Genomic DNA, 72,089 nt, shown 5'->3' on the forward strand with positions numbered 1-72,089 from the left:
AATTGTGGTGCATTTATACAATAGAATACTACTCAGCTATTAAAAACAAATAATTAAATTTGCAGGCAAATAGACAGAACTCAAAAATATCATTCTGAGTGAGGTAACTCAGACTCAGCACATTGTGTGTACTCTCTTACAAGTAGAGATTAGACCTATAGTACAGGATATAGTACAGACCCCAAAATGGTAACAAGAAGGACACAAGGGAGAGTCCTAGAATGTCACTCAGAAGGGGAAATAGAATAGACAGCTGAAGTGGATGAAGAGAGGGAACTGGGCAGGAGATGGAATGAGGAGGGAAACAAGGGTAGGGATTAGATGTGGGGGGAACAGGGCAGGGAGATGTGATGGCTGGGAACAAGAAGGGAAACTGAGGGGGGATATCTCTTTCTCAAGCTGGAGGCCTGCAACAGGGTAGGCTCATGAGAGGACATGGGTATGACTCTAGCTGAGACTCAGAACACGAGTGTGTGGGGGTGCATGAAGAATGAAGTACCCTCCTCCAAGCCAGCTTTTTCTTGTGTTCTATACCTAGATTCAAAAACCTTTTGAATTTGGAGACTGCAAGAGGCAGCCAGTAATGATTGTTTATTAAAGGAAAGGGAAGAGAAGAGAAGAGGGAGACAAGGTTTTATCCCTGAGGCTCAGGACAGGTTGTTCTGTTACTGAAGAGGAAAAAACTTGAACTGACCATTTTTTTTTTCCTTCAGTCAGGGCTCTCCGAAGCTGTTTCTGGCTTCTAGCCACCTTTGAAGCCCTTTGATACAGGGATCAGCTCCCACTCAAATAGGCAAGCCTCCTGCAGAGATCTATGCCTGCTTATCAGAGAAGGCTGATGTTGGAGACCTGAGTCTGTTAACTTATTTGTGAATCTACAGGGGGATTAAAAATAAAAGAGATGGAAAATAGACCACTCACATTCACAAACACTTAAGAAAGAGAATGGATGAGGTAAATGGCCCCAACAAACATTTTGCCCTGGTTGCACTTCTTATCCTCTGAGCAAAAGCTCTCTACGTCAGAGAAAGAATTATTTCATAGTCAATAGGCTTTATCACAGAGATGGATAATGCCATTACAATGGGAAGGACTTTTACTGATTCCATGTTTTAGTACTAAGCTAAACATTTCTATGTCTAGTCTTATGTTCCAAAATACAAAATAGATGTAAAACGACAGTATTTTATGTTATAAATTGACAAGGCATAAGGAATTACAGTGAAACCATTTGTATTTTTTGACATTAAGGTTTGCACTTAGTTTAGACATTTCTTGGTAGTCCCATTATTTTATGGGTTCATGGGAAGTTCAAACCAACTTACCTATATTCATGGCGCATACCCCGATTCATGGTACCACCTCTAAAGTGAAAGTTCGTCTGAAGTTACAATTCTGTCTCAAGCCTAAGTCCTAGTGAAACATACATACTTGGCAGCTGAAAGTCTGTCCACAAAGGTATTTTTTTATAGCTATAATCTTTCTATCAATTATCTAACTTCTTAACTTCCAAAGTTGTTTGAATCAAATCAGGAATCCTATAAAGCCATTGCTAAGAATTACAAAATAATCAATTTATCTGTACACCAGTGCACCTCCTTAAAGATCCTGTGGGGGGTTGTTCAATCGTGGTGGGTGAATACTCAGAAAGAGAGGGTTCACTATGCCAGACTTTTTAGAGACAGGACAACACAGAAATGAAGGGGTATCAGAGGCTGTAAGCAATTCTGGTGTGCATCACAATACAGAATTTCTAAAATTCTGGATTACCTTCCTTAAAGCTTACGTATTTTCTGCCCCCCCCCCCCTTTTCTGAATGGCTTCTGACAGTACATGAATATATTTGGCTCCTGACATTTCCCTAAAACAAAAGAATATACATTCTTCTCAAGACTTCATAGAACCTTATCCAAAACTGACCATATTCTTGGTCATAAAACACATCTCAACAGATACAAGAAAACTGAAATAACCCCCTGTATCTTATCAGACCACCATGGTTTAAAGTTAGACTTCAACAATACCAGAAACAACAAACATAACAGCTCTCTATTCAAAGAAGAACTTAAGAAAGAAAATTAAGTACCTTCTAAAATTCAATAAAAATGAAAGCAAACATAATCAAATTTATGGGGCACAATAAAAGCAGTGCTGAAAAGAAAGTTCATAGCACTAAGTGCCTTCACAAACAAATTGGAGAAAATTCATAATAGCAATTTAAAAGCGTATCTGAAACCTCTAGAACAAAAATAAGGAAACCTGCCCAAGAAGAGTAGACTACGGTATAAAAATAACTTTTATTCATCTGATTTAATTGTCATCTTAGAGGTTTATTGCTTCCATCTGCTAACCTAGGCCTAGTCCTTGATGTTTCCCACCTCAGTACAATCTTTCTAGGCCCAGAATGTTTTCAGCATCTGAGATTTACTGCTAAATAAGCTCATCCTTTATAACTCTTTCTGAACTCTGGCTGGCTGGTTCAACTCAGCTTTTCTGAGTCATAGTCCCCTTGAAGCTGACTTATTCAATATGGCTTCTGTAATATTCTCACTTTTTACTCTGTTTGGCCTTACACTAACTTTGGAAATATCTTCTAATCTTCTGGCTCTTTATCATTCTGTCTTCTTTGTGTAGCTTGTTCTTATCAACCTTTCTCTGTAAAAACCTTTCTCAGTAAAACTGCCTCCTCTCGCCTCCCTCTCTGTGTTGTCGCTCAAGTAGCTTCCCTTTCCTCTCTGTTCTCCTGAGAGTTGGCCATATCCTATTCTGTCAAATATTTTGCTGATTCATCACTTTTTCTGCCACTCAATTAGACATCACTTTCAAACATGGATGCTTTCTTCTACAAACTAATTTTACCTTATTCTTTGGGATTAAAAGCATGTGCCACCAAGCCTGTACCTAAGTTGCTTTTTTTTTTTTTTTTTTTACCTGAAATTGCTCTATTTTAGGCTAGCCTTAAACTCAGTGATCTGCTTGTCCCTGTCTGCTAGGATTAAAGGTGTGTTTATATTCCAGCCAGATCACAGACCTTGAACATCTTTGGATGAGATCCTTTGTCAGAGCAGACATGTTCTGAATTTGAAATATGAAAACTCGGAGCTGTAATCAATTAAATAGAAACAAAGAGAAAAATACAAAGAATCAAGAAACAGTTTTATTCTATGAAAAATCAGTAAAATAAACAAATCCATAGCCAAACTAAATAAAAGGCAGAGATAATATTCAAATTAACATAATCAGAAATGAAAGAGGTCATAACAACAGACACTGAGGAAACTGAAAGAATATTAGGTCTTACATCAAAAAGCTGCACTCCACAAAATTAAAAAACAACTAAACAAAATGGATGATTTTCGTGATAGATAGCAGTTATGAAAATAAAATCTGAATCAGGTAAACAATATAAATAGACCTATAATTCCTAAGGAAATAGAAGCAGTAATTAAAAGTCCCACAACCAAAAGAAGCACAGGGCCAGTTGGTTTCAGTGCATAATTCTACCAGACTTTCAAAGAATAATAGCTAATACAAATGCTCCTCAAATTATTCTGTAAAATAGAACCAGAAGGAACATTGACAAATTCATTTTATGAAGTCACAGTTACCTGATAACCAAAACTCGCAATGACTCAACCAAGAAGAGAATTTCCAACCAATTTTCCTTATGAATGTTAACACAAAAATCCTCAATAAAATACTCCCAAACTGAATCAAAGAACATATTAAAAATATCATTCATCATAATTAAGTAGGCTTCATACCAGAGATGCAGAGATGGTTCAACATAGAAAAATTCATCAGTGTAATCTACAGTAGAAAAAAAAAAGAAAAAAATTCATGATCAGCTCACTAGATGCTGAAAAAGCCTTTGACAAAACCCAACACCTCTTCATGATAAAAGTCTTTGAGAGATCAGGGATATAAGGCACATACCTAAACACAATATAGGCAAAATAAAACAAGCTGATAGCCAACATCAAATTAAATGAAGAAAAACTTAGAGCAATTTGACTTAAATCCAGGACAAGGCTGTCCACTCCCCCCATATCTATTCAACATAGAGTTTGAAATTCTAGCTAGAGTAAGAAGACAACTAAAGGAGATGAAAAGGGTACAAATTGGAATGGAAGAAGTAAAAGTATTGCTATTCACCAATGATATGATAATACAAATAAATGACCTCCAAAATTCAACCAGGAAACTCTGACAGCTGATAAACACCTTCAGCAAAGTGGCTAAATGCAAAATTAACTCAAAAAAATCAGTACATCTTCTATATACAAATTATAAATGGACTGAGAAAAATCAAGGAAACAGCACTACTCACAATAGCCATAAATAAAATAAAATATCTGGTGTAATTCTAATGAAGCAAGTGAAAAACCTGTATGGCAAGACTATTAAAACTTTAAAGAAAGAAACTGAAGATTATGGAAAGATCTCCAATGCTCACGGATTGGTAGATTAACATAATAAAAATGGTCATCTTACCAAAATCAATCCTGTACAAGAAAAAAGAAAACTTCTGGAGGTTATCACCATACCTTATATCAAAATTGCATGGTATTGGCATAAAAACACACAGGTAGATCAATGGTATCAAATCAAAGACTCAGAAATAAACCCACACACCTGTACACACTTGATTTTTGACAAAGAAGCCAAACCATACAGTGGAAGAAGAAATCATCTTCAACAAATGGTTCTGTTCTAACTAGATATCTGTACAGAGAAGAGTGAAAATAGATTCATATTTGTCATCTTGCACAATAATAAGGTCCAAGTGGATCAAAGACATCAACAGAAAACTGGATACAATAAATCTAATGGAAGAGAAAGTGGAGAATAGCCTTAAACACAGGAGACAACTTCCTGAACAGAACAGCAACAGCTCAGGCACTAAGATCAACAATTAATAAATGGGATATCATGAAGCTGAAAAGCTTCTGTAAGGCAAAGAACACTATAAATAGGCCTAAACAGCAGCCTGTAGAATGATAAAAAATTTCACCAACCCTAAATCAGGCAGAGTGTTAAAGTCCAAAATAGATAATAACACAAGAAATTAAACACCAACAAAATAAATAACTCAATTTAAAAATGGAACATAGAGATAAACAGATCATTCTAAACAGAGGAATCTATAGTGGCCAAGAAGCACTTAAAGAAATGTTCAGGGTCCTTATCACCACGGAAATGAAAATCAAAACAACTCTGAGATTCCATCTTACACATGTCAGAATGGTTAAACCAAAAACTCAAGTGACAGCTCATGTTAGTGATGATGTGAAGCAAGAGGAACACTCCTACATTGCTGGTAGGAGTGCAAACTTGTACATCGTCTCTGGAAATGAGTCTGGCAGCCTATCAGATACCACCGCTGGGCATATCCCCAAAAGATGCTCCACCATATCACAAGAACATTTGCTCAACTATGTTCATAGCAACTTACTCATAATAGCAAAAAACTGGAAACAACCTAGATGTCCCTCAACCAAAGAATAGATAAAGAAAATATGGTACATTTACCCATAGAGTATTACTCAGCCATTAAAAATATGGAAATCATGAAATTTGCAAGAAAACAGATGTAACTAAAAAAGATCATCCTGAGTGAGGTAACTCAGACCTAGAAAGACAAACATAGTATGTACTCGCTCAATTATAAGTGGATAGTAGTCATAAAATACAGGATAACTGTGCTACAAACCATGCACCCAAAGAATCTAAGAGAAACAAGGAGGGCTCAAGGGGATTTGCTTAAATCTCACTGGGAATATTAGGGATGGGTTGAGGGAGGGGACTAGGTAAAGAATAGGATGGAGATGAGAACAGAAGAGATGATACATGGAGAGGTCAAAGGGAGAGAATACTGCGAGAGACAACTGGATTGGAGTTAGGGGAGTTGTCATGGATGAGCCAGAAACCTAGGACAATGGAAACTCCCAGGAATCTATGAGGGTACCCTAAGCTAAGCCTCCTAACAATGGGGAATATGGAGCCTGAACTGTCCATCCCCTGTAACCAGATAAGACTTCAATTGGAAGGACTGGGACACTAACCCAGCCACAAAATCCTAGATCCACAATTTGTCCTGCATACAGATGGAGAGGGCTAAAAGATGGAGCAGATTTCGAGGGAAGAGCCAACCAATGATTGGCCCAGTGTGACCATTCCCTGAAAGGGAGCCCACCCCTGAAATTATTAATAATATTCTGCTATATTTGCAGGCAGAAGCCTAATATAACTGTCATCAGAGAGGCTTCACCAGCTACTGATGGAAACTGATGAAGAGACCTATAGCCAAACATTAAGTGGAGCTTAGAGAATCCTGTGAAAGAGATGGAAGAAGGATTGAAGGAACTGGAAGGGTCACAGAAACCACAAGAAAGCATACAGAATCAACTAACCTGGGCACATAGGGCTCACAGAGACTGAACTCTGAACCAGAGCGCATGCATGGGACAGACCTATACCCTTTGCACATATGTAACATTTGTCCAGATAGTTCGTCAAGTGGGCTCCTAAAGCAGGAGCAGAAACTATCTCTGACTACACTCCCTGCCTTTGGATCCCTTCCCCAAACTGGGCTGCCTTGTCTAGCCTCAAAAGAAGATGTGTCTAGTCTTCTACAACTTGACATGCCAAGCTTGTTTGATATCTGTGACAGGCTTCCCCTTTTCTGAGGAGAAGAGGAGGAGGGGAGATGGGGAAGAAAGAGAGACTGAGAGAAGAGAAGGGGAAAAACTGTAACCAGATGTAGAGTAAATAACTAAATTAATAATAATAAATAAAAATAAAGATGTCAGAAGATGGAAAATTCTCTCATGCTCATGGATCAGTAGAATTAACATAGTAAAAATGGCCAAACTATCAAAAGTAATCTACAGAGTTAGTGCAGTCTTCATCAAAATTCCAACACAATTTTTCATGGACCTTGAAAGAGAACATCTCAACTTCATATGGAAAATAAAAAAACCCAGGGTAGCAAAAACAGTCCTGAATAATAGAAGAATTGCGCTAAGTCTTTCCATTCCAGATTTCAAATTATACTGTAAGAGCTATAGTAATAAAAGTACATGGTATTGGCAAAAACGGATATGATGGTCAAGGGCTCAAACTGAAGATATAAATCCATATACATATAGACACCCCAGTTTTTCATAAAGAAACCAGAAATACATCGTGAAAAAAAAAAAAGACAATGTCTTCAACAAATGGTGTTGGTCAAACTGGATGGCTGCATGTAGAAGAATGCAAATAGATCCATTCTTATCACCCTGCACAAAAGTCAAGTCTAAGTGGATCAAAGACTTCAACATAAAACCAGAAACACTGAACCTGATGAAAAGAAAGTTGGGAAAAACCTTGAACTCAGTGCCACAGGACAAGTTTCTAAACAGAACACCAGTAGCATAGGCACTAAGACAAATTCTTCATAAATGACACCTTATAAAACTGAAAAGCTCTGTAAGACAAAGGACACCATCATTCGGACAAGGCAGTAGCCTACAGAATGGGAAAATATTTTTACCAAGTCCACATCTCATAGAGGACCAATACCCAAAATATAAAAGAACTCCGGAAACTAAATGCCAGAAAAATCCTCAAATCATCCAATTTTAAAATGGGGTACAGATATAAACAGAGAATTCTCAATAAAGGAAAACCAAATGACAGAGAAACATTTATTTATTTATTTATTTATTTATTTATTTATTTATTTATTTATTTATTTTAAGATTCATTTATTATGTATGCAGTGTTCTGCCTGCATATACATGTGCAGGCCAGAAGAGGGCACCAGATTTCATTATTATAGATGGTTGTGAGCCACCATGTGGTTGCTGGGAATTGAACTCAGGACCTCTGGAAGAGCAGCCAGCGTTATTAACCTCTAAGTCATCTCTCCGTTTAAAGGAAGCTTTATTTTTAAAAACTTGATGGGCTACAGTGGAAAAGAAACATATGTACAAATAAGTGTATGGTATCAGTTGCAGTAGTGGCTATATCTCAGTAAAGTAAATATGTCCTAGTACTGGATTTTAAAGGGCTGAAGTGCCTGATAAACCCAGCAATGGCCAGTTGCTTCCAGAATGATACACCTCTTCTGTCCATGTTGTCTTAACTCTATTCCTTCTATCTCATCACCAGGTGGCTCACACTGTGGGGCATATGTAGCAATTCCACCATGGTTTCTCTGGTCTCTGGCAATCTTCATATAGCCTCTAGGGCCCCATTTTTTTGCACATGCTGAAAGAAAGCATGCTTTCCCTTTAGTGACGATAACAGCACAGTGGATCATTGTAATAACTCATTTGAGTGTTGAGCCAGAGGCCAGCTTCATAGAAAACACATGAAAAAGCAGAGCATGAAAATCCATAGTTACCTCACAAAGGACTATGAAAATCACAGCAAGGAAAAGATAGGACAACTTTTTACCCATGAGTGGTTCAGAAATAGCAATTGTATCAGACTTTATAAAATCAATGGCACAAATATGATATCAGCACCCAAGGAACCTGGTGGCTGAATCTGAACATTGTGACCACACAGTAGGAGTTGGTTGTTCCAGCTCTGGAGAGAGCTCAGAGTGTCGAGCTCTGCCCACACAAGGGAAAAAACTAAAATTCAAATCCAGGAGCTCACTGAAATCCAAGATGGGGGCTGGAGATGGTCAATGCCTGCAAGCACAGAGACAAGAACTCCCACCCAGCTCATATGTCAGACTACACACCCTCATACTGGATCTCCAGGTTATCTGATCTCCTTTTCAGGTCCGCACAGGCATCTGTCCACGTGGGGCACTCACTCATACGCACTTATACATATTTATACATTCAAATGTATAATGCACACTTATACACACTTATACATTCAAAATGCCAGTTAGCCTTAACACATTGTCTGCAATCCCAGAGGCCAGGACATAACTGGGATTAACAGGCTAGGCACACTAACTGAAGGAGTGAACTCTAGGTTCAGTGTGATTCCCTGTCTCCTGATAAGTGGAGCACAATTAAGAAAGACACCTGATGTCAATTTATAGTCTCTCTATAAGGACACACAAACATGTATGCAAACATATGCATGCACACTTATACAAAAGCGCACATTCATGTGGGTTCACATGCAAGCAGGTATATATGCACACATACCACACATAGGTATGAGAGAAAATCAAAAGAAGATGATTTCTGTTTAACTTAAGGGAACAATATTTTCTAGGACTTAGGCAGTCACTAGAAACAGAAAAAAAGCTCTTTTCCAACTTCCAGTACATTTTGATAGTTCATACCTATTCTTTTTTAAATTTTTTAAGCATAATTCTATACATTCACTCATATCCCAGTTGTAGCTTTCTCCCTCTTTCCCTCCCAATCCTCACCTTCCTCCTCATCTCCTCCCTGCCCCCTTCTGAGTCCACTGAGAGAGGGTGTCCTCCTCTCCTTCTGACCGGCCCTAGCTTATCAGGTATCTTCAGGAGTTCATACCTATTCTTGACCAGCCAGTATTTTCTGTCATCTGATTCTCTTCCCTCAAAGCCATAGCCAACCACTAACATAGAATGGGTGACAAAAGCACTACTGCAATTTGGCTCATGATATATACCTAAAAAACACAATCAATAAAGCAGCGAGAGGCCCCTCGAACCTGATAATGACAATGGTCACCAACAATAAGTAAGGCATTTTCTAATTTCACTGAAATGCCAAAAGAAAAAAAAAAAAAACCTGGTAACAATAGGATCAGTCATTGACTGATCCTGGTACAGGTCCTCAATAGAATCCAGAGAAATCCATGTGCTTGCAAACACATTCATAAGCACTCGCCTGCATCTGTGGTTTTACTAATAGAATCCCATTGCAAGCAAGCACCAGTGAGTATAAATTACTTCATTCAAGACTCTCTTTACGTTATCCTGGAAATGCTGCCATCTCACCAAAAGTCTTAAAGACATACAACATGTAAAAAATTGAAAAATTGCCCAGAGGTGCGTCCCGGGGGTATGTGTTTGTGTTCGTGTATCAGTGGTGCCTAGTAGGTGGCTCTTGGCTGAGGAGGAAGAGAAGCAGGGAGCAGGGCATGTCTTCTCCCGGGTCTGGCCCATCCCTTGGACCCCTGTAGGTCCCCTTTGACCACACTACTGACAGCAGCTGGCAGCCTTCCTCTACTTCCCCTTCCTTCCGCTACCTCCCATCCCTTCTCTCGCCCCCAGGGCCACCACCTCTGGGCTGGCTCTGCAGCCCAGTAGCCCGCAGGCTTTTCCCTACAGCAAGGCAGAGCACTTATCATTGGGATGGGGCCTTTCCCTGCACCTCCACAGCTGCTCAGGCTTTTGTGGAGCAGTTGTCATGTGGTCAGTGGGATGGGGGCGTTCTGTCCCCATGTCGCATGTCCGCCCAGACCCTTTCCTGGTACCTGGCTTGTAGTGTTCCAGTTCCAGCGAATAGGTTTAAAGACCACTGGCGGGGGGTCGCCCTTTGGTCATCAGGGTCTAAGGGGGGACGGTGGGCCAGAGGGGAGCCTGTCAGGAAGGATCGGGTTCCTTCCCCTGGCTCCCTCAGACTCCTCTACCCCATCCAGGGACATTCCCAAGGCTGTGGTTGGTGGTGGGACGCCCCCTCCTCTGAAAACAAAATAATTTTTTAAAAATTGAGAAATTAAGTTAAACAGTAAATTTTATGGATTTTTGAACTGTTAATGTGCAAGTGGGAGGTCACACACAGGATTATTAACCAGATAAATGTAAAATATGTAAACCCACATAATCACATCATGTTTTGTATTTTAAAAAAGGGTCTGTTGAACAGAAATGCCATGGGTAAATCACACATTTTTAAATTAATGTCTGGAAGGACACATGCTTACCTTCTTTATAGACCTGGAAAGAATCATGCCTTGCATCGATTGAAACAGAAATGGGTCCTATAGAAGGTCCCATGGCCTTCAGTAGAGCATTCTCAATCCTTGGGACAAACATGTGGCCTCTGATACTAGCAGCAGAATTACCTGCATTACACCTGCAGGGTCCTTCCTTGAAAATGTAATGAGTTAAAAGACCAGGTTACTTCCCTCTGGGCCCTGGGAAGCAAGAGTCAGAACCACACTGCACTTTGCAGCTGAGCATCCCCAAGTCTGGGCTCTTATAAATCATCCCAGGAAAGAAAATGCTACTGGAAGATTTGAAACTGAAAATCAGCTCTTATGTACTCAGTGACACCCATTTAGATCATGCTGTCCTTAAGAAATTTTTATAGTGAAGAAATTTATATGCTATATAAAGGTTTTCATGCTCCTCATGTTTATATAAGCAGGATCAGTTGCCATATCACTAGACAACCCTACAATGAGAGTTCTGCAATGACAGCCATGAAATCATGAAATGACAATAGCATAGAAGATCTATTTACCTTTCCTTCATATGGATAGGTTGTCTTAGACTCCAGACCCCCATTTTCCTTCATACACTCCAATACAAAGTATGTATTGCCTACATGACATTCCAGATTGCTTTGAGGTCTAGAGCAGTCCACTAGGTTCTGTATACTCAGAGGGATCAGTTTGCCTGTTTTCTGGAACATCTGTCCTTCCATGGCACCAACCACAGAGAAAGCCCAACAAGAATTACATGTTCCCTAACAGAGAAGAAAAGACAATCATTCACAAACAAATAGCAACTCCAAATTAGACAGCAAAATAGTGTGTCAGAAAATGAACCGCTAGCAGCTGATGGAAGCCTGTTAAGGGAAAGCCAGTCTTTGGAGATTTCACTGCTGGCAGTTTTCTCATACCACAGTGGTTGGCCACACACATGCACATAAAGGCAGGACCTACTGATTTCTGTAGGTTATAAATAGCACCGTAAGATGACATGAAGTCTAACAACACTAGGTGGACGTGTAAGGCTAAGGTAGTGGCAGATGGAAATGATTGATACACATTGCATAAAAGCACAGGAAGAATAAAATATTCTTAGAAAATGAGCTCACTCAATCCACAGAGACACGCCACTGCCTAATTTCCTCAGGGGTTGAGGAACACAGGCATGTGACATACCAATGCCTGTTTCCTCACAGAGGTAACAGAGCCCTTCTTTTTCCAGTTTTTAAATTTGGACACATCTCCAGCCAGCCATTTCTGGACACTTTTCCCTTTCTTGAGAGTTGGGATTGGAATATGGTTCATCATTTTCCTGAATTCTTCACCAGTCCCTAAAGAAAAAAATACAAATCATTGAAAAGGAAAAGATATCAATGAATTGAAGAGAAAAATTGTGAATCTACCCATGTCGCACTCACCATGTCACAAAAGGCATTCATTTCCATGGTGAAGCCATGCTTCCCCGGCCTAGTTTCCTTATTGTGCAATTTGATCATTTCCCCCCGTCCCATATTGCTCTCCTCACTGCTTCTTCTTCCTGGAAATGGAAATAGCAGTTGACATTTATTTTTAATCACTGCACAAGGTGACCTAGTACTTGTTGCAATAGGTGAAGAAAAACCAGAGAGAGGGATCTCAGGTCACTGAATCAAACCATTCATCAGAAGTTTAGGAATAGAGATCCTGACCACACTATACTCATTTCAGTTTAGGTAATTCTTCAGAGAGAGAGGCAGTTTCTATGGCCTCTGCTGACCCGTAACCCCCAATAGCAAGCTCTCTGGGTTCCCTCTAGACAGTTCCAACATTACCAACCAGACTGTGTTTTTTCACGTTTTGTCTTCCACTCCTGCCATTCAGCATCCAAACTGGAATTGGGCGGTGGTGGTGGAATCAGTGGCAGCTGAGGCCACTCTCAAGCACAGGATAGTCAGGATCACAGTAGGAGGCATGTCTCAACAACATAGAGAGGAGAGAGAAATGAAGATGTAACTATAGCAGCATTTCTTATTTTTGAGTTTTTTTTTTTTTACAGTTTGTTCACTTTGTATCCCCCCTGTAGCTCCCTCCCTTCTCCCCTCCCAATCCCACCCTCCCTCACCCTTCTCCACCCATGCCCCTCCCCAGTCCACTGATAGGGGAGGTCCTCCTCCCCTTCCTTCTGATCCTAGTCTATCAAGTCTCATTAACAGTGGCTGCATTGTCTTCCTCTGTGGCCTGGCCTGGCAAGGCTGCTCCCCCTGCGCCCCCTCAGGGAGCAATCAGTTCATGTCAGAGACAGTCCCTGTTCCCATTACTATGGAACCCACTTGGACACTGAGCTGCCATGGGCTACATCTGTGCAGGGGTTCTAGGTAATATCCATTAATGGTCCTTGGCTGGAGTATCAGTCTCAAAAAAGACCCCTGTGCCCAGATGTTTTGGTTCTGTTGCTCTCTTTGTGGAGTTCCTGTTCTGTCCAGGTCTTTCTATCTTCCCGTTCTTTCATAAGATTCCCTGCACTCTGCACAAAGTTTGGCGATAAGTCTCAGCATCTGCTTTGATACCCTGCAGGGTAGAGCCTTTCAGAGGCCCTCTGTGGTAGACTCCTATCCTGTTCCATGTTTTCTTCCTCTTCTGATGTCCATCCTCTTTCCCTTTCTAAATGGGGATTGAGCATCTTAGTCAGAGTCCTGCTTGATTAGTTTCTTTAGGTGTAACAATTTTAGTATGTTTATACTATATAATATGTCTAATATCCCTTTATGAGTGAGTATATACCATGTGTGTCTCTCTGCTTCTGGGATACCTCACTCAGGATGATCTTTTCCAGGTCCCACCATTTGCCTGCAAATTTCATGATTTCCTTGTTTTTTGTTGCTGAGTATATTCCATTGTGTAGTTGTACCACAATTTCTCATTTCTCAACTGAGGGGCATCTGGGTTATTTTCAGCTTCTGGCTATTACAAATAAAGCTAGCAGCACTTCTAAAATGCCTTCTTACTCCTTCCTGAGAAACTAAGACCCCCATGGCATATACAATTATTTGAACTATTCTTCCAAATATTGATCCACAAATTTTGGAAATGGCTAAGTATATATATATATTTGAACTAAAGTTTTAATGAATGGTGTTTAGTTTGTCTATGAAAATGCAGCACACCTCGAAGGACTGGAGGAATGGGAAACTGATCCAGATATAATATATGAGATAAGAATAATAAATAAATAAACAAACAAATACATCACAGAACAAGAATTCTACAAACTGCATATATATATATATATATATATATATATATATATATATATATATAAAGAGAGAGAGAGAGAGAAACTTAACTTATTAGAAGGATAACACTGCATCTCAAAGATCAAAACTCACACAACTATAGACTTGTAGCAAAACTTTTCTTAAGTGGCACAAGATTTCCTCATGAATTGGAGCCACATGACATCATATCCTTGCCTAACATACATCAAGAAATGGGCTTATTTTGAACATGACCTATTGAATCCTCCTTACAAAATAGGAGAAGGTCTGCAGCTCCTAATCCATCTGTCCCATCCTTTAGTCTTTGCAACCACACATCTTCCTCATGAAGATGAGGAAAGAGTCTCATAGACATAGAAAAGTCATCGAACCACCAGAGGTGAGGTACTAGAGGAAGCCACGCCAGGGATTTCAGAGCAAGATATTCTGAGTCTCTTAAGCCATGGCCTCTATAGTTCTTGACCACAAACGCATCACCTGTTACTACTTCTGCCCATGTCAATCATGAAGAGAAGTTTTTGTCTAGCGGTGATATTCTTGAAAGAAAATCTCTGTAGCTCAAGATGAGATGAACATGTCCTTACTGTGCATGATACCAGCTGTCACTGCCCTAGACAGAACCAGACCTGCACTCAATTGAAACCTATTCAAACCTGAGCCCTGCAGATGTCTGGTTTCCTCTCTAGCTTCTCCACCCTCCTCTACCTCCACTGAGCAGGACTACTGAGCTTGAGAAGATATTCTCATTCCTGGGGCTCTGCTCAATTCTCCATGGAATCTCTCAAGGCTCTTCCCCATGGTCCCTTCCTTTCCTGTCTTTGTGAAGGTAGGACCTCACCTATATTGACTGCTGCTGCCTTGGTTCACTTCATAGCTTTCAGACGTTACTGAAGTCCAAGGATCTGGCCCAGCAACACTTTACTCAGGCTTTAAATTCCAAGTCTCTGGCTAGTCAGGCCCATGCCTCAACCTTGCCCTTTTTCTGATTTGCTGTGCAGTGATGAGATTTGGTCCCCAGGCTCCAGACCTCCAGCCTCTGAGTTTTTAGGCTCTGGGACTCCAAGCTCTGAGGCTCTAGGCTCTTACTAAATCTGTTCATATCTGTCCTGAGGGGGTGTCATTGGACCACTTCAGTGGCCTGTTTGGAGTTGAACCTGTGTACCTTGCTAAAGGAACAAATAGCCTTTTCACATTCAATCACTTCATACATGACATTTTGTTTGATGACAAAAGCGTTTCTGGGTAAACCAATACATTTCTTATTTGAACCACAACTAAGGTGAAATTCTATGAGAACACAAGCCTTGGAATGACTTTTTCTTACCCTCAGGGTGTAATAGACATAGCTTTCACAGGAATCATTAGGAGAAGGTGATTCACAAAAAAGATAGCAATATTTAAGGCTAAAACCTAAGAGGAAAGATGAATTTCGTTGCTCGCAGAGTCCCCTAAAACTGTCTGTTTTTTTCTTTACTTCAATTTAAATTGAGTAACCATAGCAAAAACAATCAAATATGTCATATATGTATTTTCACTAGGTAATATGCATATCACTTGACATTTCCCACTTTTAACACTTCATATGTCTATCTCAGTGACCTTAGGGACACCAACATTGTTGTGCAAACTTCACCAAGTAGATCTCTGTAAAGATTTCATTTTCTTTAGAGAAACTCTAGACTCACTAAACAGTCATGCTCTAATCTGTGTCCTCAACCTCAGTACCCCTCATTTCAGTTTCTCTATTTAGGAATTTGCCTGCAACCATAGGTGGAGTGTTTCTCTGTACCATCATCATGTTGGAGGGAATTTCCTCTATACCAGTACTGAAAGTGAACTATGTTGTAATTGTCATTATTATTTATTATTGCTATATCTTTTAGTAAAGCTGTGGTTAATACTAAACAGCTGTTTAACCAAATCACCACACAGAGACTGGGATTTACTTAATTTAACCTAGAACACAAAGCTGGGCAATAGTTATTCCATCCTAAACTTCCAAGCCCACGTAGTTTCCTACCATTCAGATTTTACTCACTATACTTGCTTTTAGTGATATCTTAGGTCTGGTCCATCTCTCCACATCATTCCAAGACCTCTCCTCCAGCCTCTCTCTCCCAGCTTCTCTCCTGCAGCTTCTCCTCCTTTTCTCCTCCCATTCCTTCCTCTCCTCTGGCTCCTCCCCTCTCCTTCTTACCTCTTTTGCTTTCTTCCTCTCCTCCCACTCTGTACCAGGATGCCCACCCTATCCTGTCTATTGCTCAGCATTGTGGATGGTTATTTTAATTGACAAATTGGAGAACAAATGGTGGCATGTTTATACAAACTTGAGACAGGTGATGCTTAGAATAAACATCACAATGCAATGTCAGGATTGAAACCAGATAGTGGAGGAGAGAAATCAGCATTTGAATGAAAAAAGGTAAGGTGTATACATTTCAAAAGAGCATTATACCAACAGAACTAGTAAGAAACAAATTAGTCCCCAGTACCTACTGTCAAAACATCATCCTTTACGAAGGTTTTGTGATGTTCTATTATGTGGTGTCTTAGTTAGGGTTTCTGTTATGTATAAAGATACTATGACCATGGCAATTTTCTTTTTGAGCTATCTTTCTAGCCTTCAAAAGATATATTTCTGAATGGATATAACCTAGAACCCCTGTTCAGATGTAGCCCATGGTAGCTCAAGAACCAAGTGGGTTTCCCTAGTAAGGGAAACAGGAACTATTTCTGACATGAACACAACTACTGCTTCCTTTACTTCTCCCCCTCCCCCTGAGGGAGGAACAGTCTTGCTAGGCCACAGAGGAGGACATGGCAGCCAGTCATGAAGATACCTGATAAGCTACGGTCAGATGGAAGGGGAGGCAACCTCCCTTCACAGTGGACATGGAAAGGGGCAGGGAGGAGATGAGGAAGAGAGAGTGGGATTGGGAGGGAATGAGTGAGGAGTCTACGGCTGGGATACAAAGTAAATAACCTGTGATTAATATAAAAAATTAACAATTAATAAATAAAAAAGAAAAAACCAAAATATTTATTTCATTTCATTTTTTAAAATAATGTGTTCTTCTATTCTCTCTTTCTAAATATTTATTTTTTGCATTTTCTAATTATTTATTCACTGCACATCTTTTTTTTTTCTTTAAGTACTGATTTTTTTTTTAAACTTCACAGCTTGATCCCAGCCTCCACCCTCCTCTCCTCCCAGTCTGGCTTTCATGTCCCCATTCCCTCCTTCCCCAGTACCCTTCTTCTCAGAGAAAGGTATGCCTGTATGGGGTACCAACCCGCCTTGGCACCTCAAGCCACATCTTCTTCCACTGAAGCCAGGCAAGGCAGCCCAGCTAGGGAAAGGGCAGGAAACACATTCAGAGACAGCCCCTACTCCCACTGTTAGGGGACCCACATGATGGCCATGCTGCCCATCTGCTATGTATGTGGGTCTATGTCTAGCCCATGCTTGCTTTTTGGTTGGTGGTTCAGAAGGTATGAGACCCTGTGGGCCGAGGTTATTTTATCCTGTAGGTCTTGTGGTGTCCTTGACCCATCAAGCTCCCTCAGTCTTTCCTCCCACTCTTCCATAAGACTCCTCCCATTTTTCACAAGACCCCCCCACAAGAGCTCCACATATTGTTTGGTTGTGAGTCTCCACATCTGTTTCCATCAGCTCTGGATGAATCCTCTCAAAAGGCAGTTATGCTAGGCTACTATCGGCAAGCATACCAGAGTATCATTATTAGTGTCAGAGCTTGGCTCTCTCGAATGGGATGGGCCTCAAGTTGGGCAGCTCATTGCTTTGAAGTTTCCTCAATCTGTGCTCCATCTTAATCCCTACACTTCTTTTAAGCAAGACAAATTTTGAGCTGAAGGTTTTATGGGTCAGTTGGTGTCACCCTTTTTCCAGTGGAAGTCAAACTTGGCTATTAGAGGTAGAAACTTCAGGCTCCATGTCACTCCTACTATGTTAGTTGTCTAAGCTAAAGTCACCCCACTGAAATATTGTAGGCTTCTCCTGGTCTGGAGATTATTGTCATTTCTCTCTCCAGTTCCTCCTTCTCCCACCACCCACTTCCTACCCATGCTCTCCCCATACCTGATCCCTGAACTCAATACTCTCCCCACCCCCTCTTCCACACAGCTCTATCACTCCATCTCAGGGGTCTATGTTATTTCTTCTTCTTCAGGAGATTCAAGCAGCCTTTCTTGGGGCCCACCTTGACTTATTTGGGTCTGTGAGTTGTATCATGGCTATCTTGTACATTATGGCTATTGCCCACATAAAAGTGAATACATATCATGTGTGTCTTTCTGGGTCTGGGTTACCTCAATCAAGACAATCTTTTTTCATTCCATTCACTTGCCTGCAAATTGCATGATGCCTTTGCTTTTAGTAGCTGAGTAGTATTCCATTGTGTAAATGTCCACATTATCTCTATCGATTCTTCAGTTGAGGGACATTTAGGTTGCTTCTAGTTTCTGGATATGAAGAATAAAGCTGCAATAAACATATTTGGACAAGTGATCTTCTGGTATTGTGGAGTATCTTTTGGGTATATGCCCAGGAATGGTATAGCTGGGTAGTAAGGTATAAAGCTAGTCCCAATTTTCTAAGAAATATCTGGATTGATTTCCAAAGTGGTTGTACAAGTTTTCACTCCCATCAGCAATGAGCATTCCTCTTCCTCCACATTTTCACCAGCATGTGCTGGCCCTTGAGTTTTGGCTCTTAGCCATTCTGACAGGTGTAACATGGAATCTTAGAGTCATTTTGATTTTCATTTCCCTAATTCCTAAGGACACTGAACATTTCTCAGTCATTAGAAATTCCTCTGTTGAGAATTCTCTGTTTAGCTCTCTACCCCATTTTTAAATTGGGCTATTTCATTTGTTGGTATTTAAGTCCTTGAGTTCTTTGTATATTTTGGATAATAGCCATCTGTCAGATTTAAGTTTGGTGATGATCTTTTCCCATTTGATAGGCTGCTGTTTTGTCCTATTGATGGTGTCCTCTGCCTTACAGAAGCATTTGAGTTTTATGAGGTCCCATTTATTGTTGTTGTTTTAGTGCCTGAGCTGTTGGTGTTCTGTTCAGGAAGTTTTCTCCTGTGCCAATAAGATCAAGGCTGTTCTGACTTTCTCTTCTATAAGATTTAGTATATCTAGTTTTATGTTTAGGTCTTTGATCCACTTGGATTTGAGTTTTGTGCAGGGTGATAAATATGGATTTATTTGCATTCTTCTCCATGGAGAGATCCAGTTAGGTGAGCATCATTTGTTAAGATTTCTTTTTTTCTCACTGTACAATTTTGGCTTCTTCTCTATGTGTGTAGGTTAATTTCTGAGTCTTCAATTCTCTTGATCAACCTGTCTCTTTTTTACCCTATTACCATGCAGTTTTTATTACTATTGCTCTCTATCATCTTGAAAACAGGGATGGTTATACCTCCAGAAGTTTATTTATTTATTTTTATTTTACAGAATTGTTTTAGCTATCCTGGGTCCTTTATTTTTCCACATAAAGTTAAAAATTGCTTTTCCAAGGTCTGTACAGAATTGTGTTGGTATTTTGATGGGAATTGCATTGAATCTATAGACCGATTTTGGTAAGATAGGCATTTTTACTATTTTAATCCTACCAATGCATGAGCATGGGATATCTTTACATGGGATATATGATACCTTTGCTAAATTCTTTCTTCAAAAAATTAAAGTTCTTGTCATACAAGTCTTTGACATGCTTGGTTAGAGTAACACCAAGGTATTTTATATTATTTGTTATTATTGTGAAGGGTGTTGTTCACCTAATTTTTTTCTCAGCCCATTTATCTCTTGCATACAGGAGGGCTACTGAAATATATATATATAATTTTGCATGCATCCTCTTTTTTGAAGGCATTTATCAGCTGTAGGGGTTTCCTGACAGAATTTTGAGGGTCACTTATGTATACTACCATTTTATCTGTGAAAAGCAATACTTTGACATCTTCCTTTCGATATTGTATTACCTTGATCTCCTAGAGTTGTCTTATTCCTCTAGCTAGATCTTTAAATACCATATTGAACAGATACAGAGATAATGGGCAGCCTGATTCTAGTTGAATTACTTTAATTTTTCTCCCCATTTAATTTGATGTTGGCTATTATTAGCTTGCTGTATATTGCCTTTATTGTGTTTAGATATGTACCTGTATCCTTGATATATCTAAGACTTTATCTTGAAAGGGTGTTGGATTTTTCAAAGGCTTTTTTGGCTTTTAATGAGATAATCATGTAGATTTTTTTCTTTTGGTTTGTTTATATGGTAGATTACATTGATGGGTTTTCATATGCTGAACCATCCCTGTATCTCTGGGATGAATCCTACTTGATTATCATGGATGATGTTTTTTATGTGTTCTTGGATTCAGTTTGCAAGTATTTGATTGAATATTTTTTCATCGAAGTTCATGGGAGAGATTGTTCTGAAATTGTCTTTCTTGGGTCTTTGTATGGTTTAGGAATCAAGGTGACTGTGCTCTCATAGAGTGAATTTTGTAATGTTCCTACTGTTTCTATTTTACGGAATAGTTTGAGGAGTATTAGTATTAACTCTTCTTTGAAAGTCTGGTAGAACTTTGTACTAAAACCATCTCACCCAGGACTTTTTTGGTTGGTAAACTTTTCATGACTGCTTCTTATTCCTTATGGCTTATAGGTCTGTTTAAATTGCTTACCTATTCTTTTTTAAAATATTTTTTATTTTAATTTTTATTAATTACACTTTATTCACTTTGTATCCCCCTGTAGCTCCTTCCCTCCTCCTTTCCCAATCCTTTGTATCCACCTGTAGCTCCCTCTCACTTCCCCTCCCAATCCCATCCTCTCTCCCACTTTTCCACCCATCCCTCTCCCCAAGTCCACTGATAGTGGAGGTCTTCCATTCCTTTCTTCTGATCCTAGTCTATCAGGTCTCATCAGGAGTGGCTCCATTGTCTTCCTCTGTGGCCTGAAGGCACACTACCACTGAGCTAAAGACTTGGAATGTTTACTTATTCTTGATTTAATTTTGATATGTGGTATAAATCAAGAAAATCATTCCTTTTGTTTAGATTTTTGACATAAGACCTAATGATTTTTTGCACTTCATCAGTGCCTGTTGATATGTTTACCTTTTCATTTCTGATTTTTAAAATTTGGATGATATCTCTCAGCCTTTTGGTTAGTTTGGCTAAGATTTTTGTCTATCATGTTTATTTTCTCAAAGAACCAGATTTTGTTTTTGTTGATTCTTTCTATTGTTCTTTTTGTTTCTAATTTATTGATTTCAACCTTGAGTTTGATTACTTCCTTTCATCTACTCCTCTTGGGTGTGTTCGTTTCTTTTTGTTCTAAATTGTGCAGGTGTGCTTTTAAATTGCTAGTATGAGATCTCTCCAATTGCTTTATAAAGGTATTTATTGCTATGAAATTTCTTCCTAGCACTGCTTTCATCATGTCCCATAAGTTTCATTGTGTCCTGTAAGTGTGTCTTCATGTTCATTGGATTCTGGAAAGTCTTTAATTTCATTCTTTATTTCCTCCATGACCCAGTGGTCATAGAGAGAATTGTTCATTTTCCGTGAGTTTGTTGGCATTTTGTTGTTTCTGTTGTTGTTGAAGTTTCCATGGTTGTTCAATAAAATATAAGGTGTTATTTCAATTTTCTTGAATCTGTTGAAGCTTGCTTTGACCAATTTTGGAGAAAGTTCTCTGAGGTGCTGAGAAGAAGGTATATTCTTTTCTGTTCGGATGGAATGTTCTATAGATATTTGTTAGGTCCATTTGATTCATAAGGTCCATTAGTTTCATTCTTTTTCTGTTTAATTTCTATATTGATGATTTGTCCATTGGTGAAAGAGGGATACTGAAGCCTCTTACTGTAAATATGTGGAGTTCAATATGTGATTTAAGTTTTAGTAAAGTTTTTTTTTTTTTTTTTTTTTGTTTTTTTTTTTTTTTACAAATGTAGTACCCTTGCATTTGGGACATAGATGTTCAAAATTCAGACTCCTGCCTGGATTCACAGATTTTAAAAAGTGCTTGAAATTACAGGAGGAAGTAAGGAAGGTTTTGTCTGTTTGTTTTAAATGTATGCATGGCCATTAAATGTTTAATGCTGACTGATTTTAAATGGTTAATACGCTCTCTATGTCTTGGTATAGATTAACAGTTATTGAATATGTTTAAACTTTAAATTCAAACTCTAGTTTAGAACACATATATGTGTGCATATGTGTTGGTAAAATCTATAGAAACACAGATGTTTTTAAAAAGTAACCATGTGGTCTACCAAGTGATGTGATTCTGCTTTCTTGAAATTGTCACATGGTATGGTGTAGGACAAAAATATTACAGAACCTCTTATGTTGGTATAATGTTCTTTGGAAATGTATACACCTTACCCTTGTTCACTCAAATGTTGATTTCTTCCCTCACTCTCTGGTTTCAGTCCAGATATTGTATTGTGGTGCTTATTCTAAGCATCACCTATCTCATCTTTGTGTAAATTTCCAAAAAAAGTAATTAGCCACATGTTGAGCAGGGAAAGGGAATAGGTGGGAGAGGGGAGAGCCAGAGGACAGGAAAGAGGGGAGGAGCGGGAGGACAGGTGGGAGGCAGAGGAGGAGGAGAGAAGGGAGGCAGAGAGTTGGGAGGACAGAGCAGAGGAGAGAGATCTTGGAACGACTTGGAGAGATGGATTGGACCTAAGATTTCACTAAAAGCAAGTATAACGTGGGAAATCTAAATGTTAGGAAACTTGAGGGCTTGGAGGTTTAGGATGGAGTAACTATTGCCCAGCATTGTGTTCTAGGTTAATTAAATAAATCCCAGTCTCTGTGTGGTGATTTGGTTATACATCTGTTTAGGACTAACAGCAGCTTTACCGGAAGATATATTAGTAGTAAATATTAATCGTCACTTAAAACACTCCTAGTCATAATGAATTCTATTTATCATTCTATCTCTTTTTTTTAAAATTTTTTATTTAACTTTTATTAATTACACTTTATTCATTTTGTATCCCCCCATAACCCCCTCCCTTCTCCCCTCCCCATCCTACCCACCCTCCCCTTTCTGCATGCATGCCCCTCCCCAAGTCCACTGATAGGGGAGGTCCTCCTCACCTTCTTTCTTTCTTTTCTTTTTTTTTTTTAATTATTTTTTTTCTTTTTAGTTACATTTTATTAACTCTGTGTCCCAGCTGTATCCCGCTCCCTCATTCCCTCCCCAACCCCACACTCCCTCCCTGGTCTCCTCCCTGCCCCTTTCCAAGTCCACTGATAGGGGAGGACCTCCTCCCCTTTCATCTGACCCTGTTTTATCAGGTATCTTCAGGGCTGGCTGCAAAGTCCTCCTCTGTGGCCTAACAGACTGCTCCTCCCCGGGGGGGGGGGGTCAAACAGCCTGCCCTTGAAATCCTGTTAGAAATAGTCCGTGTTCCCCTTACTTTGGAAATCTACTTGGTTACTGAGCTACCATGGGCCACATCCGAGCAGAAGTTCTAGGTTATATCCATAGATGGTCCTTGGTTGAGTGTCAGTCTCAGAAAAGACCCTGTGCCCAGATATGTTTGGTCCTTGTAGAGCTCCTATCCTTTCCACATCATACTAACTTCCCTTCTTTCATATGATTCCCTGCACTCTGCCGAGGGTTTGGTTATGAGTCTTAGTGTCTGCTTTGAAACACTGCTAGGTAGAGTCTTTCAGATGTCTTTTGTGGTATACTCCTGTCATAAGTTCAATGCACATCCCATTTGTCTTTCTAAATGAGGATTAATCACCTTCACCTGTGTCCACTTTCTTGATTATCTTCTTTAGGTGTGTAGATTTCATTATGTTTATCATATCTTGTAGGTCTATATAAGCGAGTATATACCAAGTTTGTCTTTCTCCTTCTGGGATACTTCACTCAGAATGATCTTTTCTAGATCCCACCACTTGCCTGCAAATTTCATGATTTCCTCCTTTTTGATTGCTGAGTAGTATTCCATTGTGTAAAAATACCACAATTTCTGTATCCATTCCTCCGTTGATGGACATCTGGGTTGTTTCCAAGTTCTGGCTATTACAAATAAAGCTGCTACGAACATGGTTGAACAAATGTCCTTGTTGTGTACTTGAGCAAATTTTGGGTATATACCTAGGAGTGGTATAGCTGGGTCTTGAGGTAGCACTACTCCTAGTTGTCTGAGAAAGCGCCAGATTGACTTCCAAAGTGGTTGAACCAGTTTACATTCCCACCAGCAATGGAGGAGGGTCCCCTTTTCTCCACAACCTCTCCAACATGTGCTATCACTTGACTTTTTCATCTTGGCCATTCTGATGGGTGTAAGGTGAAATCTCAGGGTCGTTTTGATTTGCATTTCCCTAATGGCTAATGAGGTTGAGCATTTCTTTAAGTGTTTCTCTGCCATTCGATGTTCCTCTTTCGAGAATTCTCTGTTTAGCTCTGTTCCCCATTTTTTAAGTGGATTACTTGGTTTGTTGCTTTTCTGCTTCTTTAGTTCTTTATATATACTGGATATTAGCCCTCTGTCAGATAAAGGGTTGGTAAAGATTCTTTCCCAATCTGTAGGCTGTCTATTTGTTTTGATGACAGTGTCTTTTGCTTTACAGAAGCTTTTCAGTTTCATGAGGTCCCATTTATTGATTGTTGCTCTTAGAGCCTGTGCTGTTGGTGTTCTGTTCAGGAAGTTGTCTCCTGTGCCAATGAGTTCTAGGCTGTTTCCCACTTTTTTTTCCAACTGATTTAGAGTATCTGGTTTTATGTTGAGGTCCTTGATCCACTTGGACTTTAGTTTTGTGCAGGGTGATAAATATGGATCTATTTTCATTTTTCTGCATGTAGACATCCAGTTGGTCCAGCACCATTTGTTGAAGATGCTGTCTTTTTTCCATTGAATGGATTTGGCTTCTTTGTCAAACATTGAGTATTCATAGGTGTGTGGGTTTATTTCTGGGTCTTCTATGCGATTCCATTGATCCTCCTTTCTGTTTCTATGCCAATACCATGCAGTTTTTATTACTGTTGCCCTGTAGTACAGCTTGAGATCGGGAATGGAGATACCTCCAGATGATCTGTTGTTGTACAGGATCGTTTTGGAGATTCTGGGTGTTTTGTTTCTCCATATGAAGCTGAGAATCTTTTTTTCAAGGTCTGTAAAGAATTGAGTTGGTATTTTGATGGGAATTGCATTGAATCTGTAGATTGCTTTTGGCAGGATGGCCATTTTCACAATGTTAATCCTACCAATCCATGAGCACGGAAGATCTTTCCATCTTCTGAGATCTTCTTCAATTTCTTTCTTCAAAGACTTGAAGTTTTTCTCAAACAAGTCTTTCACTTGCTTGGTTAGAGTCACACCAAGGTACTTTATGTTATTAGTGGCTATTGTCAAGGGTGTTGTTTCCCTAATTTCTTTCTCAGCCTTTTTGTCTTTGGTAGACAAGAGGGCTTCTGATTTTTTTTGAGTTGATTTTGTATCCTGCCACTTTGCTGAAGGTGTTAATCAGCTGAAGAAGTTCTCTGGTTGAATCTTTGGGGTCGCTCATGTATACTATCATATCATCTGCAAATAGTGACACTTTGACCTCTTCCTTTCCGATTTGTATCCCCTTGATCTCCTTTAGTTGTCTTATTGCTCTGGCTAGGACTTCAAGTACAATGTTAAAGAGATATGGAGAGAGTGGGCAGCCTTGTCTTGTCCCTGATTTCAGTGGGATTGATTTAAGTTTCTCTCCATTGAGTTTGATGTTGGCTATAGGCTTGCTGTATATTGCCTTTACTATCTTTAGGTATGTGCCTTGTATCCCTGATCTCTCCAAGACTTTAAACAGAAATGGGTGTTGGACTTTGTCAAATGCTTTTTCAGCATCTAAGGAGATGATCATGTGGTTTTTCTCCTTCAGTTTGTTTATGTGGTGGATTACATTGATGGATTTCCGTATGTTGAACCACCCTTGCATTCCTGGGATGAAGCCTACTTGGTCATGGTGGATGATATCTTTGATGTGTTCTTGGATTCGGTTTGCAAGTATTTTATTGAGTATTTTTGCATCAATGTTCATAAGAGAGATAGGTCTGAAGTTCTCTTTTTTTGTTGGATCTTTGTGTGGTTTAGGTATCAAAGTGACTATGGCTTCATAGAATGAGTTTGGTAGTGTTCCTTCTATTTCTATTTTGTGGAATAGTTTGAGGAGAATTGGTGTTAGTACTTCTTTGAAGGTCTTGTAGAATTCTGCGCTGAAGCCATCTGGTCCAGGGCTTTTTTGGAGGGGAGACTGTTAATGACTGCTTCAATTTCCTTGGGAGATATAGGACTATTCAGTCTTTCTACCTGATCTTGACTTAATTTTGGTAGATGGAATCTGTCAAGAAAGTTATCCATTTCATTTAGATTTTCAAATTTTGTGCCATATAGGCTTTTGTAGTATGACCTAATAATCGTTTGGATTTCCTCAGTGTCTGTAGTTATGTCACCATTTTCCTTTCTGATTTTGCTGATTTGTATGGTTTCTCTCTGCTTTTTAGTTAGTTTGGCTAAGGGTTTGTCTATCTTGTTGATTTTCTCAAAGAACCAGCTTTTTGTTTCATTGATTCTTTGGATAATTTTATTTGTTTCTAATTGATTGATTTCTGCCCTTAGTTTGATTATTTCCAGCCGTCTGCTCCTCTTGGGTGTATCTGCTTCTTTTTTTTCTAGGTTTTTCAGTTGGGCCATTAAGTTGTTTGTATGTGATGTTACGGATTTCTTCTTGTAGGCACTTAGTGCTATAAATTTTCCTCTGAGCACTGCTTTCAATGTGTCCCATAAATTTGGGTATGTTGTGCCTTCATTTTCATTGAATTCTAGAAAGTCTTTAATTTCTTTCTTTATTTCTTCTTTGACCCAGCTGTCATTGAGTAGTAAGTTGTTCAGTTTTCATGTGCGTGTCGGGTTTTTGTTGTTTCTGTTGTTGTTGATGTCCAGCTTTAGTCCATGGTGGTCAGATAGTATACAAGGGATTATTTCAATCCTTTTGTATCTGTTGAGGCTTGCTTTGTGACCAACTATATGGTCTATTTTGGAGAAGGTTCCATGTGGTGCTGAAAAGAAGGTGTACTCTTTTGAGTTTGGGTGAAAAGATCTGTAGACGTCTATTAGGTCCATTTAATTTAGGGATTCTGTGAGTGCTTTTATTTCTCTATTTGGTGTCTGTCTGGTTGATCTGTCCCTTGATGAGAGTGGGGTGTTGAAGTCTCCCACTATTAAGGTATTAGGATCAATGTATGATTTAAGCTTTAAAATTGTTTCATTTACGAATGTAGGTGCTCTTGTATTTGGGGCATAGATATTCAAAATTGTGATGTCCTCTTGTTGGATTTTTCCTTTGATGAAAATATAGTGGCCGTCCTTATCTTTTTTGATTAACTTCGGATGAAAGTCTATTTTATTAGATATTAGGATGGCTACTCCAGCTTGTTTTCTGGAACCATTTGCTTGAAAAACATTTTTCCAGCCCTTTACTCTGAGGTAGTGTTTATCTTTGTTGCATAGGTGTGTTTCTTGGATGCAACAGAATGTTGGGTCTTGTTTCCGTAACCATTCTGTTAGCCTGTGTCTTTTTATTGGTGAGTTGAGTCCATTAATATTGATAGATAATATTGACCAATGCATGTTAGTTCCTTTTGTAATGGAGTCGATGATCTTACCTTGTTTCATTGCTTGTTTTCTTTTCATTTTTGTTGGGATATTATCTGTATGCCCTGTTTTCTTGGATGAATTCGTTTTCGTTGGATTGGAGTTTTCCTTCTAGTATCTTCTGTAGGGTTGGTTTGCTGTATAGATATTGCGTAAATTTAGTTTTGTCATGGAATATTTTGTTTTCTCCATCTATGTTGATTGAAAGCTTTGCAGGGTATAGTAGTCTGGGTTGACATTTGTGATCTCTTAGAGTCTCCATGATGCTTGCCCAGGCCCTTCTGGCTTTCATAGTTTCTGATGAGAAGTCTGGTGTGATTCTGATAGGTCTACCTTCATATGTTACTTGGCCTTTTTCCCTTGCTGCTTTTAATATCTTTTCTTTGTTCTGTAGATTTAGTGTTTTGACTATGATGTGACGTGATGTGTTTCTTTTCTGGTCTAGTCTATTTGGTGTTCTGTAGGCCTCTTGTATATTTATGGACATCTCTTTCTTTAAGTTGGGAAAATTTTCTTCTATGATTTTCTTGAAAATATTTTCTGGACCTTGGAGCCTGGGGTCTTCTTTTTCATCAATTCCTATTATTCTTAGATTTTGTCTTTTCATAGCATCCTTGATTTCTTGGATATTTTGTGATTGGAATTTTTCTGATTTTCCTTTTTCTTTGAGAGAAGTATCAATTTCTGCAAGTGTGTCTTCAGCTCCAGAGATTCTCTCTTCCATCTCTTGTATTCTGTTGGTGATGCTTACTTTTGTGGTTCCTGATCTTTTCTCAAAGTTCTCCAGCTCAAGAGTTTTCTCATTTTGTGTTTTCTTTATTGATTCTAATTCTGTTTTCATGCCTTGCACCATTTCTTCCATGTGTTTGAATTTGGATTCCTGTCTCTCTACGATGGACTCTATTTCTTTGTTCATTTCCTTTTTGTATGCCACTAATTTTTTCTCTACTTGTGCCTCTATTTGTTTGGCTATGTTTGCCTGTGTTTCTTTAAGGGTTTTGTCTATTTCTTCTTTCTTTATCTCCAATTGACTGGCCAACTCTTTGAAAGATTTGTTCATTTCCTCCTTATGAGCCTCAAATAATTGAGCAAGCATGGCTTTAAGGTCATTTTCCTGTGCTTCTGATGACTTGGAGTATCCATCGATTTTGGGGTTTGCTGGTGAAGTCATGATGTCCTGATTTATGTTGGAAGTGTTCTTTCGCCTACCCCTGGCCATTGGCTTATCTGAGACCTTCCCTGTTTGTTTTTGGATTCTGCCGATCAGACTGGTACTGTCTCTCTCTTGAGTCTGGAGAATTCTTCAGGAAGTTGAGAGAGGTCCCGTGTCCTTAGCGTGTGCTGAGGACTAGCTGTACCTGTGGGAGGAAAGTACGCAGGCGCAAACAGAGGCAAATGCAAGCGTGCGTGCGTGTGTATATGTGTGTGTGTGTGTGTAAGTGGGTGTGGGCGTGTGTCTCAAGGGACAGAGTGATGGCTAATGTTGAACCCTTGAGTGTGTGGGAGGGGCTCTGCAATGTATATGTCGCAGGCGCTAGTGATGATCGCAGCGCAATTTCTGGCATTAACTGCCTTAACTCCTCAATTAGACCCACAGAGCAGGAACTTCAATGTTCCAAGTGCCCCTCTGTTTCCCAAAGTGGGTATATGGGTGGGAGGGGTTTCGATGCCTGGCTTCTGTTTTAGCAGGACCCAGTATCAGTGGAGCTGCAGATTCTCAAGGGTTCACTCACTTACAGGCAGGTCACTTGGCAGAGAACAGGGTATCTGGGCTCTCTGCTCTCTGGTTTGGCCCTGCTTCTTTGATGTGCTCCGCCAGTTCCGTGCTGTTGTCACTGCCAGGTTATGAGGTCTTGCTGCAGCTGGAGATTTCAGGGTGGTCATGTCAGTGGGAATCGGGGTAACCAGTCTTTCTGTTCTCTGGTTTGGCCCTGGTTAGTCTTAAACTGGAGGGCTGATGTGCCCCGCCAGCTCAGTGCTGCTCCGCCGCCAGGTTAGAAAGTCCCGCTGTAACTGGAGACTGGGTTGCTAGTCCAGATGCTTTCTGGGAAGTCCTGGGGTCTCTTCACTGTGTTCTCCAAGCTTCGGAGGCCCAGCGCCTGGTGTGTCTAGCTTGTATGGCGTTTCTGTCTGGTTTTGGTGAGTATATAGCGTATTCTCTGTCACTGTGGGATTGGGCGGGCCGTACCGTCAGTGATGGCGCTCCTGCGGAGCTAGTATGGCGTCTAGCAGACTCGGGCCCTGGGAGGATGGTGCAGCCGCCGCGAGTGAATCTGGGGCTCCGAGACCCAGTACTGCTGGCCTTTGCCGATAAAGGGCTTGGGGCTCCGCCTCAGTGGCTGCAGGCCCCAGGCAGTTAGTTCTGCGCTGAGAAAGGCTAGTCCGCTGTGTGGAGGAAGAGGGAGGTCTGGGGGAGGGGAGTGCCGAGAGATCAAAGGATCGTTTCTCACCTTCCCCAAACAAGTCCCTGGGTGACCCGAGACCAAGGTTTTCACCTCCTGCTATGTTCCCTGTTGTTTAGAAAGTCTCTCCATTGTTTCCCTGGCTTCAGAAGTTCTTCCACTCATCAACTCAGAACTTTATCTCTTCCACAGCTCAGAAACTGTGTGTGCTAGTCGCCATCTTGGCTCCGCCCCGACATCTCATTCTATCTCTTATCAGACTAACTTTGACTTCTAAAATCATGATATGCTTTGTGACTTCACCCTTAAAAATCAGTATGTTATTTTGATATTGCAAAAGCATTTTTTTACAAAAGGTTTAAGGCTATGAAACATTTTAAAGTTTATCAGGTATTTTCAAGTACACTTTTAAAATTGTTCTATATTTTCCTATTATGTAGTTGGTTCTATTTGACTACAATGCTAAAATTTGGTTATGAGGGGGAGTCCAAGATGGTGGTGAGCAGCTTACACCATATCTATGGGGCACAGGATCTGAAACTCCGTAATTGTTGAGTGGAGGGACTGCTGAAGCCAGAACATTGACATTGAGGCTTTCTTGGCAAGAGGGGACAACTTGTGAACTGGGACAGTTTGGATCCAGGTCACCCATGGATGTTTCTGGGTAGTGAAAGTAGCGATTATTCAACCCCCCTGCACTTCCTCTTGTTCAAAGCATGGGACTCCCTGTTTGGCAGAGTTGGCAGTGGTTGCCCCAAGCACAAGCCTCAGTGCTCAGTGACTGAGACAGCAGAGGCAGCTGCCCAAGTATAGGTCTCCCTGACTGGTGACCAAACAGTGGACAACATGGAGCTGACAGATCTCTTACACTCTCATTTGCCCTGCAGGTCCTAATCTAAAAGTAGAGAACAAGCGAACCTCTATGCTTTCCTATTAGGCCTATAAGCAAGTGAGTGTGCCTTCAAGTGAATGCACGCAGGGCCCCAGGTCCAGGGTCCTTCTAAGCTAGCAGCCAGACATTGGATCACTCCCACCAACACCTCCATCATGGGCAACATAGGGATCCTTGGGACAGCGTTCTCAACATTGTAGCCCCTTTTCTGTGGGTCTACCAGTGGAATCCAGGCAAACAATTCCTGAAGCCCAGACAGATCTGAATGGAAGGAGAACAGTACAACAGGCCTATAGGCCGCTGAGGTATTCAGGGCACCCCTTAACAGCACCAGCACCCTCTCCTGTACTTAAGATCCTCTCTTCCAGGCATGTACATGCTTTAGCACCCTATCCTTCAAAGCACACTTCCATGCACAAGCCCACGCTTGTGCACAAGTGTCTTCCCTTAGCTACAGCTGAAACACCATTACCCACTCTTGAGCCAGTGGACCTCTCTCATCTTCCTGAAGACTACTCCAGACACCAGAGATAGACGGACCCAATATGAAGTACAGACTTCAAGAACAAACAGAGAAGGTTAAGGATAAAGCAGATGGCTAGAGGTCTGCATAAGAACACATATAACAAAAAATAGGACAGCATGGCTTCGCCAGCAACACCAAAAATCAATGGATAGGATAATTCAACAGAAACACAGGAATATGATCTCAAACCGATGCTTATCCAGTTATTAGAAGCACGTAAAGAGGAAACAAACAAAGGTCTCAAAGAAAGTGTGATTTTTATACCTTAGTAAAGACAGTTAGATTAGTGTTTGGTAATGCCTGTTTTCATGTCAATAGTTGAGCATGTACAAGAGGGACAACTTCTGATTTTTTGCACTGTTAAGAATGAGGTCTTCAAAAAAAAAACAAGGTACCTAGCACACACAACCTTTAACCTCTGCTAACATGTAGCCTGTGGTAGCTCAGTAACCAATTGGTTCCCCATAGTGAGGGGAACAAGGACTATTTCTAACAGGAACTCAATGACTGGCTCTTTGGCCTCCCCACCCCCCAAGGGAGGAGCAGTCCTGTTAGGCCACAGAGGAGAGCTTTGCAGCCAGTCCTGAAGATACCTGATAAAACAGGATCGGATGAATGGGGAGGAGGTCCCCCCATCAGTGGACTTGGCAAGGGGCACGGTGGAGATGAGGGAGGGAGGGAGGGACTGGGAGGGAATGAGGGATCGGGACACGGCTGGGATACAGAGTTAATAAAATGTAACTGATAAGAAAAAAATAAAATTCAAAAAAAAAAGAAAATGTGTGGCTCATTGTGAACTGTGGACACCTGGAGAAGAGCGGCAGGGATATCACCAAGTCTGGCTCTCTTGTATGTTTTACCATAAAAAATGATGGCTTTACTCCAATAAATGTTTTATGCCACTGATTAAAAAAAAAGAAATAATATTTATTATAATTTGATGACTTATATGTGTTTATATGCATTGCAGATGATTAGTTTATATAATTGATAAATAAAATTGAATGTAAATGATAATATATAAATTAAAATGTCACATAAGAGAAAGATCATGAACATGGTTCAGAACACATGATAATTAGGAGGTTCATTGTCAAAGATTCACTATTCCTGAAGGCCCTATAGTAGGCCAAAGATTCTTTCTCATAGTAGAGGAGCTGGCTAAAGGTAATCATAGGAACTTGCTCTAAATTCTTAAGGGCCTCTGCTGGGGAACAGTTATGGGTCCAGTCACAAAATGAAGACTGTGTTCTTATCTGCCACTGAGGACTCAGATCTAAGCAAGTATATTGGGTTAAATAGTTCAAACGACAGAACATTCTACACAGGAGCCTGGACCTGCTTATGGCTCTACTCAAAACCAGCAGCTTTAAGTTTCACTTGCTGTAAGTGAAGAATGTGTTGCTTTCAAATTCTAAATAGACCACCAAGCTCTGTGCAATTAGTCCATAAAACTTCCTCCCAGGCACATGCAAGCAACCCTAATTAAATTCAATGGGACATACACCCAAGAGGAGAAGAGGGTTTGTTGGGGAAATAGTGTTGAAGGGAGGCAGCAAAGTTTAACAAATGATGACATGACTAAATAAATTATGTACAGAAAACTGTCAGTGAATAAACATTTAAAATATGAATAGTATTCTAAACGTCCCTAACAAACATAAATAGAAAGAAGACATAAAGCAGCTAACAGCAATAGCAGCAACCACACACCCTTAAACAACCTAGTAAAGATCTTCCTCAATAAAAACATCAAGACAACAAAGAAAAAAAAATGCATGAGAAGCTTGATGCAAAGGAACCCATCCTCATCAATGGCAGAATTTTGTTCAAACAATTCCTAAACACTACTAGAAGCTTATCAGAGTACTTACTAAAATTCTAGTGACAGCCTTTTGAAACCTTGAAATATCAATTCCAAATTTTATTTAGAAGCACACACATACACACACATATACACATAAAACCTTAGTCCAGAAAAAGCCTGGACAGAATGATGATAAAGTATCACAATAACTGATGTCACATTACATTGCAGAGCCATAATGACAAAATCAGCATAGCATCAGAACAAATGTCATATAAACTTAAGAAACAGAATTCAAGACCCAGATGTGAACACCCACAGCCAAAATCCTCTAATATTTGATAATGTTGTCAGAGGCATGTATTATAAAACTGACAACCTCTTCAGCAAATGGTTCTGGGAAAGGTGGATTTCTACATGAAAATGACAGACTAGTTCTGTAGAACTCACTCTAAGCACACAATCAAGTGTTAGTTCAACAGGATCAAAGGTCTTAATGTAATAGCCAAGACTTTGAAACTACTACAGAACAATACAGGAAAAATACTTCAAGGTCAAGCACACAGAACTGTCTGAAAGGAGTAATAATGCTGGATAGTACTTCAGGGAAGGCTACAATTGATTACAAAAAATTAAAGAGCTTCTGCACAGCCAAGAAAAAAAAAAATCAGCAGACTGAAGACACAGCATACATAATTGGAAAATATTTTGCTAGCAAATCTAAGACAGGGTATTAATATTCTAGAACATAAACACCTTCAAGGGAAAAGACTCCAAAGACTCAGATGCTCAAAACATTGGCTACCTCTCAGGAGCAGCCAAAGCAAGGGCAACTGCATGTAAGGTTTTGGGAGTTTCTTAGACAAAACTGCAACTTCAAAGAGAGCTTCTCAACCTGGTTTTGAGGATTTTGTTAGTATCTTGGTTTTTGGAGGGAACATTGTCAAACCTGATGGAAAAATTTCACATGAACTATGTGTATTTATATACTAATTTATTCGTATCATAGTTGTTTTTAGGTGATAGTTAACACTATGATTTCTTTTGACTTTTTCAGACATTCTTGCTGTTATTTGACCTCCCGCCTTTCTTTTCTATGAATCTTCTTCTTCCTTCCTAATTAGACCCCTCTGTTTTTCCATTTCCCTCTTCAAATACTGATACTAAGATAATGATCTGTCCCTTTGTATTGTATTTATTGTTCTTCCTAAACCCCAACCAGCAATGCCACCTTTATATTTTCCTGGTCTCTATAGTTACTTACTCCAGGCTATATACATACATTTGTAGATTTAGAGCTACGACCCTTTTGATAAGAAAGCATATAGGATATCTGTATATCTGGGTTACTCCACCTTTCCCAGAACCATTGGCTGAAGAGATTGTCAGATATTTTATTCATTTTTCTTCAAGTCAAATATTATGAAGTCACCATGTAGTTCAGACAAAAGGCCCAGAGCTCCCTGACCTGGAACTGACCCGAGTGACACTTCTCTGAGCACTAGCTTCTATGGCAACAGAAGGGAACATGCAGGATTCCAAATGAATGAAGCAAAAAGCAGTCTTGTTCAGCTATGAACCACAACAATGACCAATGAAGCATGATAACCCTAAGGATGCAGTAGCACACAAATATCGGGGGCACCCAACTGCCCGTAATTGAGCCTAGAATCCACTCAACAAGAAGGACAACATTATTGGTACTGAAAACTTAGTGAATGAGCCAAGGCTAGTGAAGACAGGGATCTTGCAGGAGAATCTAAAATCACAAGTTATTAAGCCAGCATAATTACTAACTTCATTATAATAATTATCCTTAAACGGACAAATAAGTGCATTTCTTTTTCCCTCATCAAGGTAATTTCTCTTTGTAACAAGTAGAGACTATTTCCAAAAACTATAACCACTCAATGTGCAGAGTTTTGAATCCCAGTCCCAGGTGATATACCTGCAAAACAATACCTGCCTTTAGGTTTATGGATCACTGCAGAACATGGAATTAAAAGAATGTAAGAACCAGAGGAACAGGGAATTTTCTGTGTGATTGTGTCTCCTCAAAATGTCAAATGTTATACCTATAAAGTCTCAGCAACATGAGTGCCCGAGCATAATAGCAATAGACATGCCAATGTAAACACAGAAAAGACAAGGAGCATTCAACCCTACACAAAGTGTTATAGGCAACTAATGAATGCTGACAGCAGCAGAAATAGTCTTTCCCAAGGAAAAACATACCAATTTATTATTTAATTAGAAACAGTGAGCCCTGAAAACAAATATGATAGTAACATTATAGGGACTGAGAAAGATATATATATATATATATATATATATATATATATATATATGTACTTCTGAATACATACACATATTGTTAGATACAATAACAAATAGTGAAAAGAAAAAGTAAATTACAAAAAGCAAGAGAATATATGGGAAAGTTTGGAAGAAGGAAAAAGGAGAGAGAAATGGTATAATTATAACTTCAAAAGTTAAAAAAATATATAGCTTATCCCAAGATGCTGAAAAAGCATTTGACAAAATCCAACATCCATTCATGTTTAAAGTATTGGATAGATAAGGGATACAAGGCACATATCTAAACATAGTAAAGGCGATTTACAGCAAGCCTAGAGCCAACATCAAACTGAACGAAGAGAAACTTAAAGCAATCCCACTGAAATCAGGGACAAGACAAGGCTGCCCACTCTCCCCATATCTCTTCAACTAGTGCTGGAAGTCCTTGCTAGAGCAATAAGACAGTTGAAGGAGATCAAGGGGATACAGATGGGAAAGGAAGAAGTCAAATTATCACTATTTGCATACATGAGTGACCCCAAAAACTCTACCAGGGAACTCCTACAGCTGATAAACACCTTCAGCAAAGTGGCTGGATACAAAATTAACTCAAAAAAAAAAAAATCAGTAGCACTCCTGTATACAAAAGACAAAAGGGCTGAGAAAGAAATTAGAGAAACAACACCCTTCACAATAGCCACAAATGACATAAAGTACCTTGGTGTAACCCTAACCAAGGAAGTCAAAGACTTGTATGAAAAAAATTTCAAGTCTCTGAAGAAAGAATTAGAAGAAGATATGAGAAAATGGAAAGATCTCCCATGCTCATGGCTTGGCAGGATTAACATAGTAAAAATGGCCTTCTTACCAAAAGCAGTCTACAGATTTAATGCAATTCCCATCAAATTGCCAACACAATTCTTTACAGACCTGGAAAGAAAAATTCTCAACTTCGTATAGAATAACAAGAAACCGAGAATTGCGAAAACAATCCTCTACAATAAAAGATCTTCTGGAGGTATCTCCATCCCCGATCTCAAGCTGTACTATAGAACAACAGTTATAAAAACAGCATGGTACTGGCATAGAAACAGAATGGTGGATCAATGGAACCGAACAGAAGATCCAGAAATAAGCCCACACATTTATGGACACCTGATTTTTGACAAAGATGCCAAAACCATACAATGGAAAAAAGATAGCATCTTCAACAAATGGTGCTGGTCCAACTGGATGTCTACATGTAGAAAAATGAAAATAGATCCATACTTATCACCCTGCACAAAACTGAAGTCCAAGTGGATCAAAGACCTCAACATAAAACCAGACACATTAAATCGGCTAGAAAAAAAAGTGGGGAATACCCTAGAACTCATTGGCACAGGAGAAAACTTCCTGAACAGAACACCAACAGCACAGGCTCTAAGAGCAACAATCAATAAATGGGACCTCATGAAATTGAAAAGCTTCTGTAAAGCAAAGGACACCATCATCAAAACAAAGCGACTGCCTACAGATTGGGAAAGAATCATCACCAACCCTTTATCTGACAGAGGACTCATATCCAGTATATATAAAGAACTAAAGAAGCTGAAAAGCAACAAAGCAAGTAATCCACTTAAAAATGGGGAACAGAGCTAAAGAGAGAATTCTCTATAGAGGAACATCGAATGGCAGAGAAGCATTTAAAGAAATGCTCAACCTCATTAGCCATTAGGGAAATGCAAATCAAAACAACCCTGAGCTTTCACCTTACACCCATCAGAATAGCCAAGATGAAAAACTCAAGGGACAACACATGCTGGAGAGGTTGTGGAGAAAGGGGAACCCTTCTCCACTGCTGGTAGGAATGTAAACTTGTACAACCACTCTGGAAATCAATTTGGTGCTTTCTCAGACAACTAGGAATAGCGCTTCCTCAAGATCCAGCCATGCCACTCCTAGGCATATACCCAAAAGAGGCTCAAGTACACAAAAAGGACATTTGCTCAACCATGTTTGTAGCAGCTTTATTTGTAATAGCCAGAAGCTGGAAACAACCCAGATGCCCCTCAACTGAAGAATGGATGCAGAAACTGTGGTACATCTATTCAATGGAGTATTACTCAGCAATGAAAAATAAGGAAATCATGAAATTTGCAGGTAAATGGTGGGACCTGGAATGGATCATCCTGAGTGAGTTGTCCCAGAAGCAAAAAGACACTCATGGTATATACTCAATCATATAAACATACAACATAGAATAAACCCACTAAAATCTGTACATCTAAACAAACTAAGCAAAAGAGAGGACCCTAACTGATATGTTCAATCCCCATCCTGAAAGGCAAAGAGGATGGACATCAGAATAAAAAGAAAACAGGAAACAACCTCGGAACCTGCTACAGAGGGCCTCTGAAAGCCAGAAGAAAACAGGAAACCACCTTGGAACCTGCCACAGAGGGCCTCTGAAAGTCTCTGCTGCGCAGACTGTCAAAGCAGATGCTGAGCCTGATGGCCAACTGACGGGCAGAGTGAATGGAATTTTATGTAAGAAGTGGGAAACAGTAAGAGCTGGAGAGGACAGGAACTCCACAAGGAGAGCAACAGAACAAGAAAATTTGAACATAGGGAACTTCCCAGAGACTCATACTCCAACCAAGGACTATCCGTGGAGATAACCTAGAACCCTGACAATGCAGCCACTTCTGATGAGAACTGATAGACTAAGATCAGAAGGAAGGAGAGGAGGACCTCCCCTATCAGTAGACTTGGGGAGGGGCATGCATGCAGAAATGGGGGGGAGGGTGGGACCGGGAGGACAGGAGGGAGAGGCTTATGGGGGGATACAAAATGAATAAAGTATAATTAATAAAAGTTAAAAAAATTTAGCTTAGAAATGGCCAATGAACCCATGAGTTATCTAAGAAGGTTTATAAATAGTTTTTAAAAAGTTCAGTGTCCTTAACAATAAGAGAAATGCATATTTAAATGCCTTGAGAGTCTTCTACCTGAGTTGGAGTTGATGCTATCAGGAAGTCAAAGGACATGACAAGTAGAAAGCCTGAGAAGAGAGTCAGTGTCCACTGCTAATGGGGATGTAGATTGTTACCAATGGGAATTCAGCATGCAGGTTTCTCAAAAAACATAATTATAACTGAAATGCAGCAAAGTCAACATACCTGACACATTCATACGCCTGTGTTCAATGCTGTGCCATTCACAGCATCTAAATGATGGGACAGCCTACACATTCATCATCCATGAAATGATGAATGAATTACAAAAACAAAACAAAACAAAACAGAACAAACAAACAAAAAAACCCACAATATGTTTACTCAGTAGATTTTCCCTCAGAGACAGAAAAATTGACACCATGACATTTGTAGGAAACCCATGATACTGGAGATTATTATATTCAGCAACTAAAACCAGAATATTAAAGATAAAAATATGGACATTATGATGTATTGGTCCTGGATTTAAATATGTTTGGCAGGGTGGCATAGCTAGGTTATTTAATAAGAAAGGGGACACTGCAATAGAAGAACGATATCATAAGTTTTGGAAACCAATAAAAGGATTTGTTGATGGTGAATACATTCACCCTTTAGGCCAGAAAAGTAAGAATCATTTATTAAATAACTTGCTGCATGACAGAGGGCTGGGAGTAGCCTCAGGCAGGCCTTCAGAGAAAAGTATTGTGTGTCAAGGTGTAAGAGATGACTTCCATTTTGGGAGATGTATTACTCATGGTTCCCTGGCATGCAACTGGCACCATGAGGAAAGCAGTGTGGAGTGACATGTGTACAGCTTTGGGGAGTTAGAAAAAACAGCTGTGTATAAACATCTCAGTTACATATTCTCTGCCAGGAATGTATGCTCCATATAAGGAGGCTGATCCTGCTTGATAACACTCAGTCACAGAGAGGAACTTACCGAATGTGCAGGTGTTACTTCCTGCTGTGGTTTGAATGTAAAGTACATCTCACATCCTATAATGTTTGTCTCTAGCTAGTGAAGAGGCAGAAGAATACAGAAAGGAGCAGAGATGAAGAGCTCCAGAGATTAATGTAGGAAAGTTAGCAGGAGAGTCACAACTGAACACCTCCAGTCTACCTTGTAATGCACCTTCAAAACTTTGGCTATATATCTCTCTGCTTTCTCTTTCTTTCTTTCTTTCTTTCTTTCTTTCTTTCTTTCTTTCTTTCTTTCTTTCTTTCTTTCTTTCTTTCTTTCTCTTTCTTTCTTCCTTTCTTTCTTTCTTTTTTTGTAAGGGTCATTGCTGAGTCTTAAAATCCTGGAAAAGGGAGTGGCTGCACTGCAGATTCAAATATGTGCCTCTAACAACGGGAGAGTTGATATGGGTTGGTTGTGGCATCTTTAGGGTGTTCTGGAAAGCTATTCCCTAGAAAAATGAGATCCTACTATCAGTACATAGACAATCATGCACTTAATATCCAAAAGTGTCTGAAAACCAGGCAGTGAAGTGTGTGAAGAACCATTTCTATATGCATGGAAACCTCAAAGTTTCCTGAGTCATGGGTCCTGAGAGGCACTGAGGTAGTCCCTTGTTCTCAGGTCAGAGCATTTGCAAGCAGGTTCTGAGGGGCAGCTCATGGAACTGGGAAGGTGAAATCTAACTAGGAATGGAGTTCAGAGGAGGTAGAAGGCCAGAACCAGGGGCTATCCACCAAAGAATGCTAAACCCATAGAAAGAGACTGCCTACAAAAGAGTTTACATATCCTACAGGGATCATACAGGGACTGCTGAGGCACTTAGGTATCTGTGTGAACTATGAAATTCAGTGTATGATGCTTTTCCTGATGGATTTTTGTTTTGCTTTGGCTGTTCCTTGCTATGTTTCCATAATTCTATTTTGGAATGGAAATTCATACTCTGTGCACTTGTCTTTTGGAAGCCTGTAATGTGCTGTCATTTAATTTTAAGGTAGTAACAGTTAATGGACTTCCTTGAGTCTAAGAAAAACACTGGACTTTGGAGATTGACAATTTCTGGAAATATGATGATTTTTGAGGCTGGGCTGAATGCAGTTTGCAGCAAGAGACAGCCATGTACCTTTGTATGCCTGGGCTCAGTAGGGTTATGAAAAAGTCACTTGAATGGATACTACACTCCTTTGACCACAGACGTTATCACCCGCTGAGATGGGTTGTATGTGATCACAGTATGGCTAGTACATTTCACTGATATGTGTGTATGAATATATCAGTATGAATATATATATATATACATTTTATATGAATATACAACCAATATAATTTTGTATATTCATATAAAATGGCACACATGGTCAAGGAACAGGGCATTGAAATGGAAGGCGCCATCTCTGCACTGAGCAGCTTTCCAGTTGCCAGTTAGATTTGGTGAATTCATGGGAATGAACAATTTGGAATCCTAGAAATTTCCATACAGACTTTCAGATCACTGCCAAAAACCCTGGAAACATGCTCAACCAGGGATGGAACCCTGACTGTATATTAAGAGAACCATGCAGTCTTTTGCTTAGAATACAATGCTACAGTCAGTCATACCTTCATGCAGAATTATGTGTATAAACACATAAAAACTTACTGAAACAAAACTAGAAAGAAACAGAGTTTAAAATCCAGCATGGTTTATATTGTTTATATTAAAGCAAAAATTAAAAATCCTTGTGATAATCATTTATATAAATGACTTCATAGCATGGATTAAAGAATTAGTGATTTTTTTAGTATAAATATGCCCCAGAGTTCACATCATAGTGTTGATCTTACATGAATTCAATATTATAGTTCATACAGCACATGCTCGACACTGCATAGGGAGCTCCTGCTGGTTTTTCTCCTAGTCCAGCCTGTTCATCACTGTGCAGCTCATATTTAGGGGCAGAAGTTTCCTGAGGCAAGGCAGAGTAAATTCTTCATTCCTATGCTATCTTATTGTTACCAATGAAGTCACAACAACTGTTAATCTGGCTGAAATAAAAGCACATATCACATTAATTAGAAAGACTGCCACACAATGGCTCTGTCCCTGTACAGAGCACCTTTCCTTTATATTCACCATATATAATGCCAAACTACAGTACTCGATCATGAAGGAAAGGTTGTCAATGACACCCTAATTTAAACTCTCTCCACATTTCATAAAGAAGAACACTCAGTCAAACAGTGGCTTTATGTTTTTCCACAGCTGACACAAGTGTGGACTTCAGTTCCCTTTTGGCTTCATGTGGACATTTGAAGGTGGGAATGTGACTCTGTCATCTCTGATCCTCCACTCATGGCACAGAGCTGCTCTTTCTCAAATCCCCAGTCTCAGGGAAACCAGCACGAACCATTTCTTCTGTACACGTTGATTTTCCACAGCAGTTTGTCCTGAATTCTTCATGAGTCTTCATAAAAACAAAACAAAATAAAACAAATAAAACATTGCAAACTAGGTACTAGAAAGAATCTCTAGAAAAGAAACAATGTTAACAATTCATGTGATAGTCACCATGTCACTAAATTCATTCAGGCCCATCAAGAAGCTGGTCTTGCCCTGCTCATATTCTTCATTGTGCTCCTCTATCTTCTTCTTGTTATCTTCCCACACGGCTCTTCTGTGTCCTTCCTCATCCTAGAAAAATACAACAGATAGTGTATTCTCAAATTCACTCTACATGCAAGGTGTGTCGTGACAGGGAAAGAGGAGCCAGGATGAGGATCTCAGGACACTGCAGCCAGCTGTGCTCTCCACCCACAGGAACAGCAAAGCTCACCACCTGGAGTTCATAGTGCATGCCTTTAGGCCTTGTGATGCTTGGTCTCTATGGCCACACTTAGGCCCACAGACTCCCAACAATAAGAGCCCTTCTTTCTGAGATCCCTCTGGACAGTGTCCATGTTACCAACCGGGCTGTAGGCTTTTCGAAATTTCATCTTCCATTCTTCCCATTCAGCATCCAAACTGGGATCAGATGGAGCAGCTGAGGCCATTCCCAAGCAAGGATGAACAGGAATACAGCACTAATCAGGCCTCAAAAACCTAGAGACCAAGGGGTTGTTCAGTACCTCATGACTAGCCTCAACATACACACAAACAAGTAATATTATGCACACTGACTAGGTTATATTTAGGAATATATGTGGAATTATACATATTTAGGAATTATATGTGAATGTAATAATAATTAATGAAAAAGGATGATAGAATTTAAAAAGACTCAGAAAAGGTATTTCTGAGGGTATGAAGGAAAAAAGGGAAAGGAACAACGATGGAATTCTATTATTACCATGCCCTCCTCCAAAAAAATAGACAAGAAAACAAAACAAATAATACAACCTAAGAAATAAGAGCAGAGCTATGAGAATGTTTTTGGAGCATCAGTCAATAGGATCCAGGGCCTACATACCTTCCTTGTCTTTGCTCTCACCTGGAGTGCTGCAGTTTCTGTTCATAGGTGAAAACCAGGTCTGGGCTGTTCAGTCCCTCCTAAAAGCAACTAACAAAGACAGCCAGTGGTACAGGAACAGAGCAGCCTGTAGCCCTGCACTTTCCTGCCTGGGGCACTGGAAAATCCTTTCCTGGAGCCTCAGCCTCTCTCACAGAGCAGTCACTAGCCAGCTTGACTAGTGAGTCAGATACTACAAGCAGGAAACCATGGTTGGGGAACTAACCAGACCCAAGGTGCAAGCTGTGTCATACAGGATGTGGCTTTTCTGAGACTCCTAGAACTCACAGATGTTCTGTTTTCTTTAATTAACAGTCTTTAGAGAACAAAATCATGGCAGGATGACACCAATGGGGACAGCTAATGCATCTCACAGTCCCACCTCAGATTTTGCATCTGTAGGAAGAGCAAATGCTGGCCTACAAATTGTGAAAAGCTGCTGACAGCACATCAGAAGCTTCAAGTAGTGTGTATCTGTTTGTGTCTGCCTTGCCCAAAACTCAGCCTTTGGCAGACAGCAGCATCTTCAGAGAGCATGAAATAACCAGCAAGAAACAGAGGTGACAGAGGCACTTGCATGAACATCAGTGTTTCAGTGCAGGGCTTCATAGTGTTTAGAAAAAGTACTAGAGATGCCCAAACCGAAGAGCAGATGCTGCATGCATTCCAAGCTAGGTGGCCTACATGGTTAGACTGGACATGAGGAAATTACTGTGTGGACCTCATGGTTACACTGACTAGCACAGCTGGGCCTATGATCACAAAGAAAATTTAACAAAAATTAGAAAGCACTACAGTTGCTTTGTTTTAGAAAATACAGAGAATATAAATTTCTGCATGTGTTCAGAAGTTTCTTTCTATTTTGATATCTCACATGAAAATGTATGCCTGAGCATTTGCCTGGCCATTTTTCCTTGTTGTGCTCTAGAGTTTTACTGAATTCTTGTCTGTCTGATAATTGAGACCTGAAGACTTTGGGATGCTTGTTATAGGCAGAACTGGATGAATAGATGGATATTTTCCTCAAAAAAAATGCATTTGTTCTCTTCAAGTCAAATTGGATGAAAATATAAGCAGAAAATTGATATACAGATAGTAGCAGTTCAGAGATGCTGAGAGAGAGATAGTTTTTCCCCAGGGAAGAGTGCAGTGATTGGTTTTTCAATATCAAAAGTTTGACCTGAAAACATATATACAATTAGCATTATACAGACTTTGGAACACAAGTAACAACCATTAATGAAAAAAGAGACTATGAATTGAAAGTGAGCAAGAGGAAGGAGCATTTGTAGGAAGGAAGGGGATGGGGAAGTGATATAATTATAATATAAAAAACTGAAGTAGAAAGAGGTTCACACCACAGGAGCAGTGCAGTGTAAGAGAATCAGGAACCACATTTTTGCACAGAATACAAACAATTTTCACTTGCCAAGTTAATGTAATTAAAATCATCAAATTTTAGAAAAGTTCAAATTGACATTCAGGTCATTGCCGATAGAATGCACCTAAAGCCCTGGAAACAAAGCTTAATCAAGGATGGAATGCTGACTCTGAGGAAAAGGTTACTCACACTTCCTGCCATAACACCATCAAACGTCAGTTATGCCTTCAAGCAACACTGTGTGTTAACTACATAAAAATTTACTACCAGTAAAACAGAAAACAGAATATTGCATTTTAAATAAAGCATTATTATAAAGACATAACTTTGTATATTCTTTTTTCAAGTTAAATTTTAAAATTATTCTGAGAATCATTAACATAAAAGAGTTGAGAGCATGAGATAAACCATTGGTAAGGTTTTATTAGTGTGAATTTGCCTTCGAGTTCACATCAGAGTGTGGATCTTAAGTGCCCTGAGTGTAGGCTCTCATACAGCATGGGCTGGAAACTGAGATGGGGAGTCCCCCTGCTCTTTCTGCTTCCTCTTCTCCCAGTTTAGATCTTGATTTTCACCATCAGGTAGCTCCCATCTTGAGACAGAAGGCTCTTGAAACAAAGGCACAGTGGTTGCTTCACTCCTTGCCTAAACCAATATTGCCATCCATGTTAGTCTGTCTGCAAGCAAAGCACAGGTGGCATTAATTAGAAAGAATGCAGCATTGTGGCTTTATCACAGTACCTCCCCTGGAACATCTTTCCTTCAAGGGCACTAGCCATGCTTAAAGCTCAACCTGCAGTATATCTATCCTGAGTGAGAAGAAAAGGCTGTCACCAAATATCAACTTTTTCACTCTTCACACTTAGTCACATAGTAAACTGAATATTTTTCCACAGCTGACATAAGCGAGGACTTCAGTTCCTTCCTGGCTTCCCCGTGGGCAGTTGAGAGTAGGAATGTGGTACTGTCATACCTTATTCTGCACGGGAAACATATCACCAGGCTCTACCAAGCCCTCTATTTCAAGGATGTCTCCAACTGGCTGTGTTTGAATTCTTTCCTTCTCTCCTAACATTGGGTATAAAATGTCAGTCATTAGTTTCTTCAGTTCTTCATTAGTCGTCATGGAAAAAGCAAATAAAACATTGAAAACCAAGAGACTAACTGAAAGATCTGAAGTGAAGAAGCACCGAGTTAAGCCATCCAAGTCTCACTCACCAGGTCACCAAAGGCCTTCATATCCACGTTGAAGCCATTCTTCTCCTGGCCATTTTCCCTATTGTGCAGTTCAGACTTCTTCATAAACTCATCCCACATGGCTCTTCTGTGTTCTTCATTCTAGAAAGAAACATAAATGCCAGTATTTGCTTATATGAACCTCACATACAAGGTGACCAAGTGGATTTTCTGTCACAGGTCAAGAGGAGCCATGGAGAGGGATCTCAGAACATACAGCCACCCATTCTCCACACCCTGAATTTCAGAAATGCAGGCCACCCTGTGTTCATAGTTTCACAACTTTAATCAATTCTTTGGTGATGGTTGACCCTTATGGCCTCTTTTATGCCTCTGTAATCCTAACAGCAAAGGCCATTCCCTCTGAAATTGCTTTGGACAGTTCCCATGTTACCAACCAGCCTGTTGGCTTTCTCATCACTTATCTTCTGCTTTTGCAATTCATCATCCATAGTAGGATCAGGAGATAGAGCAGCTGATGCCACTCCCAGGCACAGGATTACTAGGAAGTCATGTTTACCTAGAGGAAAAAAAGAGGTATCTCAGTCTAAGTATTTCATAGCTATTTTTTTTAACTGAGAAATTAAGGCACCCACGGTGTATCAAGACTGTTTGAACTATTCCAAGTATTTATCCAAACAATGTGGAAAAAGCCAAGGATGTGGTTTGTTTGAAGAAAGTAGATGGAGCTATTTAGTAGTAGCTGCTCATGGCTATAGGGAAGGAAGCAGTAAATAGTGTGACAGTTTTCAGACAAATGTTCATATACCTCATGATTTCAGAAGTTAAACCTGCAACTAAGGACTGAGGCAGAGCTGTCCTAGGGTTTGTGTAGACTTAGGAAACTTCAAGAGATGAGGGACATTGGACATCTTTCTGCCATGTTACCCCGTGTCTTGGACACTCCTCTCTTGAATGATAACAGTTTACCTGTCCTTCCCAGAGAACCTAGCAAAGACTTCTACTCATCCCTCTGACCCATAGTTGTCCTTGTGCCTCCTGAGTCCCCACTCAATGCCTCAAAAAGGAAGGGGTTCATAAGATATTGCCTCTAGAAGCCAGAACCATTAGCGTGATGAGGTAAAAAGGAGACTGCTCCCAGGATTCTCAGCTCAAGACCTCACAGGTCTTCTATTTAACTCCACCAGAAGATGCAAGTCAGGGCCATGCTTATTGGTATTTCTTCTGCACAGGCCAAAAGAGACCAGAGATTTAGATTATATTGATATGGGGAAAGGTGATCCTAACTAAATGGGACCTGTAGGGCATGGCTGCCATTTTGCAGGGAACCAACTAGCGCTCCCTGTGACTGGGTTCAGACTGTGCTCTCAAGGATCTAGTATGAACGTGGATGCCTAAGGGGCCCAGTAGGCTCTTTGGATCCTCCACTCATCCTCCTCTGCTTCTCTACACCAACGCTCCTGAAGGTAAATTTTTTTCTCCTTTGTAATAGGTCTTCCTCATTCTCCAGGGAGTCCCTGCAGGGCGCCCTGCCCATCCCCAATCTACTTTGGCAGAGCCAGGGCCCCACCTGGGATGTCCAATGCTGTGTTGGTGCACTCTGCTGACTCAGCTCTTCAGAGGTCCCTGGGAATCCACAATCTAGCCCAGCTGCACACTATTCAGTCTTTAAATCACTAGTCTGTGGCTACTAAGCCCCACCCACCCATTCTAATATCTTTATGATTGGCTGTGTTGATGGCAGCATTGACCCGAGGCTGTAGGGCTCCAGGCATTTACAGAAATCTGATTTCACCCTGTCCTGAAGGATTGAGTGTGGGTTGCCCTGGTGGACAATGGGAGAGAAGTACAAGGGCCTCTTTTTGAGGAAGGTTGGGAATGAACCTTGAGTCCTTGACTCATTTAGTACCTGATGGTATGCTTCATGGATTGTTTTAAATAAAATGTTTTCAGGTGTTTCGAGTGGACTTTCAGCCTAAGCACGGTTTTAACTTTGAATAAGAAATTTCCTGGAGTCATGAGTCAGATTATTCAAGTGTAATGCCTCCTGGTGGGAGTACAGACCCTAGGATACTTCCCCAATGTCTGGGTTGGATCCAGGTGGCTATCACAAAAATAGTTAAGGAGGAACTAGGAAAATGACTGCAATTTAGAACATTTCCTGATTTTGCAGAAGACTTGAATTCAGTTCCCAGGACTGTTAAAGTTCCAGAAAATTTATTACCCTATTCTTGCCTATTTTTGAGCACTAGACACAAAAGTAGTACAGGTGAAGCATACATACACATTAAAACGTTAAGTAAAAGTTGTTAAGAAAAGAGAGTAGTTAGGCAAAGTATATCTGGAAACAAAGAACAGTTAGTCAAGGTCAAACGCTTGGGTAGGATGGGATGAAAGGACTAGGTGAATGTCTCCCAAGATGCTAGCTATGCATTAGTCTCTTTGCTCAGAGATATTTTATGTCTTTAGCAACAAATTAATGATATATTAATCATTTACCAAAAGGCTTTGCTAATAAGTGGAACAGGGTTAATGAGAAATATGGAAATTCCATAAGTTGCTCTCTCTGGGTTTTGCCTTATGCAAATTCAGTGTCCATCTTGAGATTTAAATTAGAGCATTTCATGAACCTCAGTGTTAAAATGTGAGATAAAGAGATGTAAGAACGTTTTAGATAGAAGAAAACACACCTCCCCATCCCGTCTTCCACCTAGTTTCCTCCCTCCATCTACTTCAAATTTCCATTTTATTTCCCCTTCTGAGTGAGATTAAAGCATCCTCCCGAGGGCCCTCCTTGTTACTTTGCTTCGTTGGGTCTGTGGATTGTTGCATGTTTATCCTGTACTTTATGGTTAATATGTACTTACAAGTGAGTCTATACCATGCATGTCTTTCTGGGTCAGGGTCACCTCACTCAGGATGATATTTTCTAGTTCCATCCATTTGCCTGCAAATTTCATGATATTCTTGTTTTTAATAGCTGAGTAGTATTCCACTGTGTAAATGTAGCATGTTGTCTTTATCCATTCTTTGACTGAGGGGCACCTGGGTTGTTTCCATTTTCTGGATATTATGAATAGAGCTGATATGAGAGAAAAATCCCTCCATATCTGGGTATCTGGGGTATCAGGGCTTTTCCCTTGTCTGTTTTTTTTTTTTTTTTTTGACCTCTTTGGCTTGGCTGTCATCCCTTGAAGGCCTTTTTTTTCGAACAGGAAATGGAGGGGGAGTGAATTTGGGGAAGAGGGGAAAGGTGGGTGGGGGGAATCTGGGAGGAGTGGAGGGAGGGGTAACTATGGTCGTGATGTATTGTATGAAAGAAAAATCTCTTTTCAATAAAAAAAGACTCAGAAATGTTTCATATTGTGATTTTCTCAACAATATAAAACATATATTCACTATAGAAATCCATTCCAGGAAAAACAATCACCATGACATTTCTATAATAATGTTTTCAATGAATATTTTACTTATTTGGTCAAAATAGAATCATAATTACATATTTTACATATATCATAATTTGCATATCTCTAGTTGATATTCATTTGAGCACCACCCAGAAGCACTCTGTGACCTGTCACTCTTTTCTCTATTTGATACATTAATTGCATGAAAGTTCCCATTTTAAGTATTGTAGGTATGGGGGTCAGTGGCACTAGCTGCTTAGAAGGCATTTAAAAAGATAAATAATGGGCCTTGAAGATAAATGTTGCAAGGTAAAGCCATATTCTAGAAAGCCTGGTGATCTGAATTTAAGGAACCCTTGTATGTTGTCCTCTGAACTCCACATACATGCCCTCCCCCAAATGTAAAATACAGAAGACAAAGTATAATCTCCTTAAATGGAATAAATTAGGCTGAAATATCATGTGTCTAACCTCCATTTTTTAGGTTTTTAAGTATATCTAATATCTATTGTATAGTGTAGTGGTTGGAATGAGATGTCCCCATAGTTTTGAGACCTAAATATTTGGTCCTAGGTTAGTGACACTGTTTGGGTAGATTTAGGAGATCTGGCATCACTGGAGGAATTATGTCACTAAGTGTGGTCATTTAAAAGCCACACACTTTCTAGTGTGCTCTCTATGTTTGTTTTCATTTCAAGATGTGAGCTCTCAGCCACTGCTCCAGATGTCATGCCTGCCAACCTGCTGCCATGCTGCTCCTATTATTATGAATTCTAAGCCTCTAGAATCATAAGCCCAAGACAAACCCTTCCTTCTACAAGTTGCCTTGGTCATGGTGTTTTATCACATCATTAGAATAGTGTTGGTATAATATTGTTTTGGAATGTATACAATTTACCCTTGTTCATTCAAATGCTGGTTTCTCTACCCTGCTATCTGATTTCAATCCCGACATTGCATTGTGATATTTATTCTAAGCATCACATGTCTCAAGTTTGTGTAAACATGCCATCATTTGTTCTCTGCATTGTCAATTAAACAGTCAGTGCTGGTTAATGGTGAGAATAAGGTGGGACTTCCTGGTCTGGAGGGCAGGAGAAAGAAGCAGGTGGGAGCAGTAGGAGAGCAGGGATCAGCAGGATTGGACTTGGAACCATGAGGAGAGATGAACCGGACCTCAGATATGACTAAAAGCATGTATAATGCATGAAATATGAATGGTAGGAAACTATGTAGACTTGGAGGTTTAGGATGGAATAATTATTTCCCAGCATTGTACTCTAGGTTAATTAAATAAATCCTAGTCTCTATGGTGATTTGGGTATACAGCTGGTTTAGGAATAACCGCTGCTTAACTAAAAGATAAATCAATAATATATATTAATAACTCACAACAGAATAGTAATTGATACACACAGAGACACCAAATTTTTCTGTATGATATTTAATAAACATTTGGTTGCTTTTCATGTGAGTGGAGAAAAAAAAAATACAATATGTGTCTCCCCTAAACTACCAAATGTGAGCAATCTAAATTTTCTCCAAAGTATTTGTAATTCAAGAAATACAATAACAAATGCTTAAGCCAGGGAGAGTAGGACATTGCTGTTGTAGGTCATTGGAGTACTCGTTTCTACAAAATCTGTTAATTTATACTTGCATCATCTTAATTCAGACCTCTAAACCTTGTTCTAAGCCTGTCTGTGCAAGTCTTTGTATCATCCTGTCTCAGGTAACAATGCTATTAAGTCACTTTAGCATAAACCTCCATCCTTCAGACCTGACAGTCCTCCCTCTCCAATCAGGGGCCTCTTTCTCCATCCATGCTCCAGGCTATGTCTCCTCACATGGTCAACAGCAAGATTCCTGTAGGTCTGTTTAATCAGAATGCCCTTCACTCTGATGATTCCTAACAATTTTCCACCTCCTAAGATCCAGTCTGCTCCTTGCTATTAAAGTTGCATATCCATTTATACTTGACAAAATGCAGTGTCTCTCCTCTTACTGCGGAACTCCATACAAATGCCTTCTGTAGCTCTAGCCTACTCATTAACACTGCATTTCTAGATACTTTAAATAAGCGATTAATTATTTAATCCTAATATGTTTTAATAGTTTCTTTCACTCAGTAGTTCACCACCCTTCCTGTTCCCTGTGATTCACTAGAGAAACAGGCACTCTAACCAAATAAAGACCCGGTTCTTGGTGACCCTGCATCCTCAATTCCTATGACTTTAGTAGTTGTGCTCTGCTTCTTCTGGTGCCTCATGATCCAGCTGGAAAGAAAGTGATGTTGCCAGCTGGAGGGATAACAGAGAATCCACGAAATCTCAACTTACATTCCTGAGGCCAGGTGGCCCAATGCTCTGGGCTTTTTCTGTGTAAAGGAGAACAAACGTCTATTCTACTAGACAGAGCACCAGTGCAGAAAGGATCAAAGAGATGATTGCAAGTAAGTTTACAGTATCGAAACACTGAGTTTATTCGGGTTGTTTACAGAAGCCTGGGTGAAGGGCTATTTTCTAGAGAATTAGTGACTCCAAGTGGCCGTACCATTAAAAAAATGTCATAGCATCATGGTGGGGATAACCTACAAAAGCTGCATTCCTGGAACTTCCTCTACAACTTGGGAAATAAGAGATACTTACAAAGTTCAGAAAGCTTCTGCAACTTACAGGATCCAAAAATCCCCAAGGCAGGGTTCCAAAAGCCACAACCAGTTCAAGTTGGAAGCTCATTCTGTAATGAAGAGACAGCTGATTTTAATTTTAAAAACTCACATTACTGTAATTGAACCACAGAGTTCTGCACACAGTACCCTGAGGAGTGATTAAAAAAAAATAAGGGCAGGCATTTCTACAAGACAGAATAGGAGATGGCAGGGTGGTGAAGTTGTTGGAATTCTGCCACCTGGAAGTCTCCCCCAGACACCATCAGACCTTAGATGTCTTTCTAAGAAGATAAAATGCTCACCTTAGAACATTGCTGGCAGAAACAATCTCTTGTCTGACCCTAAGGTAGAAGCAATGTTCAAGGGCCTTGAATGTCATTAAATAAAGCAAATTATTCTATTTCATATTTAATCTGTTCTGTCAAATATTTGTTCTTCAATCCAAACATATTATTTCAACTTAGAATAAAGCTTAATCCATGAATCAGTCTCCTTTGCTCACATAGATGGGCACACCACCAACGATTTTGTTTCTCACATTAAAACATCACAGTGAATTTCATCATACATGCATCTTTGGGCTATAAATTGGTTTCTTGATCTGGAACAGCTTGCTGAAGAAAAGAGATGCTGTTAAGTATACTCCAAGCTATTGCAAGTGATACTACCCATTTCCCCAACACTGAAAAAGAATCTTATTTCCAAAAAGTACCTGGAAAGATAAAACGAAAGAAAAAAACTCAAAAATTACCAGCTTTCCTATATACAAATGACAAAAAGACTGAGAAAGCAATTGGAAATAACACCTTACACAATAGCTTCAAATAATATAAAATAACTTGGGATAACTCTAATCAAGCAAGTGAAAGACTTGTATGAAAAAACTTCAGATTTAAAGAAGGAAATTGAAGAAGATATCAAAGAAGAAAACATCTCCCATTCTTGTGGATCAGTAGAATTAGCATAGTAAAAATGGTCGTCCTTGTAGGCAGGGTAATTTTTGGATTACAGGTTTTGTTGGTGGGTTGTTGTTCCCCTCCTTCAACTAGTCCTACCTGGCTATGAGGTGGTTACTTCAGTCTTCATGTCCTCCTTTTCCCCCATTAGGAGCCACAGCTAGATTCACACCCATGTCCTTCCAGGAGCCTACACTGTCACAGGCCTCCAGCTTGACAAAGAGATGTCCCTCCTCAGTTTCCCTTCTTGTTCCCAGTCCTCTGACCTCCCACCCCCATTCTACCCACATCTGATCATTACCCTTGTTTTCCTCCCTATTCCACCTCCTGTCCAGTTCCCTCTCATAATTCACTTCTGCTGGCTATTCTATTTTGCCTTCTGAGTGACACTCCAGAACCTTCCCTTGTTACCTAGCTTCTTTGTGTCTGTGGATTGTAGTATGGTTATCCTGTACTATAGGTCTTATATCCACTTATAAGTGAGTACATACCATGTTGGTCTTTCTAGGTCTGAGTTAGCTCACTTAAGAGGATCTTTTTTTTTTTTTTTTTTTTTTTTTTTTTTTTTACATCCACTTGCCTGCAAATTTCAAGATTTCTTTGCTTCTAATAGCTGAGCAGTATTCTATTGTATAAATGGACCACAATTTCTCTATCCATTCCTCCATTGAAAGATATAGGTTGTTTACAGTTTCTGGCTATTATAAATAAAACCACTATGAACTATAGTTGGACAAATCTTCTTGTTCTATGGTAGTACTTCTTTTTGGTATATGCTCACGAGTGGTGTACCTGAGTCTTGAGGTAGAACTATTCCCAGGTTTCTGAGAAAATGCCAGATTGATTTCCAGAGAGGTTGTAAAACTTTGTACTCCCACAAGGAATGGAGGAGTGTCCCCCTTTCTCCACATCTCTCCAGCATGTGTTGTCACTTGAGTTTTTTATCTTAGCCATTCTGACTGGTATAAGATAGAATCTTAGAGTTGTTTTGATTTGCATTTCTTTTTTTTTAATTTTATTTTTCTTTTTAGTTACATTTTGTTAACTCTGTGTCCCAGCTGTATCCCGCTCCCTCATTCCCTCCCCAACCCCACAGTCCCTCCCTGGTCTCCTCCCTGCCCCTTTCCAAGTCCACTGATAGGGGAGGACCTCCTCCCCTTTCATTTGACCCTGTTTTATCAGGTATCTTCAGGGCTGGCTGCAAAGTCCTCCTCTGTGGCCTAACAGGACTGCTCCTCCCTTGGGGGGGGGGGGTCAAAGAGCCTGCCCTTGAGATCCTGTTAGAAATAGTCCTTGTTCCCCTTACTTTGGAAAACTACTTGGTTACTGAGCTACCACGGGCCACATCCGAGCAGAAGTTCTAGGTTATATCCATAGATGGACCTTGGTTGAGTGTCAGTCTCAGAAAAGACCCTGTGCCCGGATATATTTGGTCCTTGTAGAGCTCCTATCCTTTCCATATCATACTAACTCCCCTTCTTTCATATGATTCCCTGCACTCTGCTGAGGGTTTGGTTATGAGTCCTAGTGTCTGCTTTGAAACACTGCTAGGTAGAGTCTTTCAGATGCCTTTTGTGGTAGACTCCTGTCATAAGTTCAATGCACATCCCATTTGTCTTTCTAAATGAGGATTGATCATCTTTGCCTGTGTCCACTTTCTTGATTATCTTCTTTAGGTGTGTAGATTTCATTATGTTTATCATATCTTGTAGGTCTATATAAGCGAGTATATACCATGTTTGTCTTTCTCCTTCTGGGATACTTCACTCAGAATGATCTTTTATAGATCCCACCACTTGCCTGCAAATTTCATGATTTCCTTCTTTCGATTGCTGAGTAGTATTCCATTGTGTAAAAATACCACAATTTCTGCATCCATTCCTCTGTTGATGGACATCTAGGTTGTTTCCAAGTTCTGGCTATTACAAATAAAGCTGCTACAAACATGGTTGAACAAATGTCCTTGTTGTGTACTTGAGCAAATTTTGGGTATATACCTAGGAGTGGTATAGCTGGGTCTTGAGGTAGCACTACTCCTAGTTGTCTGAGAAAGCACCAGATTGACCTCCAAAGTGGTTGTACCAGTTTACATTCCCACCAGCAATGGAGGAGGGTCCCCTTTTCTCCACAACCTCTCCAACATGTGCTATCACTTGACTTTTTCATCTTGGCCATTCTGATGGGTGTAAGGTGAAATCTCAGGGTCGTTTTGATTTGCATTTCCCTAATGGCTAATGAGGCTGAGCATTTCTTTAAGTGTTTCTCTGCCATTCGATGTTCCTCTTTCGAGAATTCTCTGTTTAGCTCTGTTCCCCATTTTTTAATTGGATTACTTGGTTTGTTGATTTTCTGCTTCTTTAGTTCTTTATATATACTGGATATTAGCCCTCTGTCAGGTAAAGGGTTGGTGAAGATTCTTTCCCAATCTGTAGGCTGTCTATTTGTTTTGATGACAGTGTCTTTTGCTTTACAGAAGCTTTTCAATTTCATGAGGTCCCATTTATTGATTGTTGCTCTTAGAGCCTGTGCTGTTGGTGTTCTGTTCAGGAAGTTGTCTCCTGCGCCAATGAGTTCTAGGCTGTTTCCCACTTTTTTTTCCAACTGATTTAGAGTATCTGGTTTTATGTTGAGGTCCTTGATCCACTTTTGATTTGCATTTCTTTGATGGCTAAGGACATTGACCATTTATTTAAGTGCTTCTTAGCTATTCAAGATTCCTTTGTTGTAAATTCTCAGTTTATCTCTGTACCCCATTTGTAAGTTGGATTACTTGATTTGTTGATGTTTAATTTCTTAAGTTCTTTGTATATTTTAGATGTTATCCCTTTGTCTGATACAGAGTTGATGAAGATCTGTCTACAAGATATGCAGGAACAATGAGGAAACAAAAATAGAGGGAAAATCCAATCAATAATTGCTCCAACCTGAGACCCACCCCACGATAGAGAGCCAGCCCATGACACTATTAATGATACTCCCCTTCCTTGGCCTCGGGATGAAGATATGTTCAGTCATTATGTGACTTGATATGCTAGGGATGGTTGATACAGGGGGAGGAAGGCTCTCTTTTTTCTGGAGGAAAAGGGAGAGAGGAAGGGCAAAGAGGGGGAATGGAAGGAGAGGAGGTAAGTGGTAACCTTGGGATGTAAAATAAATAAAAAAGAAAGTAAAAGTAATTTTTAAAAGACCATCCTACTAAAAGCAATCTAGAGATTCAATGCAGCCCTTATTAAAATTCCAACAGAATACTTCACAGACATTGAAAAGAAAATTATTAACTTCATATAAAAAACAAACAAACAAAAAACCCCCCACAGATAGCTAAAATAATTCTAAACTATAAAAGAACTGCTGGAGGTTCTATCATTCCACATTCTAAGCTGCACTACAAAGCTATAGCAATAAAAACAGTATGGTATAGACATAAAAACAGACATATTGATAAATTGAATTGAATTGAAGATTCATAAATAAATTCACACACCCATAAACACCTGAGATTTTTTGTTTAGTTTTTTCTTTATTAATTACACTTTATTCACTTTGTTCCCCCCCCATGGTTCCCTCCCTCCTCCTGTCTCAATCCCTCCCTTCCTCCACCCTCTGCATGCATGCCCCTCCCCAAGTCCAATGATGGGGGGGACTTCTTTTCCTTCCTTCTGATCCTAGTCAATTAAACACCTGAGTTTTGATAAAGAAGCCACATGTATATGGTAGAAAAAAGACATCATCTTCAAAAAAAATGGTGCTGGTAAAACTGGATGGCTGAAAGTAGAAGAATACAAAAAACCAGATACACTGAACTTGAAAGAAGAGAAAGTAGGAAATAGCTTTGAATTAATTGATCCTGGAGAAGATTTCCTGAACATAACATCAATAGTACAGCTGCTAACATCAAGAGTCAAGAGACATGGAAGAAACCAGGGGAACAAATCCCTTTAAATCAACCAAGCAAGGTGAGTATGAACTCACAGAGACTGATGTGGCAAGTACAGGGCCTCTATGCTATACATCAGGTCTTATGTGTATATATTATAGCTTGCAGCTTACTATTTTTATGGGACTCCTCAGTGTGTGAAGGAGTGCATATCAGATTCTTGTGCCTGCTCTTGAGTTCTTTTCTTACTGTTGGGTTGCCTTGCCTGGGCTCAATGTGATCATTTTTGTTTTATTTTATTATATTTTATTTCTTTCTCTCACCTACCTGGTGTTGGGATGGTGGAAGGGGTTGGGGCTGAGTGGGGAGAAAAAGATAAAAAAATGTTTAAAAAAGAGGGTTTTTTTTCTTTTTTTTAATTTATTTTTACATTTTTTCTTTATTAATTACACTTTATTCCCTTTGTATCCCCCCTGTGCTTCCCTCCCTCCTCCCATCCCAATCCTTCCCTTCCTCTACCCTCTGCATGCATGCCCCTCCCCAAGTCCACTGGTAGGGGAGTACTTCTTTTCCTTCCTTCTGATCCTAGTCAATTAGGTCTCATCAGGAGTGGCTGCATTGTCTTCTTCTGTGGCCTGGTAATGCTGTAAAAAGTCTGCCAACAATGAGACTTATAAGTATTAATGTGCCTTAATGTAACTTCTACAGTATATGGTTACTGTGAAGACTGAATAAAATTAAATATAGGTTATTTGGAAATAAATGACACATGGGTTTGCAAAGCCCTTGACCACTGTGCCTCTGTTTCAAGCTAAGAACACAACTAAGACATCATACCCATGAAGTACAGTGTATAATTTCATGGCACCTTGGATTGTTTGACATTCTCATGTTAGAGACAAAAAAAAAAAAAAAAAAACAGCTGTCTAATTGGATTTAAGACCCACACAAAAGGAGAAAAACCATACTCTGTGCTGGAATTCTAGGCAGCTTCTTAGGGACAGGGAGGTCTTGTCCTTAGAAAACAACCCACTGGGCTGGAGAGAAGGTTCAGTCATTTAATGCTGAGGACACAACCGAAAAAATAAGAAAATAACCTACTACTGCCAGTTTACTAGGCCATCATAATTCCTTACGATATTTTAGATCTTATCCTTAAACCGACAGAAAAGTCCAACTACCCTCACTAAACAAACCTCTCTTTACAGCAAACGGAGACCATCTGGATATAATGTAACATCTGGACATAATGTAACAGATCAATGGATTGTGGGAAGCCCAGCCCCAAAAGATACATCTGCATTCACAGCTGCTGCACTTGTGGCTCAGGAAACACTGCAGAAGAGGAGGCAGAACACCAGGAAACTTGCTGAAAAACAGTCTTTCAGAGAAATGGCTTCATAAACAAGAGTGGAAAAACAGTGATGTAAATGGACATGTTAATGTGTAAGGGAAATTTTTTTCACAGGAACCCATTATAGACAAAGAACTATTAGCAACCAGTAACTGCTTGGAGAATGAAAACACACCTATCCCAAAGATGAGACCTTTTATTAGTTATCTAATACAGAATGATCAGCCATGAAACAAAAACAAAAACAACAACAACAACACATACACACACACCAAAAAAAGAATCAGTGGAATATATGTATGTGTGTATAAAATCTGTGCATTCACACATATGTGTCAATGATAATCAAAGATAAGGGGGCTACAAACTTGAGGGAAGATGTAAGGGTTCAAAAGAGTTCAAGGAGAGGTAACTGAGAGGGGCTGATGTGAGGAAGAAAGGGTGGGGAAAAAAGTGGTCCAGTCCCAGGTGAGGGAAGGGCTTGAAGGAGGGTGGTGGCTAGAGCCACAGGGATGAGGGACAAAAGGAACAGACTGGGGACACCATTCAGTTTCCTTTCATGAGAGACAGGACAAAGAGAAGCACATCTCAGTATGGCTTGACCTGCTCTGACAACCTGCGTCTCTTGCAAGCTTTATTTATACACAAAATCATGTACTCAGAAACTTCAATTGTTGATTACATAAGCTTTAAGTCTTCCTTGGTTACATAAACAAGAAACAACATAAGAAAACAGCAAATTTCATAAGTAGTAAAAATTAACATTTTTATAACATCAGCTTTCTTTTAACTCAAAGTTTTCTGTCTTAAAATTGGTGTCATAAAGGCTTGTGGTTACAAAAATGTGAGACAAGATGGTTCTATTTGAGTTTGATTCTGTTTCAAGTTGGCATGGAATTAATAGATTAAAGATTCTTTCCTTTCACCTGTTAACATCTAACCTTCCTTCAAAAGTTCAATCTTTCTGATTCTTAATTCATTCTTCCCTTTCTTCCTCTAATTTTCTTTTATATTTAAAATAAGACCATTGTTCTCTTATTTTCTTTTTGGATTCTTAAAATGGCACAATATTAGAAAAAAAATCCTGATCTGACAAGTCTGCTCAAAAAGGCAGGCAGTTCACTGAGCCAAAATGTATTTCTCTGTCGTTGCTGTCAACTGTTGGTGCAATATAATTCCCATCTTTGTTACCATCCTGCAAAGGATAGAAGAATATCAGGGTTTCTAAAGCCATTTACTTTGATTTCCTGAAGGTACCAAGTCTGCCATTAAAAGCCTGATCAAAGCCTATTGATTCAGTTATAGCTTGTCAGCTTCCAAAATTTTTCTAAGTATTTCCTTTTTTAATGGTTTTTCTCAGATCCTCTATTTCATGCTTACTAATATCATTTATTAGTAATATAACAGCAAATAAGTAAATCTAAGTAGATTCTAAGGAAGACTCAATTTTTTACATAGCAGTTTTTCCCAGGGAACCAGCATTAGTTTTATTATTTTTTGTTAACACCAGCTTTTGTTACATTATTGCAAGTATAGCCTTTGGAGAAAGGCCCTTAACAGTAAGAAATATCCACTAAGGGCAGGGAGGGGAAATTAAGATCAGTCCAAGTCATCCAGGCACTGGAACTTTGTCAAGCAGGCCTTCAGGATGCTTTAGTTGTTGGAGCACTGGAACTTTGTCAAGCAGTGCCCCTAGGAAGCTTGGCTTTGCTCTAATTCTATTTCAGTTAGAAACACTTTTTAAAAAGAAAGAGCCTAACTCTGGTGGTGAAGTCAAAGGTGAACTACCAACCCAAAGGAGGAATTAGAGCTAGTAGTTTACAAGGAATTGGTGAGGTTTTTGAAATTTTAAGTCAGCTTTTTCTGTTGTTATAATCCATTCCCTAGGACCCCTGAAAGGCTCTGCCCTGCAGACTATCAATGCAGATGATGAGACTTATGGGCAACCATTTTTGTAGCAGCTTTATTTGTAATAGCCAGAAGCTGGAAACAGCCCAGATGCCCCTCAGTGGAGTAATAGATGCACAAATTGTGGTATATCTACACAATGGAATATTACTCAGCAATAAAAAAAAAAAAAAACAAGGAAATCATGAAATTTGCAGGTTAATGGTGGGATCTGGAAAAGATCATCTTGAGTGAGCTATCCCAGAAGCAGAAAGATGCACATGGTATATACTCACTCATATAGACATATAATATAGTATAAACCTACTAAAACCTGTACACCTAAAGAAACTAATCAAGAGGGAGGACTCTTGCTAAAATGTTCAATTCCTATCCAGAAAGACAAAAAGGCTGGACATCAGAAGAAGGAGAAAAGGAGGAACAAGTCAGGAGCCTGACACAGAGGACCTCTGAAAAGCTCTGCCCTGCAGACTATCAATGCAGATGCTGAGACTTATGGGCAACCTTTGGGCAGAGTGCAGGGAATCTTAGGAAAGAAGTGGGAAACAGTAAGATCTGGAGAGGACAGGAACTCCACAAGGAGAGCAAGAGAACCAAAAAATCTTAGCACAGGGGTCTTTCCTGAGACTGATATTCCAACTCAAGGACTATGCATGGAGATAACCTAAAGACCCCTGCACAGATGTAGCCCATGGCAGTTCAGTATCCAAGTGGGTTCCATTGTAATAGGAACAGGGACTGTCTCTGACATGAACTGATTGGCCTGCTCTTTAATTACTTCTCCCTGAGGGGGAAGCAGCATTACCAGGTCACAGAAGAAAACATTGCAGCCACTCCTGATGAGACATAATTGACTAGGATCAGAAGGAAGGAAAAGAAGACCTCCCTTATCAGTGGACTTGGGGAGGGGCATGCATTGCATGAGGTGGAGGAAGGGAAGGGTTGGGAGGGGGGGAGGGAGGGGACCACAGGGGGATACAAAGTGAATAAAGTGTAATTAATAAAGAATTTAAAAAAATTAAAAAAATAATCCATTCCTCAAAACACTGTGAATATAAGAACACCAGTTAAATTCTATTATAACAGCTCCCACACTCCAATGAAAGTAGGGTTACTTATCAGAACACAAAATTCTGGTCTCTGCTCACCATAAAATGATGTCTACATGATGGTCTAGGCACACAGCAACTCTACTCACACACCATCCCTGTATCTCCTCACATAGGACTAAAAACTCTAGTTGCATATCTATTTCTCATCCCTGAAGGTAACAGCTCTTTATTTTGATATCTTCCCAATGTACACATATAGTCTTCAGCTCCAAAAGTATACCAGCCAATCCTATCGCATACAGATCTGCCTCCCTTTTAAGTATACAAGTTGTGAGTGAAAGTGGTCAGAACACAAAAGCAGCATTGGTTTGGATACTGACAAAGCCCACCAATCTGCAGGGGTCTATACATCTCCATCTACTTGTTGGAATTTCTAGGACCCATGAGACTGGAGGCTGAGGGGGAAGAACTCCGTGAGACCAAAAAGAAAGTCTTATCAGCAGGAAAAGGCCTAGCCAGTAGGAAAAGAAGCCTCATGGTAAGATCACACCTGCCTCACTGAATCAGAACTACCGAGGTGTGCTTGGACAAAGGTCAGGAGTTGCTGGGGCTTCTCTCAGATGTATCATCTGCCTACACATTTTCCCATATATGTTCTGTTCTTCCTGCAGACCACTTTCACCCATCAATTACAGTCAGTGGCTAAATCACTTCTCAGGTATAAGTCACAAAGCATACATATTTTTAGTGCTAACCTTCAGAAATATTTATCACACTGTAAAACCCTGAGGAAGTGAAATAGGTGATTAACAGCACTGAGATATTACTGAGGCTCTAAAGCCCAGACAAGATACATTTCACCCTGCAAGAATAAAGTAGCTATTCCTTGACATCAAGGGATTCTATTGTCTTGTATGCCTTATAATAAAAAGTGATGGAGGTTTTTATATGAGAAAAATTTTGTATTTTTTTTTATTTTAAAAAGTGTTCACAATGGCTAAGTTAAAACCTTAAGTGACAGCACATGCTGGTGAGGATGTGGAGCCATGGGAACACTCATCCTTTGCTCGTGGGAGTGCAAACTTGTACAAACACTCTGGAAATCAATCTGGAGGTTACTCAGAAAACTGAATAGATCTACCCCAAGAACCAGCTATACTACTTCTGGGCATATACCCAAGAGGGTCTCCACCATACCACCAGGACACTTGCTCAGCCATGTTCATTGCAAACTTATTTATAATAGCCAGAAACTAGAAACAACCTAAATGCTCCTCAACTGAAGAATGGATACAGAAAGTGTGGCACATTTACACAACGGAAAACCATTCATCTACTAAAAACAAGGAAATCATGAAATGTGCAGTCAAATGGATGAGACTAGAAAAGATCATTCTGAGTGAGGTAACCTAGACTCAGAAAGACACACTTGGTATGTACTCACTTTTAAGTGGATATTAGCCATGTAGTACAGGATAACCCTACTACAATCCAGAGATCCAAAGAAGCCCAGGAGAGTCCAAGGGAAGATGCTTGAATCTCACTCAGAACAGAAAATACAACAGGCATATGAAGTAGATGGAAGGAGGGAGCTGGGTGGGGGAGGAGGTGAGAAAGAGGTGGTGATGGGTATCAAGTGGGCAGAGAGAGGTGGGGGTGAGGGGAAAAACTAGGAGAGAAAATAGAACTTGGTGGGTGGCATCTCTGGGACAGCTGAGGCTCCCGGGAGTTTATGGTGGTGACACACACTGAGACTCTAGCAGAGGGTGTTAAGGCGCATGAAGTTGGCATCTCCTATAGCCAATCAGGAATCCAGCAGAAGGAGGGGGCCACCAACCCACATATGAAACCCAAAATGTGTCTTGTGTACAGGAAGTCTAGAGGTATGGAACAGAGATCGAAGGAATGATGAATCAGTGACTGGCCCAGCTTGAGACACACCCCATGGGAGAGGGCCAACCACTGTCACTATTAATGATACCCTGCTATGTTTTCAGACAGGAGTCAAGCATAACTGTCTTCTGAGAGAAGCTTCATCCAGCAGATGATGGTGACAGATGCAGAGACCCAAGGCCAAGCAATGGGGCAAGCTTGGGAAGTGATGTGGAGGAGTGGGAGGAAGGATAAAGAGAGATGGAGGGGTCAAGGACACCCCAAGAAGACCTGGCCTGGGCCCATGAAGTCTCACAGAGACTGAACCACCAACTAAAGAGCATGCATAGATTGAAACTTGAACCCCTACACATATATGAAGCAGATGTGCAGCTTGGTCATCAAGTGGATCCCATAACAATAGGAGTAGAGGCTGTCTCTGATTCCATTGCTTGCTACTGGGTCACTCTCCCCTAGCAAGGCTGCCTTGTCAGATAAAAGAGGCTGTACTTGGCTGCAAGTCTCAGCATCTATCTGTCTTAATCTGATTCTAGCTGGAGCCTCACAGAGGACAGTCAAGTTAGGCTCCTCTCTGCAAGCAGAGCAGAGCATCAATAGTGGGGCAGTATTGTGGGAATGATGGAAGGACCTGGACAGGACAGGAACCGCACAAGAAGACCAACAGAGACAAGTAATCCAGACCCATTGGGGCTTACAGAGACTGAGACATTAACTATGGAGCATGCATGTCTGGACCCTGCGCATATGTGACTGATTGGCGACACGCAGGTCACCTGGACAATGAAGGCAGGAGAGGGCTGTTTCTTTTCTTTTCATTTTTTTTATTATTTTTAATTAAAAAATTTTATTAATTACAGTTTATTTCCTTTTATCCCACCTATAGCTCCCTCCCACTTCCCCTCCCAATCTCACCCTCCCTACCTCATCTCCTTTCAAGCCCCTCTCCTAGTTCACTGCTAGGGGAGGTCCTCCTCCCCTTCCATCTGATCCTAGTCTATCAGGTCTCATCAGGAGTGGCTGCATTGTCTTCCTCTGTGGCCAGGTAAGGCTGCATCCCCCCTGAGGGAGAGAGATCAAAGAGCAGGCCAATCAGTTTATGTCAGAGACAGTCCCTGTTCCCATTACTAGTGAACTCACTTGGACACTGAGCTGCCATGGGCTACATCTGTGCAGGGGTTCTAGGTTATCTCCGTGAATGGTCCTGGGTGGGAGTATCAGTCTCAGAAAAGACCCCTGTGTCCATATTTTTTTTTGTTATCTTGCTCCCCTTGAGGAACTCCTGTCCCCTCCATGTCTTTCTATCTCCCCCTTCTTTCATAATATTCTCTGCACTCTGCCTAAAGTTTGGCTATGAGTCCCAGCATCTGCTTTGATACTCTGCAGGGTAGAGCCTTTCAGAGTCCCTCTGTGGTAGGCTCCTGTCCTGTTCCCTGATTTTTTCCTCTTCTGATGTCCATCTCTTTGCCTTTCTGAATGAAGATTGAGCATATTACACAGAGTCCTCCTCCTTGATTAGTTTCTTTAGGTGTACAGATTTTAGTATGTTTATCCTGTATTATCTGTCTAATATCCCCTTATGGGTATATACTATGTGTGTCTTTCTGCTTCTGGGATACCTCACTCAGGATGTTATGTTCTAGTTCTAGAGGGCTGTTTCTAACATGGACTCTATTTTGCCTGCTTTTGGGTCACTCCTACCCCCACCCTCAGCAGGGCTGCTTTTCCTGACCTCAGGGGATGAGGATAGGCTTAGTCTTTTTATTTTTTGAGAAATTCTTAATCTTCAGACATGTTTATTTGAGTCAGAATTCTAAATGCCAACCACAGATTTGATGCGACCTGCTGCTTTGAGAAATTTTTATAATATAATTTTTATTACAATTTACTCAATTTGTATTCCAGCTGTACCTCCTACCCTTTTCCCCTCCCCCAATCCTGCCCTCCCTCCTTCATCTCTTCCCATACCCCTTTCCTAGTCCACTGATAGGAGAGGTCTTTCTCCCCTTCCCCTTGACCCCAGCCTATCAGGCCTCACCAGGATTGGCTGCATTGTCTTCCTCTGAGGCTTGGTAAGTCTGCTCTCCCCTCAGGGGGAGGCAATCAAAGAGCCAGCCACTGAGTTCATGTCAGAGACAGCCCCTGCTCCCCTTAGTGGGGAGCCCATTTGGAGACCGAGCTGCCACAGGCTACATCTGTGCAGGGGTTCTAGGTTCTAGAGGGATCTCCATCCCTGATCTCAAGCTGTACTATAGAGCAACAATAATAAAAACTGCATGGTACTGGCATAGGAATAGGCTGGTGGATCAATGGAATATAATAGAAGATCCAGAAATAAACCCATACAATTATGGACACCTCATTTTTGAAAAAGATGCCAAAACCATACAATGGAAAAAAAGATAGCTTCTTCAACACATGGTGTTGGTCTAACTGGATGTCTAAACGTAGAAAAATGCAAACAAATCCATATATATCATCCTGAACAAAACTAAAGTCCAAGTGGATCATAGGCTCAGTCTTGATGTGACTTGTGCTGGGGAGGGTTGATAGTGGGGGTCCTCTTTTTTGAGGAAAAGGGAGAGGGAAAGAGGAAGGAAAGAAAGGAAGGACTGGGAGGAGAGGAGAGAGGGAGCACCATTGTAAAGTAAATAAACTGAAATAAAATCAACAATAACAAAGAGGATGTGCTTAGTTCTGCTGTGACTTGAGAAGGGGGACTTCCCTTCTTTGGGAGGAAGGAGAAAGGGGACTGGGTAGAGGAGGATGTAGAGGTGGGACTGAGAGGAGAGGACAGAGGGGGCTGAAATCAGGATCTAAAGGCCTGGGAGGAAGGCTCTTAGCTCTTTCACATGACCAAAGTTAATATTCACAAGACATAATGCCATGTGCATTCCCTCACTGTACTTGTGTTTGCTGAATGCTTTAGTTATAAAATGAGAAGTGCTGTTTGTACTGCTCTTGTGCTCAACTGCCTCCAGCCCCCTGATTTCCTCATTCTGATCTTCAGCATTTCTCTCTGTCTGTGTAGACAACCTCACAAGCTGAGGTCTCTTGACACAGTTTTATCTTCAGAGCCAGTGTGAGCCCTCATGAGCCTCTGATCCAATTGCAGATTTTTATGAGACAGGGATTCCTTTGCTTCTTTTTGTCAGGCCAGAGAGCAATGCTAGCATACATTTCTCAGAGAGAATATTATTTAAAAGTAAACTTTCCTAGGGTCCTGAGACCAGGGTACTCTACAGTGCCTCCATTTGGCCTGCCATAGTCCCTGGGTAAGAGAAGTCCTAGAGCAGTGGTTCTCAATCCATGGGTCACCACTTTAAGGGCTGAATGACCTTTTCAGAGGGGTCACCTAAGACCACTGGAAAACACTGATATTTACTTTATGATTCATAACAGTAGTAAAGTTATAGTTAGTAAGTAGCAATAAAAATAATCTTATATGGGGGCTAGAGAGATGGCTCAGAGGTTAAAAGCACTGGCTGCTCTTCCAGAGGTCCTGAATTCAATCCCCAGCAACCACATGGTGGCACACAAACATCTAGGATGAGATCTGGTGCCCTCTTCTGGTATGGAGGCACATATGCAGGCAGAACACTGTATACATAATAAATCTTTTTAAAAAATAATAAATTTAATGTGTCTGGTTTTATGTTGAGGTCTTTGATCCACTTGGGCTTCAGTTTTGTGCAGGGTGATAAGTATGGATCTATTTGCATTTTTCTACATGTAGACATCCAGTTGGACCAGCACCATTTGTTGAAGATGCTATCTTTTTTCCATTGTATGGTTTTGGCATCTTTGTAAAAAATCAGATGTCCATAAGTGTTTGGGTTTATTTCTGGGTCTTCTGTTCGATTCCATTGATCCACCATTCTGTTTCTATGCCAGTACCATGCAGTTTTTATAACTGTTGCTCTATAGTACAGCTTGAGATCAGGGATGGAGATACCTCCAGAAGATCTTTTATTGTAGAAGACTGTTTTAGCAATTCTCGGTTTCTTGTTATTCCATACTAAGTTGAGAATTTTTCTTTCCAGGTCTGTAAAGAATTGTGTTGGCAATTTGATGGAAATTGCATTAAATCTGTAGATTGCTTTTGGTAAGATGGCCATTTTTACTATGTTAATCCTGCCAAGCCATGAGCATGGGAGATCTTTCCATCTTCTCATATCTTCCTCTAATTCTTTCTTACATAGTAATGGGAAGAGGGACTGCCTCTGACATAATCTGATTGGCTTTCTCGTTGATCACTTCCCCCTTAGGCAGGTAATTTTGTAATGTTTTGCCTGCTGTGGGACTTCCACTACATGTGGGGAAAAGCTATCAGCTACAGCAGCCTTCCCAGGGAGAGTGAATTAGAGAAATTCTAGAAGGTGAGGGAATTCACAGTCCTATGCAAACCTAACTGGGGCCAGTAGAACGCCCTCATCTGGAGGAAGAAAGTTCTCTCAGGCTCTAGTCCAGTACAGACTCCAGCAACAGTGTGAAAATTAAGGCAGGTAGAAGTCCACAAGCTCTTCATAGCGTCACCTGCTCATGGAGTCTGCATTCTCATCTCCAAGGACTCATAAAAAGCCATTCTACAACCCCAATTTTGTGCTTTTATTCCTGGTATTATGATTTTTCTCACTTCTTATACATTAATAAGGATTTTAAAATATACCATTAAAATAGTTTTATTTGTTACATCAGACTTTCATCTAATTTTATGTTTGTCTAGTTTGAGATAATATTATAATTTTCTTTGGTTTCTTCTGTTTCTTTCTTCACGTGCCACCTTCTGCCAACTTACATCTACATTTATCATTTGAGAAAATGCTACTACAGTTTTTTTATGTATGCCTAGGAGTGGCACAACTGAGTCTTGAGGTACGGTTATTCCAAGTTTTCTGAGGAAGCACCAGATTGATTTCCAAAGTTGTTGTACAAGTTTGCACTCCAACCAGCAATGGAGGAGTGTTCCTCTCTTTCCACATCCTTGCCTGCATGTTTTGCCTCTTGAGTTTTTGATCTTGACCATTCTGACAGGTGTAAGAAGAAATCTCAGAATAGTTTGATTTACATTTTTCTGGTGACTAAAGACATTGAGCATTTCTTTAAGTGCTTCTCTACCATTTGAGCCTCACCTGTTGAGAATTCTCTGCTTAGCTCTGTACCCCATTTGTAAATTGTATTATTTGGTTTGTTGGTGTTTAATTTTCCAAGTGTGTTATATATTCTGGATATTAATCTTTGTCAGACATAGGACTGGTGAAGATCTTTTCTCAAGCTGTAAACTCGTAAACATTTTGTTCTGTTGATAGTGTCCTTTGCTTTACAGAAGCCTGAGCAGTTGGTGTTCACTTCAGGAAGTTGTCTCTTGTGCCAATGAGTGTAAGGCTCTTACTCATTTTCTTCTCTATCAGATTCAGTGTATCTGGTTTTATGTTGAGATCTTTGATCCACTTGGACTTGAGTTTTGTGCAGGGCAAAAATATAGGTCTATTTGCATTGGATATCTACATGTAGACATCCGATTAGACCAGCACTATTTGTTGAAGAGGCTGTCTTCTTTCCATTGTGTGGTTCTACACTCTCTGTCAAAAATCAGGGGTATTTAGGTGTATGGATTTAATTCTGGGTCTTCAATTTAATACTGTCAACCAGCCTATTTTTATGCCAGTACCATGAATTTTTATTACTGTTGCTCTGTAGTTTGGCTTGAGGTCAGGTATGGAGATACCTCCAATTGTTTTGTTATTATGTAGGATTGTTTTCACTATTCTGAGTATTTTGATATTTCCTACAAAGTTTAGAAATGGTCTTTCAAGGTCTGTGAAAAAAGTATGTTGGTATTTTGATAGGGAGTTCATTGAATTTGTAGGTTGCCTTTGATTAGATAGCCTTTATTACTATGTTTTCCTACCAGTCCATGAGGTTGGGAGATCTTTCCATTTTCTGGTATCTTCTTTAATTTCTTTCTTCAGAGACTTGACATTCTTGTCATACAGGTCTTTGACTTCCTGAGTTAGAGTTACCTCTAGATACTTTATATTATTTGTAGTATTGTGAAGAGTGTGATTTCCTTAATTTCTTCTTCGGCCTGTTTGTCATTTCTATTCAGGAGGGCTACTGATTTTTTTTTTTAATTCATCTTGTATCCCAGCACTTTGCTGAAGGAGTTTATCAGCTGCAGGAGTTCTCTTCTTGAATTTTTGGCTCACTTATGTATAGGCTCATAATATCTGTGAATAGCAATACTTTAACTTCTTCCTTTATGATTTGATCCCTTTGATCTTGTTTAGTTGTTTTATTACTCTAGGTAGAACTTCTAGTACTATGTTGTAGAGATATGGAGAGAGTGGTCAACCTTCTCTTGTCCCTGATTTTAGCCATTTAGTTTGATGTTGCCTATCTGCTGGCTGTATATAACCTATACTATGGTTAGGTATGGGCGTTTTATTCCCAATCTCTCCAAGATTTTTATTATGAAGGGGTGTTGGACTTTGTCAAAGACTTTTCCTGCATCTAATGAGATGATCACATCATATTTTTTTTTCTTTTCATTTGTTTATATGTTGGATTACATGGATGGATTTCCACATGTTGAACCATCCCTGCATCCTTGGGATGAAGCCTACTTGATCATGGTGGATGATGTGTTTGATGTGTTCTTGAATTCGGTTTGCTAGTATCTTGTTGAGTATTTTTGTATCAATGTTCATAAGGGAGACTGATCTGAAATTTTCTTTCTTCGTTGAATCTCTGTGTGGTTAGGTATCAAGGTGACTTTGGTTTCATAGGATGAGTTTGATAACATTCCTTCGGCTTCTATTTTTTTTCATGTTACATCTTTTTTTGTTTTTGTTTTTTTAATTTAAATTTAATTTTATTTTTAATTACACTTTATTTACTTTGTATCCACCCTCTAGTTCCTTCCTTCCTTCCCTCCCAACCCTTTCTTTCCTTCCCCTTCTCCACTCATACCCCTCCCCAAGTCCACTGGTAGGGAGGGTTTCTTTTTCTTCCTTCTGATCCAAGTCTGTTAGGTCTCATCAGGAGTGACTGCATTGTCTTCCTCTGTGGCATGGTAAGGCTGCTCTCCACCTCTGGGGGGGGGGGTGTGATCAAAGAGCAGGCCAATCAGTTCATGTCAGAAGCAGTCCCTGTTACCATTGAAACCCACTTGGACACTGAACTGCAATGGGCTACGTCTAGAACCTGCTGTGCAGGGATTCTAGGTTATCTCCATGCATGGTACTTGGTTGGAGTACGAGTCTCAGGAAAGACCCCTGTGTTCCAATTTTTTGGTTCTGTTGCTCTCCTTGTGGACCTCCTGTCCTCTCCAGACCTTACTATTTCCCACTTCTTTCATAAGATTCCCTGCACTCTGCCCAAAGTTTGGCCATAAGTCTCAACGTCTGCTTTGAGAGTCTGCAGGGCAGAGCCTTTCAGAGGCCCTCTGTGGGAGGCTCCTAACTTGTTTCCTGTTTTCTTCTTCTGATGTCCATCCTCTTTGCATTTCGGGATGGGGATTGAGCGTTTTAATCATAGTCCTCCCTCTTGATTAGTTTCTTTAGGTATACAGATTTTAGTAGGTTTATCCTATATTATATGACTATATGAGTGAGTATATACCATGTGCATCCCTCTGCTTCTGGGATAGCTCACTCAGGATGATCCTTTCCAGTTCCCACCATTTACCTGCAAATTTCATGATTTCCTTATTTTTCATTGCTGAGTAATATTCCATTGTGTAGATGTACCACAATTTCTGTATCCATTCTTCAGTTGAGGGGCATCTGGGCTGTTTCCAGCTTCTGGCTATTACAAATAAAGCTGCTACAAACATGGTTGAGCAAATGTCCTTATTGTGTAATTGAGCCTCTTTTGGATATATGCCTAGGAGTGGTATACCTGGATCTTGAGGAAATGCTATTCCTAGTTGTCTGAGAAAGCGCCAGATTGATTTCCAGAGTGGTTGTACAAGTTTACACACCCACCATCAGTGGAGAAGGGTTCCCCTTTCTCCACAACACCTCCAGCATGTGTTGTCCCTTGAGCTTTTGATCTTGGCCATTCTGATGTGTGTAAGGTGAAATCTCAGGGTTGTTTTAATTTGCATTTCCCTGATGGCTAATGAGGTTGAACATTTCTTTAAGTGTTTCTCTGCCATTCGATATTCCTCTATCGAGAATTCTGTTTAACTCTGTTCCCCATTTTTAATTGGATTACGAGGTTTGTTGCTTTTCAGCTTCTTTAGTTCTTTATATATATGAGATATTAGCCCTCTGTCAGATAGAGGGTTGGTGAAGATTCTTTCCCAATTTGTAGGCATTTGGTTTTTTTGATGATGGTGTCCTTTGCTTTACAGAAGCTTTTCAGTTTCATGAGGTCCCATTTATTGATTATTGCTCTTAGAGCCTGTGCTGTTGGTGTTCTGTTCAGGAAGTTGTCTTCTGTGCCAATGAGTTCAAGGGTATTCCCCACTTGTTTTTCTAACCGATTTAATGTGTCTGGTTTTATGTTGAGGTCTTTGATCCACTTGGACTTTAGTTTTGTGCAGGGTGACAAGTATGGATCTATTTTCATTTTTCTACATGTAGACATCCAGTTGGACCACCACCATTTGTTGAAGATGCTGCATTTTCTCTATTGTATGGTTTTGGCATCTTTGTTAAAGATCAGGTGTCCACAAGTGTGCGGGTTGTCTTCTGTTCGGTTCCATTGATCCACCGTTCTGTTTCTATGCCAGTACCATGCTTTTTTACTGTTGCTCTATAGTACAGCTTGAGATCAGGAATGGAGATACGTCCTGAATATCTTTTATTGTAGAGGATTGTTTTAGCAATTCTGGGTTTCTTGTTATTCCATATGAAGTTGAGAATTTTTCTTCCAAAGTCTGTAAAGAATTGTGTTGGTAATTTGATGGGAATTGTATTGAATCTGTAGATTGCTTTTGGTAAGATGGCCATTTTTACTATGTTAATCCTGCCAAGCCATGAGCATGAGAGATCTTACTATCTTCTGATATCTTCTTCTAATTCTTTCTTCAGAGACTTGAAATTTTTTTCATACAAGTCTTTGATTTGCTTGATTAGGGTTACACCATAGTACTTTATGTCTTTTGTGGCTATTGTGAAGGGTGTTGTTTCCCTAATTTTTTTCTCAGCCCTTTTGTCTACAGGAGGGCTATTGATTTTTCTGAGTTAATTT

The 72,089-nt window shown here is 40.0% G+C and overlaps 1 protein-coding gene across 1 annotated transcript; it reads right to left on the reverse strand.

The window, feature by feature from the left end:
- Positions 1 to 8,035: 8,035 nt before the first annotated feature.
- On the reverse strand, positions 8,036 to 47,548 carry LOC129671906 (cathepsin M-like). The gene is made up of 13 exons (XM_055601073.1): positions 47,479 to 47,548; positions 46,234 to 46,332; positions 45,777 to 45,907; positions 45,550 to 45,678; positions 42,657 to 42,770; positions 42,339 to 42,381; positions 12,302 to 12,385; positions 12,070 to 12,218; positions 11,418 to 11,642; positions 10,876 to 11,041; positions 9,498 to 9,615; positions 8,545 to 8,606; positions 8,036 to 8,256 (listed from the first exon to the last, which is right to left on the reverse strand). The coding sequence occupies exons 1-13, from the start codon at positions 47,546 to 47,548 to the stop codon at positions 8,036 to 8,038; spliced, it is 1,611 nt and encodes a 536-aa protein (XP_055457048.1).
- Between the last annotated feature and the right edge of the window lie 24,541 nt (positions 47,549 to 72,089).

The sequence above is a fragment of the Psammomys obesus genome, unplaced genomic scaffold (genome assembly GCF_907164565.1).
Source record: "Psammomys obesus unplaced genomic scaffold, mPsaObe1.curated_primary_1811, whole genome shotgun sequence".
NCBI classification, from domain to species: Eukaryota; Metazoa; Chordata; class Mammalia; order Rodentia; family Muridae; genus Psammomys; species Psammomys obesus.

Bases quoted from the DNA above. Each gene is read 5' to 3' on its own strand.
- LOC129671906 (XM_055601073.1), bottom strand. From the start codon at position 47,548: ATGCCTGGAGCCCTACAGCCTCGGGTCAATGCTGCCATCAACACAGCC. The intron at 45,908-46,233 runs GTGATGAGAAAG...TCTAGAATGAAG, and splicing joins ATTGCAAAAGCAGAAGATAA to AACACAGAAGAGCCATGTGG. The intron at 42,382-42,656 runs GTTGGTAACATG...GTATTTTTCTAG, and splicing joins TTCGAAAAGCCTACAGCCCG to GATGAGGAAGGACACAGAAG.